The sequence below is a fragment of the Solanum lycopersicum genome, chromosome 3, assembly GCF_036512215.1.
Source record: "Solanum lycopersicum chromosome 3, SLM_r2.1".
In the NCBI taxonomy this organism is placed as follows: Eukaryota; Viridiplantae; Streptophyta; class Magnoliopsida; order Solanales; family Solanaceae; genus Solanum; species Solanum lycopersicum.
Genome location: NC_090802.1, coordinates 7,594,806 through 7,666,894, shown reverse-complemented (window position 1 = coordinate 7,666,894; position 72,089 = coordinate 7,594,806). Strand labels below are relative to the sequence as shown.

The 72,089-nt window shown below is 32.2% G+C and overlaps 2 protein-coding genes, 1 long non-coding RNA gene and 2 other non-coding genes across 5 annotated transcripts; 4 read left to right on the top strand and 1 right to left on the bottom strand.

The window, feature by feature from the left end:
* Positions 1 to 3,252: 3,252 nt before the first annotated feature.
* On the top strand, positions 3,253 to 7,191 carry LOC109119811 (uncharacterized). Its single transcript, XR_003245904.2, has 3 exons — positions 3,253 to 4,193; positions 4,693 to 4,763; positions 4,991 to 7,191. It is a non-coding gene; the product is annotated as an uncharacterized lncRNA (long non-coding RNA).
* On the top strand, positions 3,995 to 4,099 carry LOC112939964 (U6 spliceosomal RNA). The gene has a single exon (XR_003246309.1). It is a non-coding gene; the product is annotated as a U6 spliceosomal RNA (small nuclear RNA).
* Positions 7,192 to 9,895: 2,704 nt separating the features above from the next.
* Positions 9,896 to 10,411, bottom strand: LOC104646198 (uncharacterized). Its single transcript, XM_010319451.1, has one exon. It carries the CDS (start codon positions 10,409 to 10,411, stop codon positions 9,896 to 9,898), a length of 516 nt encoding a protein of 171 aa, XP_010317753.1.
* A 42,789-nt stretch (positions 10,412 to 53,200) lies between these two features.
* LOC101261991 (protein DETOXIFICATION 14-like) lies at positions 53,201 to 58,376 on the top strand. The gene is made up of 7 exons (XM_004234530.5): positions 53,201 to 53,754; positions 54,507 to 55,054; positions 56,164 to 56,250; positions 56,370 to 56,426; positions 56,975 to 57,213; positions 57,635 to 57,840; positions 58,082 to 58,376. The coding sequence occupies exons 1-7, from the start codon at positions 53,512 to 53,514 to the stop codon at positions 58,112 to 58,114; spliced, it is 1,413 nt and encodes a 470-aa protein (XP_004234578.1). The 5' UTR covers positions 53,201 to 53,511; the 3' UTR covers positions 58,115 to 58,376.
* A 748-nt stretch (positions 58,377 to 59,124) lies between these two features.
* Positions 59,125 to 59,198, top strand: TRNAI-AAU (transfer RNA isoleucine (anticodon AAU)). Its single transcript has one exon. It is a non-coding gene; the product is annotated as a tRNA-Ile (tRNA).
* The last annotated feature ends 12,891 nt before the right edge of the window (positions 59,199 to 72,089 follow it).

Here is a 72,089-nt window from a genome sequence, read left to right as displayed (position 1 = left end):
CGGAACTACCGGTACCGGCTTGTGGTTCCCGATACCGTGCCGATTTCGGTACCGGTAGCGTTGCCAACCTTAATTAATCTACAACTAACAACAAATTCAAATAGAATAAAACTTTGTTATTAGATTCCAAATGAAACTGTATATAAATGTATGTAGTAATCAATTGAAAGTTTCGTACTATTATCACAATATACAATCCAAACAATTTTTTAATATCACCGCACCTCTCCATCCGCCGCCGCCTCTACTACACCGGAAACCACCAAGACACTGTTGCTCTATTAGTATGTTTTTATGTTTTTAGGCATTATGTACTTATGTTTTTATTGCTTTGATTTTTTATTTTAAAAATCAACATAATTTGATTTGACTTTTTTAAAGCATATTAAATATCTAAAAGTATTTAGTTAAATTTTGAAAAAATTATAAATTATACTCTAGATTCCAGTATACTATATTTAGTATTTGCATCTGAAGTTTTACCAGAATCCCCAAATTCATGTTTTCGCTAATTATGTGATTGACTTACACTTCTGTTGTTGTTGTTAGTTACATTGTTGGAAAACTATATGCACAGCGAAAGCATATTACGATCTTTACTACTCACATGAATAATAGATAATCAATACCGTTTATGCTAGAACACAAAAACATACTGAAATTTAATTTAGGAATTACCTCTTGAAGTATGAGCCAATGAAACCTTCAAGCAAATCCCCAAGATAGACAAATCTTCAAGCAAATCTATAAAATATCTATGGCCTTCTACAGCGATTTCAAGTCACATTCGAACTCTCTCGATACTTGGTAGGCAAATCGAATAGATAACTAATTCCTCTATTTTCTAGGTTAGGAGAATTCCTATTTATAGAGATTTCTTCCTAATCCAAAAAGGATTAGAAAACCTAGTTTTTCTAGAAGACTAAAAAAGACTATATTATTCTTCCTTTTCCATAGAAATAGAATTTTGAGTACTAGTTAAGTATGTACACTATAGGGACCACATAATTAATTATCGAGACTTCGTATTGTGGAAGTAATTTCAAATTATTAATTTGATTATTCTTACCATACTAAATTACAAATCATTCCACTAGAAATTTGTAATTGCACTCCTCTATTTATATTTCGTAATTCCCCATTAAACACTTATGTAATTCCCCATATTAAGATTTCAGATACTAATCAATAAATTAAATTATTGACGAATTTAACTTAATGATTAATTTCCTTTAGAGCACTGTTTAACTTATTTCATGTGTCAGATTAGTAAATCCACTTGTAAGATTTGACACGATGAAAACTTTTAAATGTCTCAAAAAAGGCATATTAATCAATCTTTATAACAAGATATGGATTTCATCAACTAACTTATTATTTCACCAATTTATATTATTATCATCCAACTTACCACGCATATTGACCCATCTCAGAATCTCACATTTTAATAAATCGAAACGATAACTAATATATACAGATCATAATAATTATATCAGGAATAAGAATATAAGTACATTTAATAGTTTAGAGAATATGTTTTTATTAGTCAGTCTAAAACAACTATCTCTACTCGGTCCCGTTCAATACATACAAAATGTATTAGCACAAGAAGCTGGAACTACACCGTTCCCATAATCAGGATAAATTACATATAATTTTGTGCTACAATCATTCCCGATGGCATGTCCAATTTCCATCCTAGATTGTGAACCAAAAAACTTTATTATACTTATAAAAACCGATGATTTAATCCTCTGTGTATAAGCTAAAACTCTACATACTAAATCTATTATAAAAGTAAATATACACCATAAATGAGTATATGATCTATTGAAATTGAGCAAATATTTATTCTCTAATAAATATTATTTCTTAACATATGATTAATAGTATATATCCCAACATGTTACAATTACAATAATTGCAGTTTAGATGGCTAATCCAGCTTTTATCAGAACAAATAACTCAGCCTTATGATTGCTGATGAGGTGATTCACTATTTAACCTTTCACTAATAACCAATATGTTTTTATATCTATGTTTACAAATTTAATTTGGTACCTATAAGGTGTAGAGGTCAGAATTAGGTTAGAAGGTTAATAAGAGGTTCTATGTGTATTACTTTCTGTTGTTTCATTTTGTTTGAATCTTGTTGTTTTGATGTCATATTTCTTGCTACCATGCTTTAAATTCTTTTCTGTCGAGTCATGGGTCTATCTAAAACAACTTTTCTACACTACAAAGTTAAGGTTTACATTCTACCCTTTCCGAAACTCACTTGTTGAATGGAATTATTGCAGTAAATGATGAATATGTTCTTAAATCTTATTTCTGATTCTAACAAATTACAAAGTGGAAATAAGTAAACATCAAGTATATTGGTTGTGTAATGGCCCCGTATCGACAAATCAACTTTTTTTATCTTATTGCAATTGCAGGGAAATTGTAGCTTTAAATTCATATTCTCATTAGCTGATTAGTGTACTTGGGAACTGGTTAATGTAGGATACAATTACAGGATTTTTTAGTAGCAAGAGTTGGTAATGTTGATTCGAGGAGGAAAACTAACTATCTTATTGTCGATTCAAGTATATTTTCAACTTTTTTCTTCTCTGTATTATTGGTAATGTCAAATATATGCTTTTTGACAACATGTTAGATACCAACGTCACATTTTTTTACACTAGTTGTTTTTTGATATTTTAGAGGGTGTTAAGGCCTATTGTTTGATGACCAAGAGGGTGAACTGTTTGATGATCAAGAGGCTTCCACGAAGGAGAAAGAGGATGCTATATTATTGAGGTATTTTAAAATAAGAATTTATCGTGTTGCTGATGGTGTAAACAATCCACAGAAACTTGTGCCATATGTCAAGCAGAATTTGAGCATGAAGAATCCATTGGGACACTTGGTTGTGGACATGAATATCATACAAGCTGCATCAAACAATGATTGCTGAGGAAGAAAGATCGTCCTATGTGTCGAGCTTCTGTTTTACCCTTAATACATAGCATAAGAGATTGATTTATTATGAAATTCCGTTGTATTAAACTTAGTGAGACACAATTAGTTATTGTTAAATAGTGGATGTAACACACTATATTTTTTTAATAAATACAAGAACAATTTATTTTCTGTCCTAAATATTGTTAAAAGACCACAAATTACCATATCATCTACGTTTAGTTTATGCTTGTATTTCTTAAAATATATCATCTGAACAATTTTGTATTTTTGAACTATTCAGTGAATTTTCTCTCTCATTTACAAGCCTACTATTCTACAAAATTTGCGCTACGATGCTACTGATGATCATCTTCTTAATTTGGAAGTAAGATCAACCAACACATCCTCTTTGCAAGGTATTGTAAGATCACCCATTTAGAGGCGGATCCACGTACAGGTAAGCCAGGGGTTCACCTAATCCTTCTCGATAAAAAATTACACCATATATATATATAAGAGATAAGTTTCTGTATTTATGTGAATATATATATTTTGAACCCGTTCTAATGACAAAGGAAATGAGATAGCTTAATGGTGAATTCCTCTGAAACTATGTGTGAGATCCAGGGTTTGAATCCCAAAAGAAATCAAGGGCATATTCCTTGAAAAAAATTTGTTGACTTATTTGTTTATACTTTCATTTTTCGAACCATGAATGAAAATTCTGGATCGGCCAATGTACTCGTGGCGATCAAAACCAAACTCCTCTTCGGATTTAGCTAACAAGTCTTGACATAAAGGGACGACGAATCTCTTCTACTGGTTCTCTCCTGCATATGCACAATGACCTTTTGAAACACCTTCGGTTGTTGAAGGCCACCGATTACCCTGAATAAATGGAATCACTTTGATACCCATTTTCTTCAAGGAATATTTGATGAAGGCAAAGAAAGATGAAGAATTACGCAGACAATGAGAGTTTGGGCTCAATGATAGTGTAGCCCAAGAAACAAATTCGTGAGTTCTATGTAGCGAAGCAGTGGAGTTCGTCCCCTTGGGGACATCCAATAAAATTGGAATGATACAGAGAAAGATTAGCATGGCCCTGTCATCAACGATGACACGCACAAATCGAGAAATGGTTCAATTTTTTTTTTGCCCATCGTCAGCGCTGATGCTCCGGTCGCTTCTGTACTTTTTTGGCCGTTCGGACGGCGGTGACGTTCAGATGAGATTTCTCGAACTTCGTAAGCTATTCAGAGTTTGTTTTATTTCCTGTTTCCTCTGGATTCAATTAATATATTATCAACATTTAATTTACATGGCTCCTCTCGAATTCGAGATTCAGAAAAACCCAGTTCAATTTATGTATTCTGATTCTGTTTTACTTCCTTGGTTTAGACTTAATTTGCATCTGTAGTTTTATCAGAATCCCCATATTCATGTTTTTGCTAATTTGGTTTAGCCATGTGATTGACAAAGTTCTTTTTTTCTTTTGTTTATAATTCTCATTACAATTACAATCATTTTAGTTTAGATGGTGAATCGAGCACCAGTCAGAACAAATAACTCAGCCTTCATTGCTATGATTGTCTATATAATTTGAATCTGTTACCTAAAAGGAATGTAGGTCAGGATTAGGTTAGAAAGTTGTAGGTAGTGAGTGTTGTTGCACTTTTTTTTTTTTTTCCTTCTATGTGTATTAGTATAAAATACTTTCATTTGATTTTTAGGATACAATCACAGGATATTTTTACTAGCAGGAGTTGATAATGTTGATTCGAGGAGGGAAACTGACGATCTTATTGTCGATTCAAGTATGTTTTCAACTTTTTTGTTCTCTCTATTATTGTGATTTTATAGCTGAAGAACTTATGGATAAAAGAAAATCAAGGTTGCTTGATTAGGATTGTTAAGTTCTTGGCTGTGATGAAGCTTTTACGTTCTGTATAACTCTAATTTATTTTTTGAGAAAGAATGTAATATATATATATATATATATATATATATATATATATATATATATATATATATATATATATAGTTCTGTTTCTTATGGTTTAGAAATGACGACGAAGCAGATTGAAGATGCTTTCAAAGAATTTATCACAAGGGAGGATATTGGGAAATAGTGTTAATCAGCCAATACGTGAGTTTCTATTCTATTTTTCCCTCTTGTTTTATGGCAGCATCCATAGCATAGCTGCTAGTTGTAACTCCGTTATGTAAAATGTCGAATAATTAGTATGTTGGTGCTTATTGGAGGTATGACGGCGTAGCTTTGAACTTGTGAAGTACCTCATCGCAGGAAAAAGTTCAACTGTCCTAGACCCTAGGTAGCTTGACATGGGAAAACTGATTGAGAAGTGGAAAATAATTTTTAGTGGGAATATGTTATAGGAAGTCGAGCTTCATTAAAGATCTTTCATGTGACGGTTCTACCAAGTATACTTGTATTTGTAAAGTCAACAAGTTGTCTCCATGTGACCTATAGGTCATGTGTTCAAGCTGTGGAAGCAACACTAAGCATAGTACATTACAGGAGGTTATCGACATCACACACCTTCCCCTTGGGGTGCCCCCTTCTTCTGACCTTGAATGGCGTTTAAATAGCAAAATTGAGTCATTGCCATATAATGCCAACTATGAATGCAAAAGAGGAGGTTGTCTACTATGAGTCTGTCCGTTGCAATTCGACAATAATGAGGACATTAGTTACTGTTAACACCAAACTACTTGAGAGAAAGTAGAAACACTAATGATTTGCTTTAAGATAGACTATCAATGGGTCCGAATTTGTGAGACTCAGGCCATAGACCATTAGCAGGATGGTTCTTTGGACAATGCCGAATCAAGGAAGTATCAAGATTAATACCGATGGGAGCTACATAGATTATAATGTTAAGGTAGGGATTGGGGGTATAGCCAGAGATTGCAATGGGGATTTTGTTTTCGCTTTTGCTATTCCTGTACATTGCCAAAATCATTGGGGGATAGCCAGAACATGTTTCCTATCGGTGGTTTGATCTCATTGACTATTGGACAATATACTATTAATTCATAAGAAACACTTGTTTCAACCAAAAACATTAATTATGATGAAATCATGTCTCCAATTTTACATTCATGTACTCTGATTCGAGATTTTCTTAATCGTTACATGTCATAAAATGTTAACAGTTCTTACGCCGATGATGAACATTTAGCGTAGAAGTTACTGCTTATAGGTAGTGAGCCACGTCATCGACATAGATGTCTTGTAGCTGCTCCACAAGAATATGTTGAGCCTTATCCTGTTCCTGAGAGCGTATGGAAAACACCATCAGATTTTTTCTGTTGTATAGACTGCATATACTTGTAAAACGTCTGGTTATTTGATCAATCATGCAGGCCGTGATGATTGTAAGGATTATTTTGATCTTAACAACACTCGTTGGACAGTGAAAGAGGGTACTGGTGTTGACTTGTTTATGCATGAAGTGATAGCAGTAACGAAGGATGGAACGATTAGAATTGGGTGAATACTGGAGGTGGTGTGACTACATTTGCTGTAAGAATGAAAGGAAGGAACATAAAGATTCTATCGACATATTGATACCAACGACACATTTAGAAGTAGGCGATCCCCTTATGATATATCTTCCAGAAGACGACAACATGATCATCCCATCGTTAGGGGATTACAAACCATAATTACCCTTCGTGATTTAGTGGAAAGGGCCTTAAAGCAGCAGCATGTACAAGACTATTTCTATGACGGATCATCACCAAATTCTTCAGATGATTCTCAACCAGAAAGTGAACTGTTTGATGATCAACAGGCTTATACGGAGGAGAAAGTGGACGTTGTTATATATTATTCGGGTATTTAAAAACAAATATTCATCGTGTTGCGAAGCTAAAAAGATTTGTGCCATATCTCAAGCAGAATTTGAGCATGAAGAGTCCATTGGGACACTTGAGTGCGGACATGAATAGCATACGAGCTGCATCAAACAATGGTTGCTGAGGAAGAAAGACTGTCCGGTGTGTCGAGCTTCTGTTTTGACCTTAAAACATAGTATATAGAGATTATTTTATTATGAAATTCCGTTGTATTAAACTTAGTTATTCTAAAGTATTGGATGTAACGCACTATATATATTTTTGATAACTACAAGAACAATTTGTTTCCTATCCTAGATATTGTTAAGAGACGAACAAATTATCATATCATCTACATTTAGTTTATGCTTGTATTTCTTATACTGTTTGTCAATCAGCTTATTTTCTGTTGATTGTCCAGAAACCTGGATTTTAGTTTTTCAATCATAATTATAAGTTGTAGAACAAAAAAAATCTTTAAGCAAATATTACAAAAAACCTAAGAAAAAAAAAAGAACAAAAATTACACAAAAAAAGTTTTGTTGAGAATACATTGTATTCTAAATTACTACATATTAATATGCTATGATACGTATTGATAGATGAACAAATATAAATATTGGAATGTCAAAAGATTCTATTCTAATTAATTGAGGAAATTTGCTACTATAATAATTAGTGGCAGATGAACCATCTATTGCTTATCCGGTTCAATGCATATGATTATTAATAAGTTTTATATTTTAAAATTATAGTTGCTTGACTTTTAATGTTATCCTCATATAATTAAAATATTATTATTTATTAAGATATTTAATTAAATTTATAATTAGTATAGAAAATAATAATTCATCTTTTATTTTGAAGCTTTTCACTTATAATAAATAATATATAATATAATATATGATATGATACCGTGAATCTTCTCTTTACAAAATTTGTACTATGATGATTGATGCTACTGATGATCTTCTTAAACATTTTCATATAGAACAAGTTCACATGGTACATACACTTTTGGGCTCGATAATGGTGTACCTTAAGGAACAAACACTCATGAGTTCTATGGGGTCAAAGCTAACAATATGAATCATGGGCTTAGGTTGTCTGACGTCACAGATATTATCAAAGCCAAAGAGACAAACCATTAGGTTGTTTAGTCCAAGTGGACAACACATGTCATGAGCTTGGATCGTGATATTTTTTTTTTTTTTTCACTTTAAAAGCTAAATTCAGTTATCTAAATATCTAATTTTTGGAGAACATAGTTATTCAAAACCTTGTTATGTTCCTCGTGTTGATTGAAATGTTATTTTGATACTTGTATCAGTGCAAAGTAACAAGAATGACACAGAATGCTCAAATAATAACAACCTCTTAAAGTCAACACAGTTTAACTGAGAACACAAAACAATGGATATATGCTAAAGAATCTATACATCTAATACTAATCGGTTAGGATTGAAATTTAATTGTTACAATAAATATTATTGTCTACATAAACTAAATATAGGTCAATCAATCGAAAATAAACTAGTCGATAAATATTATTAAGAAATACAAGCATCAATATATCACATTACTAGTGTCTACATAAAGAAATTGTTCTTTGCATATATCAAAGATGTATAGTGTATTACATTAACAACTTCAATACAATGGATTTTCATAATAAAACAATCTCTATACGCTATGCATTGTTGGTGCAAAATAAAAGATCGACATATGGGACAATCTTTTTTCCTCAGCAACCATTGTTTGGTGCAATCTGTATGATATTCGTGTCCACACCCAAGTCATGTAAGCTGTAACATTTACATGATCAATATTCGTGTTAATGTTTGATTCTTTCGTACGAAGGATTGACTTTAAAATATGATTAATTGCACTAAATAATCTTTTAATATGGATTTTCGTGGTTCGATTTGTATTAGTTATTGATTAAAATCGAAATCAAATTAATTTAGTCGATTTTTTAAACTTCTAAAATCAAACCAAATCAAACGAAAAAATAACTATCAGTTTGATTCGGTTTGATTCAGTTTTTCTAGTCTATTCGATTTGAAAGTAATAATTTTTTTGAGGACGTACGTACCTCGATAGACACAAACATCTAATTAATGAACAATCCATGAAAAAGTTATTGCCGGTTCAATAGCTTTTTTTGTGGATTGTTCATGTACTAGGTGTTTGTGTCTGTCGAGATACGTAGGTCTTCAAAAAATTCTTGTTTTCAAACCGAATAAATCAGAAAAACTGAATCAAATCGACAATTATTTTTTTTCGTTTGATTTAATTTTAGAAATATAAAAACCAACTAGAATAATTTAATTTTACCGATCCAAATCGAACCACGAACGATCTATTTTTGGAGACACCTAGGATATTTACTACAAATAAAAAAACAAATTAAATAGAAAAAACTCAGTATTTATTGCTTTGATTTTTAATTTTAAAAATCAACATAATTTGATTTGACCTTTTTAAAGCAATATTAAATATTTAAAAATATTTAGTGTTATTAATCATTAACAATATATAATTTTGAAAAAAAATATAAATTATACGCTAGATTCCATTATACTTTTATTTAAATGATATAGTGGTTGGCCACAGACACTTTCATTTTGTTATCCCTAAACAATATTCCAATTATACAACTATGACTATATTCTATGATTGGTAACGCGCAAAATCTGTTTACATTATATTAATTAAAGAACAAGTAAATTTAAGCAAACTTCACAAATAATTAAAAGTAAAACCCATTATTATTTCAAAAGATACAAATTTCCCACAATAATTTGTTTGTGAAATAAGAAAAAAAGAAACACAAGGTTTCTTATACATCGTTTCCTTCCATCGAAGTGTATATCTCAATCACAAACAAAAAAAACTATATCCTAAAAATTCATAGACCACTTGAATGAATGAATAATAACTTACGCTGCTCAGACTCTTTAAAAATAATACCGTACTTGAAATGATATAATACTTGAGTTAAATTCTTCAAAAATATAGTGTTTTGAAGGATCTGACACGTACTTTTGAAGAGTCCGAGCAACACAGAATAAGAACAAATCTTTCATCTCGAAGGTTCTTCAACTATAGTTTCAAGCAATGGCTTCTTTGATCTACACATTGACAACATTTTCTTGAATTGTGGTGTAGAAAACTCTTCAATATCATCCAATTTCAACTTTGGCAAATCAATTTTGTCATCAAATTTTGGTTCCTCTGTATATTCTGGCAAGATTTTGGCTCTTCCAAAAGACACTTTTTTGGAAACAGTGTTAGCAGTTAGGAATAATGCACCTAAATCTGCTGCTGACACAAATGAATTCAATTTTTGCATTGGGAACATAACATACACATTGGCAATTTCAAGATCCTCATCAGCATTTAACGCGAAAAATCTCTTGCCGATGTGTAAAGACCTTGAGTTAACGATAAAGAAATTAGGTGTTTCCAGCATGACTTCAGCTGCTTTGATTTGTGGATGTACGTTCCGAATTTCGCCATTTGGGAAAATGACCTTAGTTGACCTTGATTGTTTGTTGCCACCTTGTACTAATAATGTGCATGATACATAGTTACCCATTACGAATTGGATTTAGAACCTGTTTGAATGGACTTGTAGCTTAGGAATTATATTCCAACACTACGAAAGTGCTTTAAAACACTTTTAAAAAAAGTCAATTCAAACAGGCTCTTCGTGCGAAGTTGTAGTTAGCAGGAGGAATTGCCTTTAGGGTTGAGAAGAAATTTCTGAAAACTAGTATGAGTATTAGAAGGTGCAAAAGAAATTTTCTTCAAATAAGGAAGAGAAATATTTTAAGATGAATATTTTTTTTTTATGTTTTGAGATTGAGAAAATGAAAGAAATATCCCTATATTATATGAAGGGAATGTTGGTTATAATAGGATAAAAATATGGAATAATATATTTATTATTATTTTATTATTATGAGTAGAGAGGCCAGTTGTAAAAAGAAAGAATATAGTGTTGGGGGTATGTATATAAACCAAATTTGACAACTTGACATGATTGGGCTGACTGTCATGAATACGCGTTTTGGTGAAGTGGGGTTTTATTTATATAGATCATATATTGATTATGATCTCATTTCTTTAAAAGGATTACGAGGCGGAAATCGAACCTTTAGTAATTTTAATGAAGTTATTTTAAGATATAATAATTTTAATATGTTATTATTAAGTTTTGAAAAAAATGTATTTATGTCATTTGTAAATAGTTGAGTTTAATCAAGTTATTTTCGTTACAAAGAAGGTATATCAATACTATTGTTTTCACTGTTGTTTGTAGTTTTACAATATTATTTTTACATGCGATTTTTTATTAGAGGTTCATTGTCAAGCTCCGAGTCTATGCTTTGGATGTGTCTGACATTCTAAATCATTTCTGACCCGAGCGAGTCCTTGGTTTGATATACTATAACATTAAACACTGTATAATGCGGAAACTAAGATTTATAATAACGGTCTAAGCTATTGGATACTAAATCTACATTATAAAATAATGTAATGCAAAGTAGCATCAATGCATGTAATGTATTTGGTGTTATTAACTTACTTAAAAAGCTTAGTCAAAATAGAAATAGAAATAAGATGAAGTAGACAGAAAATAAAATAATTTGAGTCTATAGAAATTATCGTGTCTCCTAAAATTTAATTTCATCACTATATTTGTGGTTATGAATTAATCTCTCCCAAGATAAAATGAATTAATCCTGTTTAAAAAATAACGGTACCTCAGACGTTTTTAACTTTAGCGAACTTAAGAACAACAACAAGTCATACAGACTCAGTCGCTTTGATTTTGAGAAAATACATGAGAGAAGGAAAACATTTTCAGTGTTCGAAAAAAACGAAAAATGACTTCCTTTTATAGTCATTTTCAGTGAAAAACGTATCTGTTCAGAAAAAAGTTGCGTCTTTTGGAAAAATTATGTATATTGGGAAAGTAATGCCTTTTCGAAAAGAATAACAACTTTTTGAAACGTGACCATTACACGTGAATTAATTCTTTTAATTAACTAATTAACTAACGGCCTGAATTAATTTATAAGAGATAAGATTAACAGGATTTATTTGATTAACAAAAATCGATTAAATAAATGTTGTCTAAAAAATTTATCAAAGAATCACATCATTTGCCAAATCAATATGAAGTCGAGTGAGCGACGACGTTGGCGCAAGGAGGCACCTTTGTCTTTATGAGAGAAATAACATTTTATTTACATTTTGCAAATGACTTTTCATTTTCCCTCCAAATTGGTTCCCTCACTTTTCCATATTCTCTATTTTCTTTTTCTATTCACACTTTGCTAAACCCAACAATTGATATGCAAAGTAATGACCAAGAACAACAATTATTCAATAATTGAAAGAACTATGAATCTAAGCATGAGTAATACACAAACGATAATTGAATGACTGAGAATCAAAAAATCTGTTTTCAAAAACTTTTATTTGGCTGAGTCTCGGGGTGAGGCATAACAAAAACGCTTTGGGGCGCAAATTAAAGACATAGATTCATTGGCGTAATCCTAGAATTTTGGGTGTAAACTCAAGCGTAAAAATGTAAGTCCTGAACGTAAAAACATATGTTTCAGATGTTTTTTTTTGTTTTTTAATTTTTTTTTTGCTTTAAATCATATTTTTATTATTGGAATAGCAATATTTCTCAAATAGTAAGTGTAATACTATTTTTTCATTATTGGTTATCAATAACAAATAAAAATCATAATATATTTTTTTTATACATATATTATAGGTTATTTGTTAAAATTTATTTGTAAAATAATTGAATGGTTTACTTTTGTTTATATTTTAGTAATAAAATTATAAAATTAATATTATGAGATTATGCCTTGTAAATTCATAAGACTTACGTCCAGTATCTCGAGACTAAATCTCGCCCTATACTGTATAAAATGTCTCGTCTTACAATCCTGCCTTTTAAAATACTGATCAAAACAGTGACATATACATAATATTTCATAAATTGTTCATTGAAGTGAAAGTCATAAGAATAAAATCTTTAATTGAAAAAAGATGTTGTGCATTAAACTGGTTATTTTTACTAAATTTGTTGAAATATGCATTTGAAACATGAAGAGAGGTATTGAGAATAACTCTAAACTTGACGTTATTTATTAGTTTCATCTCTAAATTATCGACAGGGGTGACTCAACAGTGTTAAAAAAGACACGTGCCTCTCAAATTTGAGGGCCTCATTTTTTTTATATATATAATAATATGCTATAAGTTATTATTTTTTTAATAAATACTGAATACTATTTGTAGAAAAAGTAAACATTTCATGAAAAATCAAGAGATTATTAGAAGAAATTTGAGATATTTGGAGTACTATATATCATGAAAGATAATTTAAAATAAGAATGATTATTTTATCAGATGAAAAGTAGAAGAAATCAATTATATAAAAGTTATTAACAATTTAATTTTAAGATCCTATTTGATTTTTGATTTAGGCCACTAATATAAAATACCTTTTTACTTGACTAATTAAACTTAAATATATTGTTGATATTAAATATGTATATGAATATTAAGTCTATTATTTTTTCAACATCTGTTTTTTTTTTAAAAAAAAAAAGTTAGTAAATATATAATTTAAGAAACTACGAAATTAACCAATAATATATCTTGTAAAAGTTTTATGACATTTGGTGATAGCGATGCTAATAGTGATGATTGTTAGTCTTAATCAAGAATATTGTTGCTAATGGTGATGTTGACGGCTAATCATTGTAGTAATCGATACTAATAATGATTGTGGTTAAAGATTGTGATTGTGATTTGTGGGTGATAACTGTAATAGTTGATATTAATGAAGTTGCTAGTGGTTGGTGAGTACATTAGAGTTAATGGAAATGGATTGATAAACCGTTATTATTGTAGAAATATATAAATAATTATATCAATAACATTAAATTTTTATTACATATCTTATTCATTTAATTTTATCCAAATTCATTGAATGATCGTTACATAGGAAAAAAACGTACAATATAGGCAGGATCTAATCAATCAAGATTCATACCTAAAAAAAACATTGACTTAATTTTAAATATAATAATTGAATTAAAGTATCTATTAAGTGTAAATAAATAAAATAGAAAGAGTAATCATCAATTGTTTTTTGTTAATTGCGTGTGGAGCCCTATCTTTTGTTTGATTATGAAAAAATAAAAGGGAAAATCACTCGTTAAGCAAATTTATACTTTATAGCAATAGTTTGCTAGAATTATCACTCACAACTAACATTATACATTAATTACGTGGGCTGATTTCGAGGTTGTATAATTAGTCACATTTTGTATATGTATAATTCGTTAGAATATACAAATACATATGTATAATATATAATTATTTAATCATATACATACAAATTTATCTCTCTCCCTCTCTCTGACCTCTTTCGCTCGTCTCTATCCTCCCTCTCTCAATCTCGATCGCTTCTCTCCTCTCTCCCAACCTCACTTGTTTTTATACAAATGCATATGTATAATATACAATTATCTAACCAATATACATATACAATTCACCTTTCTCCCACTCTCTGCCCTCTCTCGCTCGCCTCTCTCTCCCAATCCCGCTTGCCATATATACAAATACATATGTATAACATTCAATTATCTAACCAATATGCATATAAATTCACCTCTCTCTCACTTTTGCCCTCTATCGTCTCTCTCCTCTCTCCTCTCTCGCTCTCTCCTCCCTATAACATCTAGCTACGAATTGTAATTATCAAACTATAGTTATGGAGAGTAATTAGGCTATTTTTTAGTGGCTATATGTGAAAGTTCCCCAAAATAAAAAGACTACCCAATTTCCAAAAAAATACTAAGTGTGTGTGTGTGTGTGTGTGTGTATATATATATATATATATATATATATATATATATATATATATATATATATATATATATATATATATATATATTCACGATATAAAATAATTTATAAAATTACGCACGTAATATTGTTATATATTAATACAAATAAATGTTTATAAAAAATATAGTTACGTGCCGAGGAGCCGAGTGACGTGCCAAAGCGACTAATTGATTACCAACACCTAGTTGTGCTGACTAAGAAGGTAGCTAACGCCTTTCAAAGAACTTTCTATTTTTCGTTAACGCTGTTTTTTTATTGCAGCTAGCGCTCTTGACTAATATAAGATAGAAAGGGTCTTTCTCGCTTGTTTAGTAAAGTCATGTTTTTTGCCTTATCTTGCAGGTGACGACGACATTAAGTTGACGGCAAAGAAAGACTCGACATTCAGACGAACCACCAGTTGGTGTGGAACGTAGTGAGTTTAGTGCGCTACTAGCTTCTTTCTTTGTAGTCTAGTAGATCTAAAGTAGATTTATGTTCAGCAACAGAAAAAAGTGAGATTCTTTTTTCTTACCTGAGAATATTTATAAAGGAAAAGCCTCAAAAGGCATATGAGTACGCTTCTCGTAGACGAATACCAACTCAATTTGCTCCTACTATGCATGAGTCTCAACTAGTCGGTGCTTTCGTAACTTAATTACCAAATATTACAAATTAAATTACTGTAATAATGTAATAATTTTTGGGATAATGCAAGTAGCCCATCATCCTATGCCCAAAATTTCAGAGACGCACTTATACTATACTAAAGTCCTATTATCCTCCCTTAACTTATTTTATTAATAATTTTCTACTCCTTTTCTGCCTACGTGGCACTATCTTGTAGGCCCAACGCTTGTTGACTTTTTTTTCCCAAGCTAGTGTCACGTAGCCAAAAATGTCACGACCCAAAACCGGGCCGTGACTGGCACCCACACTTACCCTCCTATGTGAGCGAACCAACCAATCTAAACCTTAACATTTCAATGTAATATCATCATAAAATAATGCGGAAGACTTAAACTCATTAATAAAAACCAATTCAATAACTATTATTTCCCAAAATCTGGAAGTTATCATCACAAGAACATCTATGATCAAATTACTAAATCTAAGAGTTTCTAAGAAGCTAAAAATACATAAAAGCTAGTCCATGCCGGAACTTCAAGGCATCAAGACATGAAGATTAAGATCCAGTCCAAGCTAGAAGCATTAGCTCACCCTGATATCCGGAGTAATGAAAACTGGCTAGAGTTACTGTTGAGTCGAAGATGACGGCACGTTTGCTGCACTCCACAGATAAACAAGAAGAAAACATAAAAGTAGGGGGTCAGTACAAACACAAGTACTGAGTAGGTATCATCGGCCAACTCAAAATAGAAAACAGTATATATTAAGTAATATCATAAAATCAACTAATATCCTTAGCATGCAGCATTTACAATTACCATAACCCTTGGTCATACACCAAGCACATCGATGAGGACTCACGCCTCCTCATCATACTCATTTGGGAATTAGGTTCATTAGATTGAATATATTAACATCTTTCAAGATTCATTATCTTTATTCCCCTCGTGTTGGTACGTAACACTCCGCTCCTCAATATACTATCCTGGTGTCGGAACGTGACACTCCGATCTTCATTCTATCCTGGTGTCGGAACGTGACTCTTCGATCCTCATATGCTATCCTGGTACCGGAACGTGGCACCCGATCCATATACTATCCTGGTGTCGGAACGTGACACTTCGATCCTCATATACTATCCTGGTACCGGAACGTGGCACCCGATCCATATACTATCCTGGTACCGGAACGTGGCACCCGATCCATGTACTATCCTGGTGTCGGAACGTGACACTCCGATCCTCATATACTATCCTGGTACCGGAACGTGGCACCCGATCCCCTAATCTCACTACTTTCGTTCATCAAGCCTTCCTTTATACCAAGGCATCATCATTAACAAAGTAAATTAGGGTTTCTTTTTCAAGATTTAGGATTCAATAGCTTCATCATGCTTATTTTATCACAATTACATAATCACATTCATGCAAGTATACAATTAAGCATATAGAAGGGTTTACAATACTACCCATACATATCATTCGCTATTAAGAGTTTACTACGAATAGTATAAAAACCATAACCTACCTCCACCGAAGACTAGTGATTAAGCAAGAATTTCCCAAAGCCTTGTGTTTTTCCTCTTCGTTCGTCTCTCTCTATCGATTCTCCTTCTCTCTTTCTGTTCTTTTCTTTTTCTTATTCAAACCCTCTTTCTTTTACCCTAATTAGCATATAATTAAGAATAAAAGATGGCAATAATAACCCACTAATTAACTTAAGGTTACCTCTTTTAACCCCCAAGTAATTAGACTTATTAACATTAACCTACTAACTTTATAATTAAAGTAGGAATAATCAAAAACGTCCCTTAAAACGTATCAAGAAATCCGACCAAGACTGGGATTACGCAACCTGTGACGGCCCGTCGCGCTTGCGACGGTCCGTCCTGCTGCCCCGTCACAGAGTTCAGAGACTCAATTTCTCTGAAGGGTCTGTGACGGTCTGTCACACCTGTGACGGTCCGTCCTGCCATTCCGTTACGAAGTTCAGAGAGTCGATTTTCAGTATCCAATTTCAGATTTTCTAAGTGTTTTGAAACGAGACCCTGCGACGGTCCGTCGTGCTCATGACGGTCCGTCGTGGGGTCCGTCGCCTCAGCCTGTTTTTCCAGAAATAAAATCTGCTGTTCAAAACGACTAAACAGGTCGTTACAATAGATACCAATTTACCCATCGTTCGTCCCCGAACAATCACAGGAAGGAAAACAAGGGCGAAAAGGAGTACCTGAATCTGTAAACAGATGTGGGTATCTTTCTCGCATATCTGTCTCCTTCTCCCAAGTGGCTTCTTCAACGGGTCGATTCTTCCATTGAACTTTGATGGATGCAATCTCCCTTGATCTCAACTTGCGAATTTCTCTATCTAGAATGGCAACAGGTTCCTCCTCATAAGACAAATTCTCATCAAGCAAAACTGAATCCCAACGGATAATGCAGTTTCCATCCCCATGGTATCTTTTCAACATCGACACATGGAATACCGGATGCACTCCGGACAGCCCTGGAGGCAAGGCTAACTCATAAGCCACCTCCCCTACTCGCTTAAGTACTTCAAATGGACCAATATACCTTGGGCTAAGTTTACCTCGCTTACCAAACCGCATCACCCCTTTCATTGGCGAAACTTTCAACAAGAATTGTTCACCCTCCATGAACTCTAAGTCTCTAACCTTTCGATCTGCATATTCTTTTTGCCTACTTTGCGCCACTAGAAGCTTTTCTTGAATAAATTTCACTTTCTCTATCGAATCCCTCAAAAAATCAGTACCCCAAGGTCTAACCTCGAATGCATCAAACCAACCAATGGGAGACCTACATTTTCTCCCATATAGTGCCTCAAATGGGGCCATATCAATGCTTGAGTGATAGCTATTGTTGTAGGAGAACTCTGCTAAGGGTAAGAAGCTATCCCACTGACCACCAAATTCTATCACACATGCACGAAGCATATCCTCCAACACTTGAATCGTTCGCTCAGACTGACCATCGGTCTAAGGATGGAACGCAGTACTAAGGTCCAACCTAGTACCCAATTCTGCATGCAATATTTTTCAAAACTTAGAAGTAAACTGCGTACCTCTATCTAATATGATGGATAGTGGAACCCCATGCAATCGCACCACTTCCGAGATGTAAAGTTTGGCTAACTTCTCTGCATTGTAAGTCACCTTGACCGGGATGAAGTGAGCAGACTTAGTTAACCTATCAACAATTACCCAAATGGAATCAAACTTTCCCAATGTCTTTGGAAGACCAACCACGAAATCCATTGCAATCCTTTCCCACTTCCATTCAGGAATGGGCATTCTCTGAAGTGTTCCTCCGGGCCTCTGGTGTTCATACTTTACTTGCTGACAGTTTGGACATTTGACAATAAAATTCACAATATCACGCTTCATTCTACTCCACCAAAAGTGTTGCTTTAGGTCACAGTACATCTTGATTGCACCCGGATGTATCGAATACTTTGAACTATGAGCTTCTGTCAGAATAGTGTTGATCAAATCATCGACACGGGGTACACATATCCTTCCCTTAATCCTCAAAACACCTTCCTCATCGATTGTCGCTTCTTTAGCCTCTCCTTGCAACACTTTATCTCGGATCCGGATCAATTTTTCATCATTAAACTGCTTTCTCTTAATCTTGTCAAGGAAGGAGGATCTTGCCTCCACACAAGCTAAAAATCCTCCCTTCTCATTTACTTCTAATCTCATAAGGTCGTTAGCCAGAATCTGAACTTCTCTAGCCAATGGGCGTCTAGAAGCTTGCAAGTGAGCTAGACTTCCCATGCTTCCCGCCTTTCTACTTAAAGCATCCGCTACAACATTCGCCTTCCCCGGATGATACAAAATAGTGATGTCGTAGTCCTTCAGTAGTTCCATCCATCTCCTCTGTCTCAAGTTCAAATCCTTCTGAGTAAAGACATACTGTAGGCTACGATGATCCGTATAGACCTCACACTTAACCCCATATAAATAGTGTCTCCATTGCTTTAATGCAAACACTACCGCGGCCAATTCCAAATCATTAGTTGGATAGTTACGTTCATGCACTTTTAATTGTCTTGAAGCATAAGCAATCACATTCTTCTCTTGCATTGTTGACACCCAATTTTGGCCTAACATTTTAAAAATTCATGATTTTGAAGCTTTGTCCGATGATTTTAAAATTCATACATTTTAAGTCAAATACAAAAAAAAAATTATCTTTCCCACATTGTCACTCAAACAATTTTCAATTTTACAATAGTCCCACATTGGTAGTTTACCCTTTTTGAGGATTTTTGGGTTTCTATATAAACCCACTTCATTCAATATTTTAGAGGTGGATTTGGAGGGGAAAACTAAAGAATACTCATAAAATTTTGAGAATTCTTAGTTCCCATTGTTCAAAAATTTTAAAGTGTTTTTGTGGTTTTTCGAGTTGAGGAGGTGGAGTCGTCTCTTTCAAACTCGGAGTTTCGGTTCGTTGTCTAGAACCAGGTAAAATTTTTTTAGCCTTGTTTTATTTAATTTCCAGCTCTTTTATGTTTTCTGTTTATTATATGTAGCTTGTTTTGTTTTTTAGTTTAATGTAGTTCTAAAAGTCAATTAATATTTGTGTTTATTGTAGTTTTAATATTAGCATTATTTTACGATTCGATGTTTATTTATTTATTATTACTATTATTTTGAAATTGTTAGTCAACTATTTGCTATCTTAACTTTTCAGGGTTTTGTTATTATTTTATTTTAATGTTATTTTTAATTTTTATGTATTACATTATTGTTGTTTCCATTTCTAATTATGTTATTTTAGTTTGGTTGTTGTTTTCCATATTATCTTGGGATAAGTTTGTTATGTTTTGTTGATGTTTATTTTATATATTTTATATGTTGAAAAGGGCCGATGAAGAAATAACGGTCGATTTTCAAGGCCTCCCATGTCAATAAGACGGATTTTTATTCTTAAATTATTATTTGAGTTATTCATTTTTAATTATATTTATTTGGCCTTAACTCTTTTATCAAGTGTCTTTACAGGTATCCAGAGGTGCTTCTCCTTGAAATTATTCGAAAAAAGTTCGAATTATATTTCATTCATTATTTTGTGAATATTGACGTTAGGCAAACTTTAGGCCGATAATTATTGCTTTATTGTGTATATTGTGTGTTTATTATATGTGTTTATTATATTCTTTCTCAATTTGAAAAAAATTAATTCAGTCGGGAACCACATTGGTTTCGTAGATTAATAATTGGTTTCCTAGTTTCCCTAAAATTAGGTGGCGACTCTTTTCAAAATTTGTTTATTATTGAAACTTTGTTAAAATTGAATCAATTAATTAATTTTCGAGTTGCCGCGACGTTTCACCCTATTTTGACAGAGTAGGGATGTAAACATGCATTAGCACTGCACCCAAACCCGAATAGGATGCATCACAATAGACAATGAAATTCTTACCTTCCACTGGCAAGGTGAGAATTGGTGCAGTAGTCAACAGAGTCTTGAGCTTCTGAAAGCTTTCCTCACACTCATCCGACCATACGAATGAGACATTTTGCTTAGTCAAGTTCGTCAATTGCGAAGCAATAGAAGAGAATCCTTTGACAAATCGGTGGTAGTAGCTAGCTAACCCAACAAAACTCCTTATTTCTGACACATTGGTAGGTCTTACCCAATTCTTCACTGTCTCAATCTTAGAAGGATCCACCATCACTCCATCCTTAGAAACCACATGCCCCAAGAAAGACACTGCATCTAGCCAAAACTCACACTTGGAGAATTTGGCATAAAGCTTTTTCTCCCTCAACATTTCCAATACCCTTCTCAAATGCTCTTCATGTTCCTTCTTGCTCTTTGAGTATACCAATATATCATCAATGAATACGATCACAAAGAGATCCAGATATGGCTTAAAAATCCCGTTCATCAAGCTCATGAAAGAAGCAGGGGCATTCGTAAGACCAAAAGACATCACTACAAACTCGTAATGCCCAGACCTAGTTCTAAAAGCAGTCTTTGGCACATCCGTTGCCCGTATTTTCAATTGATGATAACCGGATGTCAAGTCAATCTTGGAGAAGACACAAGCACCTTGTAACTGATCGAACAAGTCATCAATACGAGGAAGAGGATACTTGTTCTTTATGGTTACCTTGTTCAACTGCCGGTAGTCTATGCACATCCGAAAACTCCCATCCTTCTTCTTCACAAACAAAACCGGAGCACCCCAAGGAGATGCACTTGGTCTAATGAAGCCTTTGCTCAACAACTCTTGAAGTTGGGCTTTTAACTCTCTTAACTCCGCGGGGGCCATTCTATAAGGGGGTATAGAAATGGGGCGAGTACCCGGTTCAAGATCAATACAGAAGTCAATATCCCTATCTGGTGGCATACCAGGAAGATCTGCAGGAAACACATCCAGAAACTCACGGACCACCGAAACCGACTCAATCGAAGGTACTTGGGTAGTGTCATCCTTGAGATGTGCCAAGAAAGCTAAACACCCTTTACTAACCATTTTCTTAGCACGAAGAAAGGAGATGATACGCACCGGATTGGAAGTGTAGTCACCCTCCCAAACTAATGGATCTGTCCCAGACTTGGCTAACGTCACCGTTTTAGCATTATAATCCAAGATTGCAAAATTCGGAGAAAGCCAAGTCATACCCATAATTACATCAAAGTCAACCATTTCTAAGATAACCAAATCTACATAAGTATTGCTCCCCACAAAATTCACCAAACAAGACCTATATACTTTTTCAACTATCACAGACTCACCCACCGGAGTAGAAACACGAATAGGTATGTCAAGTAATTCACAAGGTAAGTTTAGACCATTAGCAAATGAAGAAGATACATAAGAAAATGTGGATCTAGGATCAAACAATACCGAAGCCATGCAATCACAAACCGAAAGATTACCTGTGATGACAGCATCTGATGTCTCCGCGTCTGACCGCCCAGGGAAAGCGTAACAATGGGCCCTTTCGTTTGTTTGTCCGTTGCCCCTACCATGTTGTGATGTAGTGGCTCCAGTTTGCCCATCACCCCGACCATTTTGGTGACCACCATTACTTCGACCACCACGTCCTCCAGAATGACGACCTCTTCCATAACCACCTCTACCTCTAACATTTGGAGGTCTGTAACTCTGTTTTGGACAATACCTCTTAAATTTGTCCGATCTCCCCACATCCATAACACTCTCTGGGTTCAAGCATGGGTCTCTCAGAGAAGTGTTGACCGGTCTGAGGTGGACCCCCAACTACAGTCTGTAGTGAAGACTGAATTGGTCGGACTGAGTAACCTCCTGAACCCTGTCCTCTAGAGTAAGAACCATTAAACTCACCTCCCTTTCGAAACCTTTTTGATGTAGTTGTCATGGTGAAGTCATCTGGCTTCACTCCTTCCACCTCTACCACAAAGTCTACCACTTCTTGGAAAGATTTTGCTGTAGCCGCTACCTGTAAGGCTGAAATCCGCAACTCTGATCTCAACCCTTTCACAAAACGGTGAATCCGCTCTTGTGGACTGAAACACAGTTGGGTGGCATACCGGGATAATGCACGAAACTTAGCCTGATATGCAGTAACTGACATCCTACCTTGCTCTAGGCTCAAGAACTCGTCTCTCATCCTATCCCTCAAAGTCCGGGGAATATACTTCTCCATAAACAAGCTAGAGAATGATGCCCAAGTCATAGGTGGCGCCTCTGTTGGTTGACACTCAACATGTGACCGCCACCACATTTTGGCGTTTCCTTGGAACTGATAAGTCACGAACTCAACACCAAACCGTTCTACTATACCCATCTTGTGTAGTAGCTCATGACAGTCAACCAGGAAATCGTAAACATCCTCAGATTCAGCACCCTTGAAGACTGGAGGTTTCAATTTCAAGAACTTACTGAAAAGTTCATGCTGATCGTTTGTCATTATAGGCCCAGTAGTCAGACGTGGAAACATGCCTATATCCAATGAGGCATCCATACGAGGAGCCATAGTGGCTGCATGTTGTACCTCTGAAACCGGAGGTGTTGGTGCAGAAAACACTGGAGGTGCCTGACCCTGATCAGACAACCCACTAAGATAAGCGAGCACCTGATTTATCATCTCTGGGGTAGGCTGGGGTGGCAATCCCTCATTCTGCACTTGTTCATTTTCCCCATCCTCCCCTTCTCTTATTACCTCCTCAGTCGGTGGGGGAGTCACTACCCTAGTATCAGATGGGCTAGGTGCTCGTCCTCTTCCCCTAGAGGACGTCCTCCCACGACCTCTACCACGGCCTCTTGCCGCTGCCCTTTCTCGAGCTACAGCCCCAGTGGCTGGCTCAGACGCACCCTGTCCCGCCGGTGCTGGTGTTGGTGTTGGCGTAGTCGTTGCTCTAGTTCTAACCATCTGCGAAAGAGAGTGAACATGGTCAGATACCAATTTGTATCGCCTAGATACCAATTGGATTCAAGTAGTAGCACGAAAGAAAGAAAGAAAGAATGGAATTTCCCTAAAGTCTTATAGCCTCTCAAAGAAAAGTAAAGGCATCCCCCTACCGTTCCTTAAGACTCTACTAGACTTGTTCTTGTGTGATGAGACCAACGAACCTAATGCTCTGATACCAAGTTTGTCACGACCCAAAACCGGGCCGTGACTGGCACCCACACTTACCTTCCTATGTGAGCGAACCAACCAATCTAAACCTTAACATTTCAATGTAATATCATCATAAAATAATGCGGAAGACTTAAACTCATTAATAAAAACCAATTCAATAACTATTATTTCCCAAAATCTGGAAGTCATCATCACAAGAACATCTATGATCAAATTACTAAATCTAAGAGTTTCTAAGAAGCTAAAAATACATAAAAGCTAGTCCATGCCGGAACTTCAAGGCATCAAGACATGAAGAGGAAGATTCAGTCCAAGCTAGAAGCATTAGCTCACCCTGATATCCGGAGTAATGAAGACTGGCTAGAGTTACTGTTGAGTCGAAGATGACGGCACGTTTGCTGCACTCCACAAATAAACAAGAAGAAAACATAAAAGTAGGGGGTCAGCACAAACACAAGTACTGAGTAGGTATCATCGGCCAACTCAAAATAGAAAATAGTATATATTAAGTAATATCATAAAATCAACTAATATCCTTAGCATGCAGCATTTACAATTACCATAACCCTTGGTCATACACCAAGCACATCGATGAGGACTCACGCCTCCTCATCATACTCATTTGGGAATTAGGTTCATTAGATTGAATATATTAACATCTTTCAAGATTCATTATCTTTATTCCCCTCGTGTCGGTACGTGACACTCCGCTCCTCAATATACTATCCTGGTGTCGGAACGTGACACTCCGATCTTCATTCTATCCTGGTGTCGAAACGTGACTCTTCGATCCTCATATGCTATCCTGGTACCGGAACGTGGCACCCGATCCATATACTATCCTGGTGTCGGAACGTGACACTCCGATCCTCATATACTATCCTGGTACCGGAACGTGGCACCCGATCCATATACTATCCTGGTACTGGAACGTGGCACCCGATCCATATATTATCCTGGTGTCGGAACGTGACACTCCGATCCTCATATACTATCCTGGTACCGGAACGTGGCACCCGATCCCCTAATCTCACTACTTTCGTTCATCAAGCCTTCCTTTATACCAAGGCATCATTATTAACAAAGTAGATTAGGGTTTCTTTTTCAAGATTTAGGATTCAATAGCTTCATCATGCTTATTTTATCACAATTACATAATCACATTCATGCAAGCATACAATTAAGCATATAGAAGGGTTTACAATACTACCCATACATATCATTCGCTATTAAGAGTTTACTACGAATAGTATAAAAACCATAACCTACCTCCACCGAAGACTAGTGATTAAGCAAGAATTTCCCAAAGCCTTGTGTTTTTCCTCTTCGTTCGTCTCTCTCTATCGATTCTCCTTCTCTCTCTTTCTGTTCTTTTCTTTTTCTTATTCAAACCCTCTTTCTTTTACCCTAATTAGCATATAATTAAGAATAAAAGATGGCAATAATAACCCACTAATTAACTTAAGGTTACCTCTTTTAACCCCCAAGTAATTAGACTTATTAACATTAACCCACTAACTTTATAATTAAAGCAGGAATAGTCAAAAATGTCTCTTAAAACGTATCAAGAAATCCGACCCAGACTGGGATTACGCAGTCTGTGACGGCCCGTCGCACCTGTGACGGTCCGTTCTGCTGCCCCGTCACAGAGTTCAGAGACTCAATTTCTCTGAAGGGTCTGTGACGGTCCGTCACACCTGTGACGGTCCGTCCTGCCATTCCGTTACGAAGTTCAGAGAGTCGATTTTCAGTACCCAATTTCAGATTTTCTAAGTGTTTTGAAACGAGACCCTGCGACGGTCCGTCGTGCCTATGACGGTCCGTCGTGGGGTCCGTCGCCTCAGCCTGTTTTTCCAGAAATAAAATCTGCTGTTCAAAACGACTAAACAGGTCGTTACAGAAAAGGAATAGAAAATTACTTATAAAATAAGTTCAGGGGAGTAATAGGACCTTAGTATAGTATAAATGTGTTGTTGAGATTTCGAACATAAATTGAGTGGTACTCGTGTATTTTCTCATAATTTTTTTACATTAACATAAAATTTTAATATTTTCCAAAATAGATACGTATTATAGGAATTATACGAACACATTGATTTAGATCGTAATTATGGGTTTTCACGATTTATTTAGATAAAAATAAATCAAACTTTATCTTGGTTTTGATTCTATTATTTTAAAAGATGGAAAATATTTATCATTCATCTTCTTCCTTTCAATTTTGCCATTAATGGCTTCCTCCTCCACCACCTTCTTCATTGTTTTATCTCTTCAATTCGATGTTCCAAAATCGTAAATTATTTCAAGCATATTATACATTAAAAATTTTGAAATATCGAGAGAATTTCATATCTAAAAATTTGGTACTTTTTAAAGGTGATTTTGAGTTGACAGAATTGTATAGTCAGTGTATACTTCATATATTGGTAAGTTATTTTTAAAGCTTTTTAAGTGTATCATAATGTATATTAAGTGTATAACTCATATATAAATAAACTATATTGTATAGTCCGTGTGTACTTTCTTTAACTTTTGACATGCTAAATTATATAGTCAATGTACATTTTCCATGATTTTTAACTATTTCTTTATCTAAAGAAAACATGACCATATATTTTATCACAAACTAATTATTTTATTATATATTTTGTCTGAAACTAGCCCTATTAGTTAGTTTGTTTTTATTAAAAACAAGTTGAAGACAAAAAAAAAATGAATCAAATTGATAAATGCTATACATAATTCTTATACTATTTTCTTTGTTCACTTTTAGTTGTTATGGTTACATATTTTAGACTCAAACGATAAGAACTACGATTTACATTGTACTATATATTTTTTCATTATATTATTATGCAAAAAACTGCAATTCATAGTAATTTTCATATAGTTTTTGAATATCTATTTTTTTTATTTAAAATATTAAATTAATGTAATTTAATTCAAGTTTGAAATTGAGTCAAATACATATACACTATTTATAAACACTCAATGCTACATCTTGTATATAAAGTATATATTTAGCTCTAATATCATACATACATCTTATAACATGCATATAAAGTGAATAATTGATGTATCTTGTTCATATAAAGTGTATAATCTTTTTCTCACTATTTCTCTCTTTAGTATCTTATTTTTAAAAAAAAATTGATGGATAAAGTTCTAGATCTTCTTAAGAAAAATATGTTAAGTTGTTTTGGTGAACAAGATGAAATCATGGCTGATTGACCCATGTGATCAAAATTAGAGGTCTCAAGATATTGCAATGAAATATGAAAATTTGTCAAAAGATAGTGAGATTGAAGAAGATGGCCTCTTTTTAAATAATAAGTTACTTGAGGAATATATACAAGAAATTGAAGTGCAAATTATCAATTGTTGAAGAAAGTGAAATAACACAATTCTTACCGCACTAACTTCGAAGTGACAGATAAAAATGTGAAGGTAAGACGGTATATAATAGACTCTTGTGGTTCGATTCTTCTTTTCAAATCTCAAAAATATTAGAAACTTTAATGTAACTAATTATTTTTTAGCCTGATCATTAATAAAATATTTTTTTCTTTTACATATAGTCATCTTCTCAACATTCTAAATATAATTTGACGTATTTTCATATGGTTCATCCATCTAGCTAGATTTATAAGTTATTTTTGTATTTAGATATTAGGATATTAATTTGAGGGAAAAGAAGACTTCGGGCTTGAATTATGGAAAATGAGAAGTAATATTTTTGGTATTGATTGGTGGAAGATCATTTTCTGGTTGGGGGATAATATGTAAGAAAAAAATGATGACTATGATAGTATGAATTGTATATTGAAATTCAACTTTAACACTTAGCAAGTGATATGCAACAAATAACATAAATAAGTGATAACTGAAGTAAGTACGTAATCAATTACAATATCAAGCATACACACGAGGACTTATGCCTCCATACCTTCGTTTAGAAAATGGGTTCTTTGAGATTGAGTACATTCAATTAATTTAATATGTTTTCCTCTTTAATGTTACCATGTTGGAACGTGACACCCGATTTAATAATATCGTATTGAAACGTGATACCAGATCTAATAATATCGTGTTGAAACGTGACACTCTGATCCAATAATATCGTGTTAGATCGTGACACTCCGATCGAATAATATTGTTATATAATTTATTATCACCATTTTCCACTGCATTATCAATATTTTATCAAGTCTTATTTATTAAAGGCATCATCACGATAAAGAAGGTTCAAGATTATAAATTTCATGGTGTCAAGATTTCAGATCAATCACAAACAACACAGATATCATTCAAACTACACCACCAAGTACATAGAGAAATTCACAAAATTACTCTATGCATATCAATCACTATTATGAGTCTATCTATCAAATTGAGTAGACCATAATCTACCTCCATTGAAGAACTGACGTCAGACAACTTGCTTCTCCAATCTTTCCTTTCCTTAACGCCTCCGAACGTTTCTAACCTATCAAGTATGCATAATTTGTAAGTTAACGAGTCTATAGACACCCACGTTACTTTATGTCTAGCCTAGACCCAAAAATTCACCCGATTCCAGAATCAATTTTCCTATAGTTTAACCTTAAGGTAAGTCTTAATTCCTTCAATTAGCATAACTTTAATGACATTCAACTAATACAATACACCTAATATTTAATTAACTATCTTCATATATCAAAACTTAATTTATAATGAGATACTAAAATTATGTGTGGTATCCAGTACCCTCACTTTTTTGCAACTTTATTCATTCTATATACTTTATAACTTTAATAAAGTCCAAATCATTGATTGACCATTAAGGATCCGTTTGGTAGGAGGTATCCTCATACAAGGTCTTATTTTATCCCTATAAAAGGGAAGGATAACTAATCTAAAGTTTAACAATCCTTGGATAAGATCCCTAAATGACTAAATTATCTCTCACATATTTTTTCCTATTTTTTTTGTTATTTAGTGTTCTTTATTATTATTATTATTATTATTATTATTATTATTATTATTATTATTATTTATTTGAGAATATTTATAAATATTCTTTTATATTCTACAAATCCGTTCAATGTAATTTGATGATTTCACAAACTAATTTTTTTCTCCGTGTTTGATTTGTTATGATTGAGTTGATTTATAAAACGTTTTTTTAAAAATATAGTTCCTCGATTGACCACTTGAACTATTTTCTTCGTGTATTTGAACAATTTAAGTAGCGATATATAAGTTTAAGGTATATTTGACCAAATTAAAAATATATAGTGTTGACACCCAATTTTAATCCTCGACGATAAATCAATCAACGAGTTTCTTAATTCTAAACAATTTGAAATATTTACTTTTACGTATTTCAGAATTATTATTATTATTATTATTGTTGTTGTTGTTGTTGTTGTTGTTGTTGTTGTTGTTGTTGTTATTATTGTTATTATTATTTTTATTATTATTATTTTTAAATATCATCAAATACATGTCTTTCCGTGATTTCTGAATAATATATTTTATAAAATGTCTTATATAATTAGTATGTTTTTATAAATATTTTGAAAACAAAATCATCTCGAAAGGTGTCACTCTGAGTCGAGTACTCTTTAATTTAGTTTAAATTCAATTTTAGTAGCAAATATTTTCTACTTTTAATTAATTATTTTTTTCAATCGAATTTACTATTTTATTTCGTTAAAATTAAAATTCTCGTTAATCAATTCATTTGTATATTCATTTCGTTCAAGTATTAATCGGAGTGGGTCATTATTTAGTTATGGCTTGCCACCAATGTGTTAGACCCAATTAAAATCAATTTTGGGCCTTCTATTTTGGCAGATCCCACCAGCATTCCCTAATTTCTCCAGGCCCAATTTCCTAAGAGAAGGGTCTTTGATTATTATTTGTAGGAAAAATTACTAAAATACACTACTTTAATTTATTTAATTTCATTAATTCCCTACTGATGTATTTAATTATAAAAATTCCTTTTTTTATCCCAAATGATACTAATTAAATTTTATACATTAAAATATTAAAAATGCAATATTTACCTTACCAATGTAAATCAGAATTTACCTTCCCAATGCATATTTACCTTTCCCCCCAAAAAATTCCCTTCCCATATTTACCAACATTAATGTTATGTATTATATCTTCAACTACGATTTCATTCTCCTGGATATAACAAACAATATTGATCAAGTATTTCATTGTCAATTGGAAACTCTTTCAGAAACAATTACAGATAATTGCATCTTATTGTAGAAAGTAATAAAAGCACATGTGATATAAAATGAAGGCATAACAAGAAAGAACTTTTCTTAGGGAAAACCTTGGCCAATAGTATTTCACTTAATTGCGCACATAATGCTTCTCTCCTCCCCTTTAGTGATTTCAACACAGTGTTGTACTAATTAAATCTGTCAAAAACATATCATCTCCACAATTAGAATCTTGCAACCCCCACCCATTACGAGGAACTTAACATTAAGCTAAATTTTGTGAATGACCTGTAATTGACGCAAAGAGTACAAACGGAAGGTAGATTTGAATTTTCACAAATACCACAACAGCTCGTTTGTTAACGGTGCCCTTTGATAAGTATTTGTCGCCGGAGCTCCGGTGAGATGATATATTGTAACTAAAATTTAAGTATCAAATTTAAATTGTGAATTTGAGTATCTTTTTATTTTGTTGGACATGAAATTTAATGTATCAAAGAAACATATTTAAATTTAATTTTTTCGTTTATATATAGATTCAAATAGAAATTTGTAAGTATCACGTGATAGAATGATTCTTTATTTTCTTTTTACTTATATTTCGTATATATTAAGCTATCAAATAATAGTATATGTGTATAAAAATTTAAGTATCTAATTTAAATTGTGAATTTGAGTATATTTTCATGTGTTGGACATGAAATTTAATGTATCAAAGAAATATATTTTAAATTTAATATTTCGTTTATATATATAGTTTCAATTAGTATTTTATAAGTATCATGTTAACATGTTTATTTATATTTTAGTATAAGATGAATTGTATTAAGTATCTTTTTAATCTTATCATGATTTTTTAATGAATTTGTTAGTATGTTCAATCAATTTTATTAAGTATCATTTTTTGGTGCTCATGATAGAAGGATTCTTTGTTTTATTTTTACTTATATTTCGTATATATTAAGGTATCCAATAATAGTATATGTGTATCATACTGTCATACATCTGTTATTTAAGTATCATATTTATATGAATTATTGATAAGTATATAAAAATTTAAGTATCTAATTTAAATTGTGAATTTGAGTATCTTTATGTGTTGGACACGAAATTTAATGTATCAAAGAAATATATTTAAATTTAATATTTTAAATATTAGTATTTTATAAGTATCAAAATTAACATAAATAAAGGGAAGGAAAATATAAAAATTAAATGATTATTTAATGTAGTAGTCTCTGAAGCAATTAACACGGTCAATTAGTTACAAAAGGGAAATCAGTTACCCTTGATTTTAGCTATAACAGTTACATAAAAAAAAATCAGTCATTTATATTCATTTATATTTAAGTATTATTTCTGTTTTATAAAGTATCCGGAATTCTTAAAAATAAGGAATTTTTAGTAAATATTGATATCATAGGGATGGAACGTAATTTATCATTTATAGTATGTCATTTGCAAAATTTATACTTATTTGTATGCGTTTCTTTGTCATCTTGCGTTAATATGGGCAGTGAATTAATCGTTAGGATGCATCCTTTGACTTATCGCATTTTATACGTCTTAGTTTGTATTACATGGATTCAAGGTGCGTTTAACTTCTAACCTCCACCTTTGTTTGCTCTTTTCTTATGTATAAATCGTATCCTTCTGAGTCTTCGAAGATTCTTTCCCTTCCATTCCGTGGAGTAGGGCCATAAAAGCCCAATATCTTTCTTTCACCGAGTCTGTAGTTTGGGAAATAAAATATAGGTTTCGGAGTTGAAAGAATTCAGAGCAAACCAAGAGAGTTGAAGATTTGAGCTAAAAGTTCAAATTTGTTTTTACTAAGTCTTGTATTTTGTTCTGTTGGGCCTAAGCCCTCGTCATTTTTGTATTATTATTTATTATTTTGTTTAGTTAGGACAGATACAAAGAAAAATGGGTTAAAAACCCAAAAGAAAGTGGGTCCAAACACCGGTCCTGGCAGACAGAAACCTGTTTGGACCCATCTCTCTCTCTCTCTCTCTCTCCGTCTTTTACTCATTACTTGCTATTTAATTGCTGATTAGTCTTAGGGTTAAAAAATTTGAAATCCCCGCAAGATATCGCTATTTTGTTTTAAAGATCAAGCTAAACCGACTTTAAAAAACTTAAAAATGACTTCATTAAATTTTCGAGTTAAAGATATAGAGAATAGGCTAATGATTCACTATTTTAAAAGCTCTAGATAAAATTTCAATTCAAAAACAATTTAAGTTAAGTTTCAGCCAAAATATAAGTTAGTTGTTAAAAAATCGCATTAGCGAATGTTTTAGGTGCCGTAAATAGGAATTCCCAAACCCCCTTTAAGTTTTTCACTAGATTTTTCTGTTTAAGTCTTTTGAAAACAAAAGTTTTTTCTTAATTTTCTTAAAAAATTAAGTGGCGACTCTAAAAAGTTAAAAACTCACATAAAATGAAAAATTTTCCTTTACGAATAAAACATATTGTTCTATCACTGATGTCTATAGTGGAATATAACACCTCAAAATAATAATAATAATTATTTTTATATATATATTTTAGCATTTAACTTAACTAGTTAAATGAAATATAAATCTCATAATAACTTAAGGGTATTAATAGAAATATTTTTTTATAGAATTTTACACGAAACATAAGATTAGGTGGGAAACAATGAATCAAACACTTGATAAAAATTAATCCTTACATTACTAACCATGCATTATTAATCCCTGCATTACTAATTCATGCGTTATTAATCTCTGGAATTCAACTCACGATAAATACCTAACAACATTTCCACCCAATTTTTAATAACATCAATAATAACAGAAAAAACCAACCTATATTAGCGATACTAATCACAGAGAAATAAGCACTTATGAGCAAAACTTGCTATGCATTATGATATAATTCAATCACTCAATTTAACATCTCCTAATCATTACTTTATGATTACCACATAATTATTGTAATGATTGTTGGACTATCATCCATTTAGTTCTGTCCCCAAATTAACATATAATCTTAACTTATACACTATTTCCTATCCAATATTCACTACAAGTATATTACATCTATATACTTTCACTTTTATAGATGTAATATATTCATCCAAAAATTTGCACAGTAACAATTAATAAAGAAACTTACCAATACGAGAACACACCGTTGATCCTTGTAATCGCTGCATAAATAAGCCCTCTTCTCAATTTGTTTTTATGCTCAAACATATATTTTTGTCTTCTCTACAGATTATTTACTAATATATAACTAATTATAAAAGTGGACCACTACTAATTTTAATGTTATCTTCTTTAACCATCGATTAAATTAATTATTAAAAACTATTTCACTAAATTTATAATTATAATTATGAATAGTTCAAATATCCGTTTCAAATCTATGAGAAAGTATTTTAAAAAAATAAAAGTCTTAACACTCAAAACGATAAATTGGATGGCTATACTTGAGCTCATTTTCTTTAAAGAAACTTATCAGTTCAAACTCATTATTTTATTAACTTTCATTAATTGTTATAGATGATCTCAAGACATTGTGTTGATAATCGAGAAAATTTATAACTCCCATAACATATAGAGTTGTCAATATGAGTTAGATGTACGGGGTTAATTTGATTTAATTCGTGATTTAATAGAGTTGTACTAGTAATGTATTTGGAGCCAATAGAAATAACTTTTTTATCTGATTTGAATAAATTTGCTTGATTTGTGAGACTTTTGAGAATTATGGATAGTATTGGCTCAGGGCTAAAATTTAATTAAAAAATAAAAAAAATACAGTATTAAAAATATCAAGAGTCCAAACTTAGAATCTATTTAAAGACTATTTAAAAATAAATTGTGTTTACGTGATCATTAGAAAATAATTAGCTTAATGTTTCTATTTAGCTATTTATATTTTTACTTGAAATCAAACTTAATAAATATTATAAAGATAATATTTTTTGTGGATTTGATTACAAATTGTAATACTTATACTATTTAAATATGGAAAAATTACATAAATTAATAAATTTTAATAAATAATTACTGATTTTAGTAATACTTTTTATTTATTATCATTTATAACAATACTATGTTAAATCTGCAATATGAATTAGAAGTGAATTATGTATGCAATATATATGAATTATAATTATTTTTTAAATATATTATGTTTGTTTAGTAAAAATTTGACACATTGTATTATAAGTGTATTAAAATGTATGATAAATGTATTATCTATCACTAAAACTTGTATTATATATGAATAATAAATTGTTCTTTGTAATATGTATCAAACTTGTATTATAAATGAATTAAAAGTGATCAAGTGAAAAAAAGATATTGTTGCTATAAATGATAAATATTTTTTTATTTTAGTATATTTATGTAAGTTTTCCTTTAAATATCCCGATACAATCGATAATCCACATACTTGTGAATTTGACTAATCATTTTTAGCCCAAAAAAATGGATCAATCCAACTTAGGGTCCGTCGAATTTAAGCCTGTTTGTGTTGTTCGAAATGGGGTGGGTCAACCTATAGTAACAATTCTACTAATAATAATGGATTATAAGTTCAAAAAAAGATGAACTTTTTTCATAGTCCCCAGAGGAAAATTGAAGAGAGAAATATATATTTATTAAAATAAAAATATCGTATTAAATCAAATCAAATCAAATCAACAACAATCAAATTGATGACATATATTACTCGATTTGTTATAAAAAAAAATCTATTTTCTTTTTTAGTTTGTATAAAAAAGAATTATCTTTTTCCTTTTCTGGTAATATTTTAATTATAGTTTTTTATATGACACGTTTAAGATCATAAATTAAAAGACAATTTTAAATATTTGACATAACTTTATTTAGGATCATAAAATTTAAAAATCTTTTGTATTTTTTTAAATTTCATGTTATATTGAACTAAGTCAGCCTTTTTAAAACGAAAGGAGTATATTTTAATTTGATCTTGTTGCAATAATTTAAAATTTTACAAAATTGATGTGATCTGATTTTACCAAAAATGGATCTAGACCGACCATGAACAAACCCCAAGTATATTGATAACATTTTTTTAGTATGGATGACTACATTCAATATTTCAGTATGTAATAATCGAATTGATTAACATATATAGATAAATATATGCAATAAGATCCTTTTAATTGAAGGGGGCAAACTAAGTTTTTGGCATGATATAGAAATTCCTTCTTTAATTTTATTTTATTTGACATTTAAAAATATCAATTTAAATATACATAAATAAACTTTTAAATTTATATAAATGAATAAGTAAATATACGTCCTACTTGACGCCATATGTGGCAGTTCACGCCCTATGTATATAGTGAATATCATACATACAACTTATAACATGTATATAAAGAGAATAATTGGTATATCTTGTTCATATATAGTGTATAGACTATAGTCCTTTTCTCACTCTTTCTCTCATTAATCTTTTTTTTTCTTAAAAAAAAAAAGGTTTGATAGATAAACATATATAAATTTTGAAAACAACCTCTTTGTATAAATGTTAAAGTAATATTATGTATAATAGATTCTTATTATTCAATTCTTCTTCGAGTCTTACACATAAAAAAGAATTTAATGCAATAAACTATCTTTTTAATATGACCACTAACAATTATCGATTCCTAAATTATTTATTTCTTTTATATGTAGACATACTATCGAAATTCAAATATAATTTGACGTATTATCATATGGATTATTTAAATAAATTATTTATTTTTGGAAGATCATTTTTTAGTTGGGGAATAATATGTAAAAAATAATAATTTATAGCTATGATAGCATGATTTGTGTATTGAAATTTTATATTATTCGATTGTTAACATTTTTAATCAGATGGTTACATGTGTAACTTTCCCCCAAAAAATTGACAGATCTGTTTGTGATAATTTTAATGTCTGGTATCTTTCTTTCTTACGCAACGTTTGATATTCGCTTTGAAATTTAATTAATTTAGATTTATATTAGATAAAGTTTTATTTATAGGATATACTTTATCGTATCATATTCTTTTAATTAAGGATATATATGATTGGATTGATTTGAATTTTTTAAATATTAAATTAAATTATTTGTGTCAGATTTTAAAATCTATAAATCAAAACAAATAAAAAAAATTGGGTTTTTTGAATTTTTGAATTTTTCTGATAAAGTATTATACAGACATATAATTTACTTGTACTTTAAATATTTCTTCAGTCCTACCAAATATAACTATCTAAGGTATTTCGTAAGAAATAACACAAAATATGATATGATTAATGACACTAAAATATTCAATAACAATAATGATGATGATGATAATAACAATAATAATAATAATAATAATGATAATGAAATTGCGTAAAAAATTTTACAAATTAACAAGTCATAATGAAATGATCATAATTTAAAAGCACTAAATCATGCTAAACAAGTTTAATAAATATTAGTTCATAACTAAATATTAAAAAAAAATTAAAATTAGATTATGGATTTTAATTGTCCAAACCAATGTGAAACCAAATAAAAAATATTTAATATTACTGTAATTCTTAGTATTGAATTAATTTTCTTTTTGTATTAGTATTAATTTGTTCTTGATTTAATTTTTATTATAGTTACTAGCATATGTGGACTAAAATCTTTGTGGAACCATTCAAAATTCTAAATTTCAAACTTGAGGTAATATACTAAAAGATAAAAACTATGAAAAAGTATAAGAAATATTTAAAAATGATATCAAAATAAATATTTTTGTGTATAAAATAAAATTTTAAAATTTTATATATATTATGGGTTGGTTTGACCCAGGGTTGTTTTTTTTAGTTTAAATCAAACCAATCAAAATTTAGTCGGTTATTTTTTCAGTACAAAATTAAGTCAAACTAATCACTAGTTGAATTTTCTTTTTCGATTTACGATTTAGTTAGATTTTCAATTTGATTTTGTACACCCCTACTTTAATGGTTACTATCTAGTTTCTATCTTAATCTCATCCTTAAAAGTATCTTCTAGGTCCATTATTTATACACTTTAAATTAGTGGTGTACAAAATCAAATAAAAAATCGAATTAAACTGTAAATTTAGTCAAGTTGAAATAAAACTCGACTAATGATTTGGTTTGACTTAATTTGGTAATAAAGAAAAAACTCCGATTATTCTTGGGTTTGTTTCGTTTTAACTAAAAAAAAATTCAACCCGAGACCAAATCTATCTGACACTATATATATATTTTAAGGTATATTTTTTACGTAAAAATATTTACTTTGATGTAATTTCTGAATATTACTTATACGTTTTCATAATTTTTATTTTCTAACATATTTTTTCAAGTTTTTGGTACTTAAAATTTTGAATAGTGCAATAAAGATTATAGTCGATATATATTAGTAACTCTAATAAAGCTCAATTCGAAATCAAATCAATAATAATGCTAATAAAATAAATTAATTCAATACTAAGAATGATAATGATGCTGAAATATTTGTTCTTTGATTTTATATTAATTCAGTTAAAATACATAATCTAATTTTAATTTTTTTTTATGTTTAATCATGTAATGATACTTATTTTAGCATGATTTATTATAAATTTTGCAATATTTATTTTATAGGTTTTATTATATTTTTTATTAAATATTATAGTATCACTACTCATATCATATTTTGTGTTATTTTTTTAAGATTCACTGTTAAATAATTATATTTTTAGTTGAACTAAAGAAATATTTGAAGCATAAGTTAATTATATGTTTGCATGCATATATCACCGGAAAAATCCAAAAACCTAAAAAAGAAAAAGTTATTAGATTGGTTTGATTAATTTAGAAATTCGACACAAATCATTGTATTTGGTATTCAAAAAATCTGAATCAACCCGAAAAAATCTGAGGTTAAAAAATCTGAATCAACCCCCAAAAAATCTGAAAAAATTGAATTTTATTAATTTAATTTAATTTATAAATATATTTTTTTTACACATATAATAATTCGATATTTTAAAAAACTCAAATATACGTTAAATATTGCTTTGCTAGTTCAAGGAGAGAAGAAAAATCCAAAAAGGAAACAGGTCACTGACTCACTGTAATATTAAAGTGATGATCGAATATATGGGGATGATAAATAGTTTTAAGAAATGAAATGAATAATCATATTGCCTGTGGAAATTGATATTGTATTTTTTATTTTATTTAGTCCCCTTCAATAATTTACACACCTGACACGGCCATGAAAAAAATATTAAATATTTTATTTTTGACCTTTTCTAAAGTTGGAATTGAAGTTGATCAAATTTTTTACAATAATTTTATTAGAATATAAATGTATCTTTTATTTTTTTTGAAAAAATGATGTATGATTTATATATTAAAATCTAATTTAATTAGGGGTATTTCTTTTTATATAAAAAAAAATTAGGATTAATTTTAAACATAGAAGTAAAGACAGTGTTTTGATGTTTTCACATGTGGAAATTTGGATAAAGTGAAATTTATTTTGTTATTTTAAAAAAAATAACGGATTATACTCTCCCACTTGATGTTTAATATTTACTTTGACTTTTAAGCTTTTTGTTTAATTGAAATTTACATTGAAAAAAATAAATAAAAAATTTAAAATCTTTCATTATAAAATAATTGAAGACCATAAGCTGCTAACTAAAATATTAACAACTATGATTTTTATGAATATTCATAAGCCTATATATATATATATATATATATATATATATATATAATTCAATTAATTGAAGGTAACTTGTTTATCTAGATAACATAAAACTAAAACAACGTTTAATTAATAATTGAAGAATAAAAAATATTATTAACCTCTTATAAGGATTATTATGTTGATTGGGTAGTTGATGTCAAGGTCATAAGTTCGAATCTTTAATCTGATTTTTTTGATTGAATTTATTACTTATAAAATTTGTCTAGCTTAATTACCTGTCATGTATAATTTACGAGTTATTATATGAAATTTTTTTTATCTCGTACACGAATACAACTCAAAATATTTCATATTATTAGTTATTTCACTATATTTTTGAGATGATTTATTCATCATATATATAATAATATATAGATTAATAATTTAAAATAATTAATATATAATTCTATATATAATCATTTTTCCTTATCCCTCGTAACTCTTATCAAACAATTATTTAGTTTATCAAAGCTACCATCACCTTTAAAATAATGTTTTTTTGGGGAAAGATTCTTTTCCAGAAAAATGTGGAAAATACAACTCTTCGAGAGTATCAAACAATTCATTTGTAAATATATTTATTTTTATATAATAAAATAAAATATTTAATATTCAGATCGAAGATGTCATTTATTAGTAGTACAAAAATATATTTATTTTTATATAATAAAATAAAATATTTAATATTCAGATCGAAGATGTCATTTATTAGTAGTACAAACAAATACATAGATAAACCTAAAATTAATGTACTAATTTAGTACTCTCTCCATTTTCAAATAATAAGTATTTTTTAATTTTATTTTAAAAATAAATGGTGCTTTAGATTTTCTCAAAAATGATTCGATGTTATTTATTTTACAAATATTCTTGTTTTAATATATAAAATATTTACATTATTAAAAAAAGGCTTCCTTTTTCAAAGTATTAGATACTAAAGGAGTAAATTAATAAAAACACTTTTCATTTTTTAGTTAGGAGTAAATGAATAAAAACACTTTATTATATTTTAATGATGAACAGTTTCTTAAGAGATCGTTTTGTAATTGGAGAGAATTATACAAGTATTAGTAATACATAAATCAATTATAAACAAACTTATGAATTATTTTAGGTAGAAATTAGTCAGGTAGAATTTGATTATGCTAAATTTAATTAGTCATCAACGTATTGTTTTATCCATCTTTTATCCCATATAAAATTAGTACATAAATTCCTTCAAACTTATAAATATGTTAGTTATGCACATTTTAAATTACAAATCAAGCATTGTATTAATTTATACACTATAGTGCTAACCAATTATCAAAATATAGTATTATTTATGTGTGATTTAATACATATATAATATTTCTTCTATCTAATTACCCAACAATCTTTTAAAAATATGTTCAAACTAGCAACACCATTTATTTAAAGAAAAAAGAGTTAGAAATACATTTAAACTATCTTTTTTTTGAGTTTCATATCTAAATAATTGAGCGTGTGAGTTTCATATCGAAATTATCATTTTATTAGTTTCAAAAATACACATCTTTTTCTTTTATTACACTCTCATCATGGTGTGCATAATACACTCGCTCTTTTATTTAGAAAAAGTTATCACATGACACTCTACATGAATAAATATTTTACATTGACCAAAATTAACTAAATTATTATTATTAGTTAAACGTAGTCCCCCCTCCTAAAAAAAATTACAAAATAAAAAGTAAAATATTTTTGTTGCCCACTCCACCCCTTCCACTCACTGTAATCGCCATTCAAATTCTTAGTTTTTTCTTTTTTTAAAAAAAAAACAAAATATCTATCCCATCCAAGAATTTTTTAAAACTAAAATTTTCATTTCTGTTATATTCGGTACAAGTAAAAAAATATATTTTTCTAGAAATATATATACACATTAAATATAAAATGAGAAAAATATATAAAAAAAAATAAAAACAAATTATGAGCTAAGGGTTAGATGGGGTGGGATAATTTTTCTTTTGATAAAAATTATTTTTTAATGAAAGAGTGAGGGAGGGGTGACATAACTCTTTTAAAAATCTACTCCATCCCAAGACTTTTTCAATTTTTTTTTTTTTATTTCTGTTATATCCAGTATAAGTAGAAAAAATATATTATCCTAAAAATATATTTACACATTTAACACAAAATGAAAAAAATATAAAAAAATAAAAATAAATTATGAGCTAAGGATTAGACCGGATGGGGTAAATTTTTTATTTTTTTTTTATAAAAATAACATCAATTTTGTTTTAGGAAGGAATGACGGAAGGGGTGACATCTGAAATATTTTATGAAAGAGTTTTAAAAAGTTAAAAAACAAGCTGATTATCCCCCCCGGGGGGGGGGGGATGGCGGAGTGTGTAATTTATTTAATTTTTGTTCAATATGAAATATTTTTTATCTATATGAAATGTCATGTGACGAGACCTGTAACGACTTGTTTAGTCGTTTTGAACAGCAGATTTTATTTCTGGAAAAACAGGCTGAGGCGACGGACCCCACGACGGACCGTCGCAGGGTCTCGTTTCAAAACACTTAGAAAATCTGAAATTGGGTACTGAAAATCGACTCTCTGAACTTCGTAACGGAATGGCAGGACGGACCGTCACAGGTGTGACTGACCGTCACAGACTCTTCAGAGAAATTGAGTCTCTGAACTCTGTGACGGGCAGCAGGACGGACCGTCGCAGGCGCGACGGGCCGTCACAGACTGCGAAATCCCAGTCTGAGTCGGATTTCTTTATACGTTTTAAGAGACGTTTTGGACTATTCCTACTTTAATTATAAAGTTAGAGGGTTAATGATAGTAAGTCTAATTACTTGGGGGTTAAAAGAGGTAACCTTAAGTTAATTAGTGGGTTATTATTGCCATCTTTTCTTCTTAATTATATACTAATTAGGGTCAAAGAAAGAGGGTTTTGAATAAAGAAAATAGAAAGAACAAGAGAGAGAGGGAGAATCGAACGAGGAAGAAAGAAGAACAAAGCTTTGAGAATTTGCTTGCTTGATCACTAGTCTTCGGTGGAGGTAGGTTATGGTTTTTATACTATTCGTAGTAAACTCTTAATAGCGAATGATATGTATGGGTAGTATTGTAAACCCTTCTATATGCTTAATTGTATGCTTGCATGAATGTGATTATGTAATTGTGATAAAATAAGCATGATGAAGCTATTGAATCCTAAATCTTGAAAAAGAAACCCTAATCTACTTTGTTAATGATGATGCCTTGGTATAAAGGAAGGCTTGATGAACGAAAGTAGTGAGATTAGGGGATCGGGTGCCACGTTCCGGTACCAGGATAGTATATGAGGATCGGAGTGTCACGTTCCGACACCAGGATAGTATATGGATCGGGTGCCACGTTCCGGTACCAGGATAGTATATGGATCGGGTGCCACGTTCCGGTACCAGGATAGTATATGAGGATCGGAGTGTCACGTTCCGACACCAGGATAGTATATGGATCGGGTGCCACGTTCCGGTACCAGGATAGTATATGAGGATCGGAGTGTCACGTTCCGACACCAGGATAGTATATGGATCGGGTGCCACGTTCCGGTACCAGGATAGTATATGGATCGGGTGCCACGTTCCGGTACCAGGATAGTATATGAGGATCGGAGTGTCACGTTCCGACACCAGGATAGTATATGGATCGGGTGCCACGTTCCGGTACCAGGATAGTATATGAGGATCGGAGTGTCACGTTCCGACACCAGGATAGAATGAGGATCGGAGTGTCACGTTCCGACACCAGGATAGTATATTGAGGAGCGGAGTCTCACGTACCGACACGAGGGGAATAAAGATAATGAATCTTGAAAGATGTTAATATATTCAATCTAATGAACCTAATTCCCAAATGAGTATGATGAGGAGGCGTGAGTCCTCATCGATGTGCTTGGTGTATGACCAAGGGTTGTATTAATTGTAAATGCTGCATGCTAAGGATATTAGTTGATTTTATGATATTGCTTAATATATACTGTTTTCTATTTTGAGTTGGCCGATGATACCTATTCAGTACTTGTGTTTGTACTGACCCCCTACTTTTATGTTTTCTTCTTGTTTATTTGTGGAGTGCAGCAAACGTGCCGTCATCTTCGACTCAACAGTAACTCTAGCCAGTCTTCATTACTCCGGATATCAGGGTGAGCTAATGCTTCTAGCTTGGACTGGATCTTCCTCTTCATGTCTTGATGCCTTGAAGTTCCGGCATTGACTAGCTTTTATGTATTTTTAGCTTCTTAGAAACTCTTAGATTTAGTAATTTGATCATAGATGTTCTTGTGATGATGACTTCCAGATTTTGGGAAATAATAGTTATTGAATTGGTTTTTATTAATGAGTTTAAGTCTTCCGCATTATTTTATGATGATATTACATTGAAATGTTAAGGTTTAGATTAGTTGGTTCGCTCACATAGGAAGGTAAGTGTGGGTGCCAGTCACGGCCCGATTTTGGGTCGTGACAAACTTGGTATCAGAGCATTAGATTCGTTGGTCTCATCACACAAGAACGAGTATAGTAGAGTATTAAGGAACGGTAGGGGGACGCTTTTACTTTTATTTGAGAGGCTATAAGACTTTAGGAAAATTCCATTCTTTCTTTCTTTCTTTCTTTCGTGCTATTACTTGGGTCCAATTGGTATCTAGGTGATACAAATTGGTATATGACCATCTTCACTCTCTTTCGCAGATGGTTAGAACTAGAGAAACGACTACGCCAACACCAACACCAGCACCGGCGAGACAGGGTGCGTCTGAGCCAGCCACTGGGGCTGTAGCTCGAGGAAGAGCAGCGGCAAGAGGCCGTGGTAGAGGTCGTGGGAGGACGTCCTCTAGGGGAAGAGGACGAGCACCTAGCCCATCTGATACTAGGGCAGTGACTCCTCCACCGACGGAGGAAGTAATAAGAGAAGGGGAGGATGGGGAAAATGAACAAGTGCAGAATGAGGGATTGCAACCCCAACCTACCCCAGAGATGATCAATCAGGTTCTCGCCTATCTCAGTGGGTTGTCTGATCAAGGTCAGGCACCTCCAGTGTTTTCTGCACCAACACCTCCGGTTTCAGAGGTACAACATGCAGCCACTATGGCTCCTCGTATGGATGCCTCATTGGACATAGGCACGTTTCCACGTCTGACTACTGGGCCTATAATGACAAATGATCAGCATGAACTTTTCAGTAAGTTCTTGAAATTGAAACCTCCAGTCTTCAAGGGTGCTGAATCTGAGGATGCTTACGATTTTCTGGTTGACTGTCATGAGCTACTACACAAGATGGGTATAGTAGAACGGTTTGTTGTTGAGTTTGTGAGTTATCAGTTTCAAGGGAACGCCAAAATGTGGTGGCGGTCACATGTTGAGTGTCAACCAATGGAGGCACCACCTATGACTTGGGCCTCATTCTCTAGCTTGTTTATGGAGAAGTATATCCCCCGGACTTTGAGGGATAGGAAAAGGGATGAGTTCTTGAGCCTAGAGCAAGGTAGGATGTCAGTCAATGCATATGAGGCTAAGTTTCGTGCACTATCCAGATATGCCACTCAACTTTGTTTCAGTCCACAAGAGCGGATTCGTCGTTTTGTGAAGGGGTTGAGGTCAGAGTTGCGGATTTCAGCCTTACAGGTAGCGGCTACGGCAAAATCCTTCCAAGAAGTGGTAGATTTTGTAGTAGAGGTGGAAGGAGTGAAGCCAGATGAATTCACCATGGCATCGACATCAAAGAGGTTTCGAAAGGGAGGTGAGTTTAATGGTTCTTACTCTAGAGGACAGGGTTCCGGAGGTTACTCAGTTCGACCCATTCAGTCTTCACTACAGACTGTAGTTGGGGGTCCACCTCAGACCGGTCAACACTTCTCTGAGAGACCTATGCTTGACTCCAGAGAGTGTTATGGGTGTGGGGAGACTGGACATATTAGGAGAAATTGTCCAAAACAGAGTTATAGACCCTCAATGGCTAGAGGTAGAGGTGGTCATGGTAGAGGCCATCATTCTGGAGGACGTGGTGGTCGAGGTAATGGTGGTCACCAAATTGGTCGAGGTGATGGGCAAACTGGAGCCACTACATCACAACATGGTAGGGGCAATGGACAGACAAACGATAGAGCCCATTGTTACGCTTTCCCTGGGCGGTCTGAAGCGGAGGCATCTGATGCTGTCATCACAGGTAATCTTCGTGTTTGTGATTGCATGGCTTCTGTATTGTTTGATCCTGGATTCACATTTTCTTATGTATCTTCCTCATTTGCTAATGGTCTAAATTTACATTGTGAATTACTTGATATGCCTATTCGTGTTTCTACTCCGGTGGGTGAGTCTGTGGTAGTTGAAAAGGTATATAGGTCTTGTTTGGTGAACTTTGTGGGGAGCAACACTTATGTAGATTTGGTTATCTTAGAAATGGATGATTTTGATGTAATTCTGGGTATGACTTGGCTTTCTCCGCAATTTGTGATCTTGGATTGTAATGCTAAAACTGTGACGTTAGCCAAGCCTGGGACAGATCTGTTAGTGTGGGAGAGCGACTACACTTCCCATCCGGTTCGTATCATCTCTTTTTTTCGTGCTAAGAGAATGGTTAGTAAGGGTTGTTTAGCTTTCTTGGCACACCTCCGGGATGATACTATTCAAGTACCCTCGATTGAGTCGGTCTCGATAGTTCGTGAGTTTCTGGATGTGTTCCCTGCAGATCTTCCTGGTATGCCACTGGATAGGGATATTGACTTCTGTATTGATCTTGAACCGGGTACTCGCCCCATTTCTATACCCCCTTATAGAATGACTCCCGCGGAGTTAAGAGAGTTAAAAGCACAACTTCAAGAGTTGTTGAGCAAAGGCTTCATTAGACCAAGTGCATCTCCTTGGGGTGCTCCAGTTTTGTTTGTAAAGAAGAAGGATGGGAGTTTTCGGATGTGCATAGACTACCGGCAATTGAACAAGGTAACTATTAAGAACAAGTATCCTCTTCCTCGCATTGATGACTTGTTCGATCAGTTACAAGGTGCTTGTGTCTTCTCTAAGATTGACTTGAGATCCGGTTATCATCAATTGAAAATACGGGCAACGGATGTGCCAAAGACTGCTTTTCGAACGAGGTAAGGGCATTACGAATTTGTAGTGATGTCTTTTGGTCTTACGAATGCCCCTGCTGCTTTCATGAGCTTGATGAACGGGATTTTTAAGCCATATCTGGATCTCTTTGTGATCATATTCATTGATGATATATTGGTTTACTCAAAGAGCAAGAAGGAACACGAAGAGCATTTGAGAATGGTATTGGAAATGTTGAGGGAGAAAAAGCTTTATGCCAAGTTCTCTAAGTGTGAGTTTTGGCTAGATGCAGTGTCCTTCTTAGGGCACGTGGTTTCTAAGGATGGAGTGATGGTGGATCCTTCTAAGATTGAGACAGTGAAGAATTGGGTAAGGCCTACTAATGTGTCAGAAATAAGGAGCTTTGTTGGGTTAGCTAGCTACTACCGCCGATTTGTCAAGGGATTCTCTTCTATTGCTTCCCAACTGACAAACTTGACTAAGCAGAATGTTCCATTTGTATGGTCGGACGAGTGTGAAGAAAGCTTTCAGAAGCTCAAGACTTTGTTGACTACCGTACCAATCCTTACCTTGCCAGTGGAAGGTAAGAATTTCATTGTCTATTGTGATGCATCCTATTCGGGTTTGGGTGCAGTGCTAATGCAAGAGAAGAATGTGATTGCTTATGCTTCAAGACAATTAAAAGTGCATGAACGTAACTATCCAACTCATGATTTGGAATTGGCCGCGGTAGTGTTTGCATTAAAGCAATAGAGACACTATTTATATGGGGTTAAGTGTGAGGTCTACACGGATCATCGTAGCCTTCAATATGTCTTTACTCCAAAGGATTTGAACTTGAGACAGAGGAGATGGATGGAGCTACTAAAGGACTACGATATTATTATCTTGTATCATCCGGGAAAGGCTAATGTTGTGGCAGATGCCTTAAGTAGAAAGGCAGGGAGCATGGGAAGTCTAGCTCACTTGCAAGTTTCTAGACGTCCATTGGCTAGAGAGGTTCAGACTCTGGCTAACGACTTGATGAGGTTAGAAGTAAATGAGAAGGGAGGATTGTTGGCTTGTGTGGAGGCAAGATCTTCTTTCCTTGACAAGATTAAGGGAAAGCAGTTTAATGATGAAAAATTAATCCGGATCCGAGATAAAGTGTTGCGAGGAGAGGCTAAAGAAGCGATGATCGATGAGGAAGGTGTTTTGAGGATTAAGGGAAGGGTGTGTGTACCCCGTGTCGATGAGTTGATCAACACCATTCTTACAGAGGCTTATAGTTCCGGATATTCTATACATCCTGGTGCAACCAAGATGTATCGTGACCTAAAGCAACACTTTGGTGGAGTAGAATGAAGAGTGATATTGTGGATTTTATTGCCAAATGTCCAAACTGTCAACAAGTAAAGTATGAACACCAAAGGCCCGGAGGAACACTTCAGAGAATGCCCATTCCTGAATGGAAGTGGGAAAGGATTGCAATGGATTTCGTGGTTGGTCTTCCAAAGACATTGGGAAAGTTTGATTCTATTTGGGTAATTGTTGATAAGTTAACTAAGTCCGCTCACTTCATTCCGGTCAAGGTGACTTACAATGCGGAGAAGTTAGCCAAACTTTACATCTCGAAAGTGGTGCGATTGCATGGGGTTCCACTCTCCATTATATCAGATAGAGGTACGCAGTTTACATCTAAGTTTTGGAAAACATTGTATGCGGAATTGGGTACTAGGTTGGACCTTAGTACTGCGTTCCATCCTCAGATCGATGGTCAGTCTGAGTGAACGATTCAAGTGTTGGAGGATATGCTTTGCGCATGTGTGATAGAGTTTGGTAGCCATTGGGATAGCTTCTTACCCTTGGCGGAGTTTTCATACAATAAAAGCTAACACTCAAGCATTGATATGGCTCCATTTGAAGCATTGTATGGTAGGAGATGTAGGTCCCCCATTGGTTGGTTTGATGCGTTCGAGGTTAGACCTTGGGGTACTGATCTCTTGAGAGATTCAATGGAGAAGGTGAAATCTATTCAAGAAAAGCTTCTAGCGGCGCAAAGTAGACAAAAAGAATATGCAGATCGAAAGGTTAGAGACTTGGAGTTTATGGAGGGTGAACAAGTCTTGTTGAAGGTTTCGCCAATAAAAGGGGTGATGCGGTTTGGTAAGCGAGGTAAACTTAGCCCAAGGTATATTGGTCCATTTGAAGTACTTAAGCGAGTAGGGGAGGTGGCTTATGAGTTAGCCTTGCCTCAAGGGCTGTCCGGAGTGCATCCGATATTCCATGTGTCGATGTTGAAAAGATACCATGGGGATGGAAACTACATTATCCGTTGGGATTCAGTTTTGCTTGACGAGAATTTGTCTTATGAGGAGGAACCTGTTGCCATTCTAGATAGGGAAATTCGCAAGTTGAGATCAAGGGAGATTGCATCCATCAAGGTGCAATGGAAGAATCGACCGGTTGAAGAAGCAACTTGGGAGAAGGAGGTCGATATGCGAGAAAGATACCCACACCTATTTACAGACTCAGGTACTCTTTTTCGCCCTTGTTTTCCTTCTTGTGATCGTTCGGGGACGAACGATGGGTAAATTGGTATCTATTGTAACGACCTGTTTAGTCGTTTTGAACAGCAGATTTTATTTCTGGAAAAACAGGCTGAGGCGACGGACCCCACGACGGACCGTCATGGGCACGACGGACCGTCGCAGGGTCTCGTTTCAAAACACTTAGAAAATCGAAAATTGGGTACTGAAAATCGACTCTCTGAACTTCGTAACGGAATGGCAGGACGGACCGTCACAGACTCTTAAGAGAAATTGAGTCTCTGAACTCTGTGACGGGCAGCAGGACGGACCGTCGCAGGCGCGACGGGCCGTCACAGACTGCGAAATCCCATTCTGGGTCGGATTTCTTTATACGTTTTAAGAGACGTTTTGGACTATTCCTACTTTAATTATAAAGTTAGAGGGTTAATGTTAATAAGTATAATTACTTGGGGGTTAAAAGAGGTAACCTTAAGTTAATTAGTGGGTTATTATTGCCATCTTTTCTTCTTAATTATATACTAATTAGGGTAAAAGAAAGAGGGTTTTGAATAAAGAAAATAGAAAGAACAAGAGAGAGAGGGAGAATCGAACGAGGAAGAAAGAAGAACAATTCTTTGGGAATTTGCTTGCTTAATCACTAGTCTTCGGTGGAGGTAGGTTATGGTTTTTATACTATTCGTAGTAAACTGTTAATAGCGAATGATATGTATGGGTAGTATTGTAAACCCTTCTATATGCTTAATTGTCTGCTTGCATGAATGTGATTATGTAATTGTGATAAAATAAGCATGATGAAGCTATTGAATCCTGAAAAAGAAGCCCTAATCTACTTTGTTAATGATGATGCCTTGGTATAAAAGAAGGCTTGCTTGATGAACGAAAGTAGTGAGATTAGGGGATCGGGTGCCACGTTTCGGTACCAGGATAGTATATGAGGATCGGAGTGTCACGTTCTGACACCAGGATAGTATATGGATCGGGTGCCACGTTCTGGTACCAGGATAGTATATGAATCGGGTGTTACGTTCCGGTACCAGGATAGTATATGAGGATCGGAGTGTCACGTTTCGACACCAGGATAGTATATGGATCGGGTGCCACGTTCCGGTACCAGGATAGTATATGAGGATCGAAGTGTCACGTTCCGACACCAGGATAAAATGAGGATCGGAGTGTCACGTTCCGACACCAGGATAGTATATTGAGGAGCGGAGTGTCACGTACCGACACGAGGGGAATAAAGATAATGAATCTTGAAAGATGTTAATATATTCAATCTAATGAACCTAATTCCCAAATGAGTATGATGAGGAGGCGTGAGTCCTCATCGATGTGCTTGGTGTATGACCAAGGGTTATGGTAATTGTAAATGCTGCATGCTAAGGATATTAGTTGATTTTATGATATTGCTTAATATATATTGTTTTCTATTTTGAGTTGGCCGATGATACCTACTCAGTACTTGTGTTTGTACTGACCCCCTACTTTTATGTTTTCTTCTTGTTTCTTTGTGGAGTGCAGCAAACGTGTCGTCATCTTCGACTCAACAGTAACTCTAGCCAGTCTTCATTACTCCGGATATCAGGGTGAGCTAATGCTTCTAGCTTGGACTGGATCTTCCTCTTCATGTCTTGATGCCTTGAAGTTCCGGCATGGACTAGCTTTTATGTATTTTTAGCTTCTTAGAAACTCTTAGATTTAGTAATTTGATCATAGATGTTCTTGTGATGATGACTTCCAGATTTTGGGAAATAATAGTTATTGAATTGGTTTTTATTAATGAGTTTAAGTCTTCCGCATTATTTTATGATGATATTACATTGAAATGTTAAGGTTTAGATTGGTTGGTTCGCTCACATAGGAGGGTAAGTGTGGGTGCCAGTCACGGCCCGGTTTTGGGTCGTGACAAGACCTTTTGCGAATAAAAGAGAAAATACATTGCACATGTTATTGTGTTTCTCAAACTAATAAGTGATAATTTAGGTATAAAGAGAAAATTACATGGGATGGCAAACATTCATAGCTAATTATATTATAGGGGTATAGTTTAATTTATTTACCTTATATAATTATATTTTATTTTTATTTGCTATATTTAATGGAGTCCACAACCTATTATATAACCAATGGTATAAAAACATTATTTTCTAATTTTGTATATAATTATACACAAAACAATTTTCTCTCTCCTTTTCACATTCCAAATTTTTCTCCTACATTTAATACTTCAGCTATCCGGTTTGAAATTCAAATTGTTGTCCAAAATTAGATTACTCCCTCCCGAAGTTGAAGTCAACTTCGTAAGTACTCCTTAATTTTAGTTGTTTACCTCTTTTTTTTTTACTTATTCAAAATTTGTATATGTGTTCTGTTTATTTTTTTCCATATATTTTGATGAAATAATCGATTTTTTGTTCTTGATAGATCTAAAATTGGTCACACAATGAATGAATCATCTTCATCTTTGAGGATTACCAGAGGGATTCCTTTGCATGTCAATGTTGTTAACATTTTACCATCGTTTTCAATGGGGTTAACTCAAGATTTTGGGTTTGATGTAGGGTCATTGGGAAAATCAAATCAAGTTATACAAGAACAAACAATGGAAGAGCTTAGATCAAAGGAAAAAAACGACCCTACGGCAGTTCAACAAGCTATTAACAATGCCAAAGCTAGAGGCATTAAAATAGTACAAGGAAGAAGAAAGAGGAAAGCTGTAAACATTGAATCAGAGGAAAATGCTTCTGAAGTTGTCGAATCTGAAGAACATAATATTCATGAGGTACCGTATTAAAACACAAAGTTAGATACAATTTTTTGGTTAATTAGATGTCAATATACAAAAATAATTACTTAAGTATTGTATATAGTATAATTGCATGTTTAGTAATTGTATATAGTATATTGCATATTTATGTTATTTTTATTTTTTGTATATATATACAAAAAAGTAATTGGACTTAGTTATACAGATGAATTTTTTTTATATATGATTAGAATTTGTATATTCTATTAGTTATATACAAATTATTGAAGTTAGTATATATTAAGTTTATATACATATACAAAAATTGATATGTACATTTCTGTTTTAATAGCTGGTAGTAGGGAATTGTATATGAAAGGCTCATTATTTTTTTTTATATACATATGTACACAAAGTAATTGGATTTAGTTATATAGATGAGAAAATATCATATGCGATTATAATTTGTATATTGTAGTAGTTATATACAAATTATTGAAGTTAGTATATATTAACTTTATATATTATTGGAGTATATAAAAAGTCATTTAGAAACTTGTATATAATGTAACGTTTAACTAATATATTCATGTACAGATATAAATATACAAAAAAGGTAAGTTCATATATATATACAATTTTTTTTTGAATTTGAACGTTTAGCTTAAAAAAAGGGACGTTTCCCTAAAATTGTGGCATTATCTAAATTTATTGTTAGCATATTTAAAGCTTCAGTTACAAATCACTTTTTAAAATATAATTGTATAAATAAAAAAAAACATTATATACAAAATTAAAGATACCTAAAATAACTAAACTATACCCATATAAAGTAATTAGGTAAATTATACCCATATAATATTATTTAATCTAATAAGTTTGCCATATATGAAATTTTTCCATAAAATTAACACTCTTAAAAATCTACCCCATCCCAAAACCTTTTTAAAACTAAAATTTTTATTTCTGTTATATTCAGTACAAGTAGAAAAGATATACTTTACCAAAAATATGTACACATTTAATACAAAACGAGAAAAATATATATAAAAAAATAAAAACAAATTATGAGCTAAGGGTTAGACGGGGTGGGGTAATTTTATTTTTTTATAAAAATAGTATCAATTCTTTTTAAGGAGTGAGGGAAGGAGTGGCATCTGAATTTTTAAAAAATATTTTCTGACAGAGTTTTAAAAAATAAGCAAACAAAGGAGAGAATGCATTACACATATCAGTGTATTTTTCAAACTAATAAGTAATAATTTAGATATACAATACATTCTCTTAATAGCTTAAACATGAAATAAAAAAAAGACATTTCATATGTTATTGACACTTATTTTTTATTTAAACCTCAAAAATATATTAATTTGATAATAACTTAGTAACGTAAACGAAAAGTCTAACAACAACCCCAAGTAAGAACATAGAAAAAGACTAAGAGGGATGGTATAGATGTAGGGTAAGTGATTGTTAAAAGATAATTATAGATTCCATATGTCTACAATTTATGATTTGTCTAAAACTAAAAATACATAATAAGTATTTAAATATATCTAATAATGTGATTTTAAATATATCATATAAATAGTAATAATAGTCATAAGAAGAAGAAAAAAATATTCATTTTGAAAACATACTAAAATTAAAAGTAAACAGTTGAGGAAATTATCATATTGACTTTTAACATATGTGTCAAGTTAAACATGAATAAGTATATATAAATAAAAGATCAAATTTTAAGTGTTTCTATATACATTAAAGTTTTGGGGTTAAAAATAAATAATACTTTATTAAGTCTTGCTTCTTAATAGGTGTGGTGTATCAAGTCAGATATATATAAGTAAACATAAACGAAATATCAAATCTAAAAATGTGTGCGTGCACACACATACATACATATATATATTAAAGTTTTTGCCCAAAAAATAAACATCGTTCAATACACATGTTATTTCTTAAATATATCAAATCAATAAAAATGAATAATCAAATCTCACATACCATTTTATTCACATTTCTCTTCTTGATAGATGTATCAAGTCTATGTGAACAAGTAAACATAAGCAAAAGGTCAAATCTCAGATGTATATAATATATATATAGTTTTGTCCCTAAAAATGAATACCACTCTCTATACATGTTGTTTCTTAAATATATCAAGTCAAATATGAACGAAAAGATCAAATCTCGTTCACATATATACCAAAGCTAAGTTAAAAGTCAAGAGAGAGTAATTTTAGCTATGGAAGAAGGTCTTCTATTGCCAGAAAAGAGGGAAAGTTTGAAGACAATTACAACATGGGGTTCCTTGTTAGAGGCAATGAAAAAGGTGTGTTACATAGCCATACCAATGATAGTGGTCAATGTTACACAACACCTAATAAGAGTTTTGTCAATGATGATGCTTGGTCATTTAAGTGAACTTTCACTCTCTGGTGCTTCTGTTGCTACCTCTCTCACCAATGTTACTGGATTTAGTCTCCTTGTAAGTATCCTAGTTTTCACTTACCTTGTTTGATGTAGTGGATTAATTAACCATTTTTGCTAGTTTTTTGTTTGAATTCATCCAAAATTTGACATTTTTCTTAGTTGTATTATGTTGGATTAGTTATTCGTTGCTCTTTTTTCACATGTCAGAAGCATGAAAAGATGTTTTTTGAAGATAGGGAAAGAAGCTATTTGATTAATCCAGGAGGATACTACTGGTAAAGCCCGCTTCCCTAGGAGTGTGCTATTGGGCGAAGCACAAAAGTAGTACAACAAAAGACTACTACACTAGAAAGAGAAGAATTAAATATTTCTTCAATTATCACTTGAGCATGTAAAAAAGTCAGGTTTATAATAACACAACCAAAAAAAGAAAATCATTTTTAATAGGATTTCACTAGAAAAGAAGAAATAATGGACTATCTAGATTGGCTATTATTACATTTTATGAAAAATGTAGAGGTATATAGAATGAAGGGTAGCCAGTTAAATATATCTTTCATCAAGAAATTTTATTGAATATATTAAACTATAATTTGTACATAGGTCAAAAATTACCAAAATCTTGAACATCTTTACCAAAATCCTTAATTTTCCCTGATAAATTAGACTAAGCTAATTTCTCGTTCAAACTTTGTATATATGTATTAGGAAATCCATTGAATATTTATAAATATGTGACTGTGAATATTACCGTGAGATTGTTGTATAAATTTCAAATCCTGAATCCGCTTTAATGTTGCCATGCAGGTAGGAATGGCTAGTGGCTTAGAAACACTTTGTGGACAAGCATATGGAGCTAAACAATACAAGAAATTAGGCATTTACACTACTGGAGCTATCATATCTCTCCTTTTAGTTTGCATACCAATATCTATACTATGGTTATTTATGGACAAAATTCTTATTTTCATGCATCAAGATCCTTTGATTTCTAGAGAAGCAGGAAAATATTCAATCTGGCTATTAATTTCACTCTTCCCTTTCGCGATTTTGCAAGCGGTCACACGTTACTTGCAAACTCAAAGCTTGATTCTCCCTATGGTTGTTAGCTCTATTGCAACACTATGTTTTCATGTCCCAATTTGTTGGTTATGTGTGTTCACCTTGGATTTTGGAAGTGTTGGAGCTGCATTTGCAATTGGTTTATCATATTGGTTCAATTTGTTGATTCTTGGATTATATGTGAAGTATTCTAAATCATGTGAAAAGACTAGACTTTATTTCTCAAAAGAAGAAGTTCTTGCTAGCATAAGAGAGTTCTTCCCTTTGGCTATTCCTTCTGCTTGCATGGTTTGGTAAGTTTTCTTCTTACTCGTTTTTCGATTTATTTGTTGTATTTTCATTTAAAATCACAAAATGCAAATGATGTTTTAGTACACTACGCACATCTTTAGTTTATGATGCCAAGGTTCAACATTCTCTTTATATTGAGTCAAACTAAGACAAACACACAGAGAAAGTATATACGCCTAGCGAATCCTTGCTTGCTTTACTTCTTGATAGGCAAGTGGATGAATTGACTTGTTAAATTGTTGTTACATTGTATGATCATCTACTTTAATATTTAAACAAGTAACTAATTAAACGGTTAAACTTTTATTTAGTCAATTGAGTTTTTAGTCGGTTGGTTACACTAAATTTCTATAAATATTGAATTGTGTATTTAATTTTTATTCTATAGTAATTTAAGATTGTTATACACTTAATTCACAGGGACCCAATAACTGTCATATTTATATCTCAATAGACTTTTCATACGTGGGCTCAACTCTTTTTTATGGTCCAAAGGCGTAAAATTATTTTTGATAAATGTGTGATGCTGAACACTCTAACCTTAGACCTTTGCAAGGAGAGTTAGTGAAAGGTCAATTTTGGTGAACCAAAAGAATCTTCTGTCAATTTCCTCTCTCTATATAATAGATTACTCGATACTGTTTTAATGTCAAAATCAAATAGCGATCTTAAGTTTTAATAATTGTTATTTTATAAAGTTTATTAACTCTTTTTAATGATATAATCATAAATATATAATTGTTTACTTTTATATAAATATAATAGCCTAATTTGCCTAAAATTTTGTGAATTGAGCTTAAGATAATTTGATTTGAGTCAATCTCAGCTTATTGAAGTCTTAATCTATTTTAAAAGAATCTGCAATTGAATCTAATTTAATTATCAATTCCCATCTATTTTAAGATTCTTTATTCACATTAATGTGATGTATATTCTCATATTGAAGATATGAGTTATTATTTATTTTATATTTTCTAGAATTTATTTATTCTTAACCCAATGCTCATGACGTACTATGGATGACGGATAATAAACTAGCCCAATTATTTTTCAATTTATTTTAATCCCAACCCGTTCATTTGATAAGCCGTAATGGTTATGATTGTTGCAGTCTTGAATGGTGGACGTTTGAGATAGTGATATTGCTAGCTGGTGTGTTGCCAAATCCTCAGCTTGAGACTTCTGTGCTTTCCATATGGTAATTATTAAAACTAATTCATTTTCTTATCTTTCATTATTTTATAATTAAACATAAATTAATTACTAATTATGTATTTTATGATATGTGAGTGACTTTTTATTTTTTTATTTTTACAGCCTACTTATTGCTTCCACTCATTACTTCTTACCATTTTCCCTTGGTGCTGGAGCAAGGTTTGGATCCCTCTGCTGATTTTTATATACTATTATTCATATTTGTTTCAATATATATGATACTTTTTAAATTGTCAGAGTTAAATAAATTTTATTTACATAATTCTTTTAATATTTTAAAATTATCAATTATTGCGATATATATCTTTTTACTTTTAAATCTATAAATTTAACTTTGAAATATCAATTTTATCTTTTATGAGATAATTTATAACACACAAATATATATTTTAAAAGTTTTCCCCAAATTTCGTGTTTAATCAAATCACATTACATAAATTAACATTAAAAAAGTAACCTATCTTGATTCTTTCGATGAAAATTTTGATTTTAACATGATAAAAAAAATTCACTAGTATATTATAAGCTTTTCCTCATGGGCAGAGCTACCTTAGGCGAAGGGTGGTCCAACACAAACTACTCGCCGAAAATTATGTAGTATAGAAAGATTAAATATAGCGTTTATTTCATTTTATAAGTTTATAGCAAAAGAATTTACATATTCTTCGTTAAATTTCTGACTCTATCACTGCTATTTTTCCTTGTAGCACGAGGGTGTCTAATGAACTAGGAGCAGGAAATGATGAGGCAGCTAAAATGGCAGTTAGGGCTGCACTTACGATTTCAATGGCAGATGCAATAATTTCTGGGACTCTATTTTATTGTTGCCGTCATATTGTTGGATATGCATTTAGTAATGAAAAGGAAGTTGTTGATTATATAAGTGAAATGGCTCCTTTTCTATGCATCTTGATGGTATCTGACTGCATACAAGGGGTACTTTCTGGTATGTTATATTCTCGATTTCGTCGCTCAATTAATAGTTATCATTTTTTTAAAAGTTATTTTTACTTTTGTTATTCAGTGACAATCTGAGAAATCAATTCCATATGTCTTATCAAATGATCGGTGACTAAGCTTATATTAATCTTATGTTTAAATGTGTAACATATATAAAACTATGATTTTATATCAAATATTTAAATATGTGATTTTTGAGATCATGATTTTAAGTCTGTTTTCTCTTTCTCACCACTTGCCATACTATAGTGCTTTTTCATATGAAAAAAAGGTATGGAGTGACAAAGTGCTAATATGACAAGTGACATATGTATAATTCAGTTATTTTTATATGACAAAAGATAATTTTATAAGTAACTTGTTATCTTAAATAAAATTGAATGATCATACGTGAAATCATACGACAGGAGTTGCAAGAGGAAGTGGATGGCAACATTTGGGAGCATATGTAAATCTTGGGTCATTTTATTTGGCTGGAATTCCAACAGCAATAGTATGTGGTTTCTTATTTCATTTACAAGGGAAGGGACTTTGGATTGGACTCAATGTGGGAAATGTACTTCAATCTCTTCTACTTTCCATCATAACAAGTTTTACTGATTGGAAAAAACAGGTACAAAATCTCTTCGTTTCAGTTTATTTGTCTGATTTAGAACATGACATGAAATTTAAGAAAAAAAGATTTTTTTTTTGGAATCTTGTGAGTTTAAATCATGCTATGCAAAAAGTTAAGATAAATTATCAAAAAAAGAAAGACCATACATTTTCATTTGAAACAGATTAAAAAAACGAATTAAAAGTAACATTTTTGGAAATTACTTTTGTGACTAACAATATTGTTATTCGATTTGCAGGCATCAATAGCTAGGGAAAGAATCTTTTATTGAAGAGAAGTACTGAAAAAAGGAAAAAAAAATTGGTTATTTTTGGCATTATAGCACTTCAATTTATTTGTTTTAAGCAAATATGGTGTTTGTAGCAAAATGTTTGACTAATTATTGTTCAATTTCACGAGGCTAAAATGCTAACGAAGAGTTGAAAAACTTTATTAGTTTTTCTTTTTTTGTTATTGTGACATTAGAATATAAAAATGAATAAATGTTGATCTTTAGTGTTTTTACACTATGTTTGGATCATTGTTATTTATTACATTGTATTGTATCGTTACTATGCCTATAATGTTTGTTTTGATTGTTACTTAAAAATGTATTGTATTGTATTACTAAATTTCATTGTTACGTAACAATAAAAATCCCTATTTTATGTTACGTAACAATAAAAATCCCTATTTTATGAAACAACCAATTTGGTGTGTTCCCATTTTTACTTAATTTCTTTTTTCAATTATATATTTACATAATATTTCAAAATACTATTTTACCCTTTATCTTAATTATTTAAATCTAGTTAAACCTCCTATCCTAGAATAATTAGCATATTTTAGTTAATTTATAAATTACAATACAATACGATACGATCAAACCAAACAATTAAAATTTTATTAAACAACGACAAATAATACAGTCTAGCCAAACATTGTATCTACCATACAATACAGTACAATAAAGTACAATACAAACAATACATTATGAAAGAATGATCCAACCAAAGTGTTATTTTCTTTCTTGTTTGGTTGTGCCCCACGGGCAACATCAAAAAGTAAAAGATCAATTCTTTTGAAGAGGTAATATTTTAGTTATAACTTTTTTCAGAGAAAATTATTTAAATTTCATTTTTTAACTCAAAAATTATTTATTTATGAACTATTTTCTCAGAAAATCACTCAATTATGGATTCTTTTATCAAAAGTCGCTCAATTTTAAATTTTAACTCAAAAATCACACAACTAAGATTGTTTTACTTACAAAACCAAAACACCACACATATTAAACATTAAGGCCCATTAGCTCAGTTGGTTAGAGCGTCGTGCTAATAACGCGAAGGTCGCAGGTTCGAGACCTGCATGGGCCATTCATTTTTTTTGGTCAAATCAAATAAATTGAAATAGATGAAATAGTTAAGAGTACCCTACTACAAACACAGATTTCTTTTCATTATTATCTTGAAACAAGAAGCTGAGTATAGACAATTTTGGATTATGTTTTGCTAATTATTTTCTTGAAAAAATAAGCATATAAACAAGTTTGCCATTATTTTTTTTGTCAAATCAAATAAATTGAAACGGACGAAATAGTTAAGAGTACCCTACTACTTACCCACAAATTTCTTTTCATTAGTATCTTCAAATAAGAAGCTGAGCGTAGACAATTTGAATAATGATTTGCTCATTATTTTCTTGAAAAAAAATAAGCATATAAAAAAGTTTGAATAGTAAACAACAAGAAGAGTACACAATTGGCCATCCAAGTCGACGCTATCCATGACTTTTTGGATATTATTTAAGACTTGAACTCAAAATAATTGCATATTCTTTTTAAGAGCGGGATCAACTATGTTATGTAGACTATTGTTACTAATGCTTGTAGTAACGTCTCTAAACTACGAGCTAGAACATTTTTTATTATTAATTAATTCAAAAATAAGTCAAGTCAATATTTTTTATTAGAACTATTGAAAATTAGTTGCACTGCTGCATCAGTGTTTTAAAAGACTCAGTTGGGACTCATCTCGGGGTTTGTACTAGGGTGGGGCTCTAGCAACAATGCCCCAAACTCAAGTGTTGGGCTTAGTTATGTAAGACTTATATCTAAGCGTCTAATTGTACACGTACCCCCAACGCTCGAGGCTCGCTTTATATATCTTACACAAATAATGTGTTGCAAGCTTTAGTTAACATTATTGACCTCATAATTTTTGAATAAGTGAATGATACTTAATAAATATTTTTATCTATAGAAATAAGAAGATCAAGAGTAACTCAAATAACAAGTTATAGTATTGCATCTTTAATATTTGGTAACACTGTGAAGGTGATGATTTAGTAAGTAACATTTTTTTTAAGAATACGTAGCAAAATTAAACTTTTTCACTTATCATTGGTCTTTATGGTTTTAGCATATGTCTCAAAATTATCATATTTTATTTAACTATTTGAAAGTAATTTTATTCATGATGGAGTGGTGTTTTTAATATAATAGTAGTAAGTTTTTTTTCTTTGGGGGGTGGCTAGGGAGATGAGGTAAATTATACAGTATGATAAAAATATATTTAAATAAATATTTTTTTATTATAAAAAGTTAAGATATTATATTATTATACTTTAAAACCTCTATAAATTAATATAGGTGGGATCATAAAATTTTATTATTTTATAAAAATATTATTTAATTGTTCAAAACATTTTATCTTACTAATTTATGTATCATATTTATTGAATTGTTACTATCGTGCAAACAAAAGAGCATGGATGACAAATGTGCTTTTGATAAATATATTCGTTGGCTTGACCAAAAAATGCTTGGTAGACGAGTTTTGCTTATGGTAGATAATTGTCCAGTCCATAATAGAAGTATTGAAGGACTACAAAATGTTGAATTGTTTTTCTTGCCACACAACATGAACCTTGTGATGCTATTATCGAAATCACAGGCACAACACTAAGGGAAAGGGTGTAACAGCTAATTCTGTGAGATTCACCTATGATGGGACTGCTGTCTATCAGAAAGGGGAATCAGGCTCTCAATTTGATGCACAGGGAGGTCAAAACATCAGCATCACCAAGGAACAATATGATCAGGTTGCTCAAATGTCAGACCAGTTCCAAGGTACCAACACTGTGGCGGATTAGAATGATGTATCATGTAACTTTGCAGGTATCTTTGCTTGTTATTTCTCTCATGATGTTATTAAACTCTCATGTGAATGTTTCAAAACAAAGACTGACTTATTAATATTAGACTCAGGAGTTTCTCACCATATGACTTTTAATAAAAACCATCTTGTAAATGTAATCACTCTCCCATATCCTATGTTATTTAGCTTACCAAATGAATATAGAGTCAAAGTTACAGAGTTGGGTATTGTAAATCTTACTTCCAAGATCACTTTATCCGGAGTACTTTATGCTCCTTCTTTCAAATACAACCTCATCTCCATAAATTCTCTAGTAGATCACCTCAAATGAACTATTTCCTTTTTTAACAATTCTTGTATACTACAGGCCCCTTCACTGAAGAGGCATCTGAAAATTGGTAAAGTTCATGATGATCTATACTTCCTTTGCTCAGACTGTCTACAAAAGATCAGCTTCAGTGCACAACAACACTCTACTTCAGGTTTTCCTTTACCTAGTAATAAAATACATTGTCAATATGTTTCTCATTCATGTTCTTCTCATTCAAATGTACTGAACTCTTCTTTTGTAACAATAAAGAAAATGTGTTAGACAATTCCTTCAATTCTTTTCCTACTGATAGTACAAATTTATTGTGGCATTACGGACTTGGTCATGTACCCTTTGTGAAAATGAAAGGCATATCCTTTATACCTGTGAATTTTTCACCAAAACAACCTTTCTTTTGCCCTATATGTCCAATGGCCAAACAATCTAGATTACCATTTCCACCTAAGTCTAACAGCAGTACCATCATTTTCGAATTACTGCATGTTGACCTTTGGGGCCCTTACCAAACACCAACTCATGACAATTTCAAGTATTTTATCACCTTGGTTGATGATTTCAGCAAATCAACTTGGACACATCTTCTAAGCAGTAAAAGTAATTCTTTACATATCTTCAAAGCCTTTATCCTCATGGTTGAGAATCAATTCAAAACCACCATTAAAACAATTAGATCAGATAATGGGTTGGAGTTTACTAATAATGAGTCCATTATGTTTTTCCAGAACAAGGGAATTATAAAAAATCTTGTTCATATACATCCCAACAAAATGGAATAGTAGAAAAAAAACATAAATACATACTTGAAATAGCAAGAGCTCTCATTTTTCAATCCACACTTCCAGTAAAATATTGGGGTAAGTGTATACTTACCTCCACATATCTCATCAATAGACTTCCCTCTTCCCCTTTCCACAATAAGTGTCCTTATGAGATTTTATATCAACGCAAACCTTTTTACTCACACCTCAAGAGTTTTGGTTGTCTATGTTACCCCACCATTCAAAAAACCCATCGAATCAAATTTTAACCAAAGGCCATGCCACATGTATTTGTTGGATATCTTTCTGCCACAAAGGGTTACAAAGTTATTAAATTCGTCCACTCAGAAAATCCATGTATCAAGGGATATTATTTTTCAGAAAATCATTTTTCGTTTTGCCATGACCAAATATACTGCCCAGTTTACATCTTTCCCTTTTCATTCTACGTTTCTTAATGATTATCCTTTGTCATATAATGATACTTGTGGTTCTTCTCCCTCTCCACAAAATGACCAGGACCAAATACATGCTGATGATATTCTTGTTAATGCACCTGCTGTTGACATCACATCATCTTAACCTTTTCCTTCCACCACATCATCTCAACCTGTTCCTTCCACTTTAATTCCACATATTTTACCTATTGACACATTCTCCATTCCTCTTAGAAAATCACAAAGAGCACACAAAGTTCCTACATATTTGTCTGATTATGTGCACACAATTTCTTCTCCAGCTACATCAACCGCACCAACTTCTTCATCCCTCACAACCCTGTTTTCCCTTAAGAGTCATGTCTCACATGTTGTTCGTGACAGTCAGTCTTTTGTGATGAATGTCTCTCATAATTGTGAACCTAACTCATTTGAGGAAGCATCCATGGATCCTGCATGGCAAAGAGCTATGACACAAGAATTTACTGCCTTACATGATAACAACACTTGGACTCTCACTACTCTACCAATTGACAAAAAGGCTATTGGATGTAGGTGGATTTACAAAGTTAAATATAAGGCATATGGGAGTATAGAAAGGTATATGTTAGACTATATAGAGACTTTTTCATCTGTTGTCAAGATGATGACTGTGTGGGCACTCATTGCCACTGCTGCAAAGAAACAGTGGGATATATATCAGCTTGATGTTGACAATGCATTTTGTCATGGCAATCTTCATGAGGAAGTATATATAAATGTACCACAAGGTCTAGTCAATCCTCACAAAAATGTAGTTTGTAGAATCAACAAGTCACTGTATGACTTAAAACAGGCTAGTAGACAGTGGTATGAAAAACTGACTGCAACACTTCACACAAGAGGTTATGTTCATTCTTTCCATGATTACTCTTTGTTTTGTAGGAAAAGAGGTACATCTACTATTTTTCTAGGTGTTTATGTTGATGACATGTTGCTGAAAGGAAAAAAACATTGCTGAAATTAATGAGCTCAAAAGGTTTCTTGACAATAAGTTTAAAATCAAATATCTTGGAAGCTACTTTACTTCTTGGATCTGGAAGTTCTGTACAAAGATGATGGAATTTTAATATCTCAAAGTAAATTTGTGTTTGACCTTCTTAAGTAATTCAAATGTGATCACATGACCCCCTTGTCTTCTCCCCTTGATCCAAATGTCAAACTTCGATCACATGAAGGGAAAGCCATCGCTGATCTTACTTATTATAGAAAGCTAGTTGGCAAGTTGAATTTTCTTAAAAACACTAGACTTGATCTTACTTATGGTGTACAACTTCTTAGTCAATACATGCAGGATCCTAGGGAACCTCATCTACACGCTGCCTTCCACATGCTTAGATATCTCAAGAAGGATCCCACTTTAGGTGTTTTTATGTCCTCATCTGCAGATTTTGGGGTTCAGGCTTATTGTGATTCTGACTGGGTGCATGTCTTGACTCAAGGAGGTCGGTTAGTGGTTGTATTGTATTATTGGATGATAGCCCTGTTAGCTGGAAGTCTAAGAAACAAGAAACAATTTTCGTTTCCTCGGCCAAAGCAGAGTACCGATCCTTCAGAAAGATTATAGGTGAATTAACTTGGTTGCAAATGTTATTTTCAGAACTGAGTGTACCTCAAACTGGACCATTCTTGGTGTATTGTGATAGCCAGGCAGCTATTCATATTGTAAGGAATCTGGTATTGCATGAACATATGAAGCATTTTGAGGTGGATTGCCACTTTGTAAGGACTAAATTGCAAGAGGGGCTCATTACTTTGCGCCACATTGCCACTACTGCTTAATTAACTGATATTCTTACCAATGCTCTCACTGGTGTTAAAAATTCTACTCTCTTAGCCAAGTTGGCTTCGATGACTTCTCTTCCAACTTGAGGGGGGGGGGGGTTATTGCGATTAAGTATTTTAAATTAGTGTGCATGACATGTTAATTACATTGAGTTTGTTAGAGTTTGTTATACACAGCTGTCAATCGTGTTACTGTTATTTCAAATTAGTAAGATTTAAATATTTTCTTACTCAGCTGTATAAATACAGTGTGTGAACTACCATTGAAGGGAACAAGTTAATACACAGTCTTTTTCTTCTTCTCTCATTTTTGAGCTATGTGTTCTCTTCTCTAATGGAGGTTTTTATCCTCTCAAATCTCTCATTCTAACAAATGTTTCTTTAGGAAATATTGATAAACATCTGAATGTAAAATCATAATTAGGTGCTTTGAAATCCATATATTCTTACAATATGTTTTTAAAAATAAAAATAAAATAAAAAATTAATAATATTTATATTAGAAAATAAAATTTTGATCTTTAGTTATCAGTATATTAATCTTATATAATATGTATAGAGTATTCAATTAATTAATACTTGTATTTCATGAATTAGAGATGAGATAAGAATATATATTGGTGTTTAATTGTATGAGAAGTTAAAATATAATATAATATAGATAAGAAAAAAAAGAAAAATTAAATTAAAACAAAGTTAAATAAATAATTTTCTTTTTCTTACCAACTTCTTTTGTAAACCTTACAAATTTATTTGTATACTTTTATGAAAGAATGATTAACATTTTTGAATAATTTACTTAAGAATTTTGAAAATAACCAGGTAATAATTGCACATAGAGGTTTTCTATTAAATTTTGTTTGGTAAAAATATATAAAAGAATTAGATGTTTTTTTATATAATTTTCATAAATTCTCGTGTAATTTATATATTTGTTTTGTAGAAACATAAGTTTGATGAATTACATAGGTCTATTATTTTTTAAGATGATTTAATGACTTGACATATCAACAAGAATAGAAGGAGACTTTTAAGGTATTTAATGTTGTTTTTTTTGGACTAAAAATGTAATATTATTCACTTCCTTTTTTTTAGAAAAAATATATTGTAAGCATGAATTTCAAAATACACATTTTATATTATTCTAATAGTTAATTGACCTTTAATATTATTGATTCAATTTATGATTAATTGATGTAAGTTAACATTCATGAGTGATTTGTATATCAATATTTTTATTTTGAATGTATGTTATAAGTATTCAAAATTGATGATATTATAGTACATTTTAAAAACTTATTCTTCATAACATAAAAAAATAAAAAGTTTAATTATAATAAAAAGTTTGTATGGAAAATAGTTCTAAATAAACTAATTTATTTATTTATTTTTTTTTAAAATATGATCATAATTTTAGTTAAGTGAGTTTAATGAATTAAACTAGTCTATTATTAAAAAAAAAACTTAAATGACATGTCATGCCAACTAGAAGAGAGTGAACATTTTGAAGTGTCAAGCATATTTTGAGAAAAATGGTGATATTTAACTGATATTTTGATCTTAAATGAAACATAAATGATATTTCAAGGCAAATCTATTGAAATATAGATATGATGATGTGTAGTTTTATGGTTGGTTAGTTCAAATATTAGTTGGAGTCACATGTGTTAGTTAGAATCACATGGTTGTCACACATTTTCCATTTTTCTGTTATGCTTTCCATTTTTCTGTTAGTGTTAGTTATAGTTAGTTGAGTAGTTAGTTTTGATTCTCTATATATATAAATAATACAACATAGATGTAAACAAGATGAATCAATAAGAAAAAGGAAGACAGATTACTTACATATTCTCCCTGCAAAACTATCTCTACGTTTCTTTCTTTCTTCTTCTTCTTCTTCTGTTCCTCTGTGTTTCTGTGTGTGTGTGAGTTCACAAATTTTAATATGGTATCAGAGCATTGATCAAAGGATTTCTCAAGGTTTTGAATCTGTAATTTTGGTAATTGTTGAAGCTGCAACAATGGTGGAATCAGAGAGTACAGAGGTAGAAGACAATCCCCAGTCGAATCACAACCATCCACTTCATTTTCAAGCATCAGACATACCTGGTGTTGCCTTGATTCCAATGAAGCTCACAGGACCAGAGAATTATGGTGTGTGGAGCAGATATATGCGATTAGCACTACTAGTCAAAAATAAACTTGGATTTGTTGATGGCACATGTGTTAAAAGCTCGTACAAGGGAGATCTGGCAGTTAGATGGGAAAGATGTGATGCAGTTGTGTTATCTTGGATAAGTGCAGCAGTTGCACCAGAGTTGATGACTAGCATAATATATGCTTCTAGTTCAAAGAAGATCTGGAACGACTTCAAGGAAAGGTTTGATAAATCCAATTTGACAAGGATTTTTCACCTATGGAAAGAGATTAGTATTTTGTCACAAGGCACTGATTCGGTAACAACCTATTATTCCAAAATGAGAGATCTATGGGATGAGATGGATGTAATGGTTCCCTATCCATCTTGTGATTGTGTTGAATCTAGTTTACATGCTGAACTTGTTAAACAACAAAGGTTATTGCAGTTTTTGGTAGGTTTGAATGAGAGTTATGCTCAAGTGAGGAGTTCTATTTTGTTGAGCCCATCTGTTCCAAGTGTAAATCAAGCCTATGCAATGGCTATACAAGAAGAAAGTCAAAGGAAGCTAGGACAAACAGAAGGAGGTAAAGAACCTCTCACAATGATGGCAGGAAGAAGTGCTCAACCACATAATTTCAATAATCAAGTGAACAATAATCAGATGAACTTGCATACTAAGAAGACTCAAAGTCAGAACTCACTTGGTAGAAGGATGGGATTAGTTTATGATCACTGTGGTTACAAAGGTCATACCAGAGAAAGTTGTTACAGAATTATAGGTTTTCCACCAGATTTTAAGAGCAAGAGGAAGGGTTCTGGATCTATGAATAAAGCATATGCAAATAATTTTACTTCTGAGTCATCTATTTCTGGATCTGGTTCAGCATCAAGCTTCTATTTTCCAGGAGGTTATTTCACAAAGGAACAATATGAGCAAGTAACTAAGATGTTATCTCCTACTCCACCTACAGGAAACTGCAGGGCTGAGGCTAATGCTGCAGGTATGAATCCTTTAAATGTTAATGATAGTGGAAATGCAGTGAGATGGATTATTGACTCAGGAGCAACACATCACATTACATGCTGTGAAAACATATTGAGTGAATGTAGAAAGTTATCAGAATCCAGTTGTAATAAAGTGCAAGTGCCAACAGGAAATAAAATTCATGTGAAACATATAGGAGATGCAGTGATTTTGGGGAACTGCAAGATAAGAAATGTGTTGCATGTACCAGATTTTAGGTTCAACTTACTATCAATTTCTAAACTGACCAAGGATCTAAAATGTAGTGTGTCTTTCTATCCTAATTTATGTGTGATGTAGGCTCTCTTTACTGGAGAGGTTATTGGGATTGGTAAGGAGAGTGATGGCTTGTATATTCTCAAAGAAGAAGTAATACCTACTATTGGAGCAGCATTCAAAAGCAAGAACTCAGAAGAACATAAACTTTGGCACCTTAGACTAGGACATCCATCTTTGAAAGTATTGCAGCATCTACATATATTGAAGAATAAATTGGTTGAGACTGTACATGAAGATTGTTTGATTTGTCCTTTGGCAAAACAATGTAGACTCAAATTCCCTTCTAGTGTTACTCATAGTAATAAGATGTTTCAGTTGGTACATGTAGATTTTTGGGGACCTCATAAAGATCCAACTTATTATAGAAAACAATATTTTATGACTATAGTTGATGACTTTAGCAGATTTACATGGGTTTCTTTACTGCAAACAAAGAAAGATGTAGTAGTTGTTTTGAGAAGTTTTATAACAATGGTTTGTAATCAGTTTGATTGTGCAATAAAGGTGTTGAGATCTGACAATGGAACTGAGTTCTTTAATATTCAAGTAAATGAGTTGTTGTCCTCTTTTGGTATTATACATCAAAGTAGTTGTGCATATACTCCACAACAAAATGGCATTGTTGAAAGGAAACATAGGCATATACTCGATATGAGTAGAACTTTAAAATTGCAGTCTCATGTTCCTAGTAGATTCTGGGGTGAATGTGTACAAACTACAGTCTACTTAATTAATAGGCTACCTACTAGTGTGTTGAATGGACAATCCCCTTATGAAAGACTGTTTGGAAAGGCTCCAAAACTAGAACATATAAGAGTATTTGGATGTTTATGTTTTGCTACTACATTACCAAGAGGTGGAAAGTTTGAAGCTAGAGCTAAGAAAGCTGTTTTAATGGGTTTTTCTTCCACACAGAAAGGATATAAGCTATATGATCTTGAGGCAAAAATTATGTTCATTAGCAGGGATGTTGTATTCAGAGAGACAGTGTTTCCTTTTAAGCTCATGCAATCTGCTGATACAGGTCCTTGTCCTTTGCTAGCACCCTTCCTTGATAATGTAGATGATGCTAATAATGATGTAAATGATGTAAACTTGGGCTCATGCCATGATCATATTGAAGAGAGTTCCAATAACACTGATGGTCTGCAGGAAAGTTCTCATAGTCCTCATAATGAACCTGCAAGTAAGGTAGGATCCAGAAGGACTACCAGAACAAGCAAGCCACTTGTGTGGATCAAAGATTATGTTGTGCCTCATAAGTCTAGTCCTCATTCTATCACTAATCATGTTTGTTATGACAATGTCTCCTCAGGATATCAATCTTATTTACAAGCTTTTTCAGCAGCTGTAGAACCTCAATCTTTTCATGAAGCATCACAAGATGAGAAGTGGATTGATGCTATGAAACAAGAGATTAAGGCTTTAAAAGATAACAACACCTGGACAGTTGTAGACTTATCTCCAGGTGAGAAAGCAATTGGTTCAAAATGGGTTTTCAAGATAAAGTATTAGTCTAATGGTGATGTGGATAGATACAAAGCTCGACTTGTTGCCAAAGGATATACTCAAAGAGAAGGACTTGACTATCATGACACTTTTTCTCCAGTTGTAAAGATGGTTACCATTAGAACTGTTCTTAGCTTGGCAGCTTCTTATGGTTGGGATTTATCTCAAATGGATGTTAACAATGCTTTCTTACAAGGTGATTTAATTGAAGACATATACATGGAACTTCCTCTAGGCTTCCAAGGACAGGGGGAATCTAAGGTCTGCAAGCTAAGGAAGTCACTTTATGGTCTTAAGCAGGCTTCTAGACAATGGAATATTAAATTCACTGAAGCATTGTTGGAAGCAGGATACTCTCAAAGTGTTCATGATCACTCTCTTTTTATTAGAAAGGAAGGAACTGAAATGATTGTGATCTTAGTATATGTTGATGATCTTTTGATAACTGGGAATAGCTCCAGAATGGTTCAAGAAGCCGAAGACACATTACACAAAAATTTTAAAATGAAAGACTTGGGAAGCCTCAGATATTTTTTGGGGATTGAAATCTTGAAGTCCAAAGAAGGGTTGTTATTGAACCAAGGAAAGTATGCTCTACAACTAATCTCAGAGGCTGGATTGAGTGGAGCAAAGACTGTAAGCACTCCTTTAGAATTCAATCAAAAGTTGACTAGTGTAGAGTTTCATCAACACACTGGTGGATCTGATGATGCAGAGCTAGAAGATGTTACAACATACCAAAGATTGATTGGTAAGTTGCTGTATTTGACAATTACCAGACCTGACATTTGTTTTAGTGTTCAAGTTTTGAGTCAATTCATGCAGCACCCTAAGGTTTCACATTGGGAGGCAGCATTAAGGGTAGTAAGATATATAAAAAGATCCCCAGGACTTGGAGTAATGCTTAAAAGAGGTACTGGAGTTACAAAACTCACAGGATACTGTGACTCAGATTGGGTATCATGTCCAAACACAAGAAGATCCATAACTGGATACATGGTAAAGCTTGGAGATTCTCTTATTTCGTGGAAATCAAAGAAACAGCAGACAGTAAGTAGGAGTTCAACTGAAGCTGAGTATAGAAGTCTGGCAGCTCTTGTTGCTGAGCTGATCTGGTTAGCAGGCTTACTTAATGAACTACATTTTCCAGGTGCTACTCCAATTTCAGTGTTCACAGACAGCAAATCAGCCATTCAAATAGCTGAAAATCCAGTTTTTCATGAGCGTACGAAACACATCGATATTGATTGTCATTTCATTCGAGAAAAGGTAAAGTCAGGGTTCATTGACATTCAACATTTGTCCACTACCATGCAGCCTGCTGATATTTTGACAAAAGGACTAGGAGCCAATCAACATCATCTCCTCATGACCAAACTTGGTGTGCTAGATGTCTTTCACCCTTCAGTTTGAGGGGATGTATTGAAATATAGATATGATGATGTGTGGTTTTATGGTTGGTTAGTTCAAATATTAGTTGGAGTCACATGTGTTAGTTAGAATCACATGGTTGTCACACATTTTCCATTTTTCTGTTATGCTTTCCATTTTTCTGTTAGTGTTAGTTATAGTTAGTTGAGTAGTTAGTTTTGATTCTCTATATATATAGATAATACAACATAGATGTAAACAAGATGAATCAATAAGAAAAAGGAAGACAGATTACTTCCATATTCTCCATGCAAAACTATCTCTACGTTTCTTTCTTTCTTCTTCTTCTTCTTCTTCTTCTTCTTCTTCTTCTTCTGTTCCTCTGTGTTTCTGTGTGTGTGTGAGTTCACAAATTTTAATAAAATCCCTTAACTTGGATAACCATTTAGGGAATTGACTCGAACTATGATTTACTCATTTGATGAGATTGTGCAAAGAGTTCTCGAAGTTCAAAAGATTCCACAAATTATGTAATTTTATATATATAAAAAAACGTACAAACTTTTTTTTACAGAAAACAATCTAAATTGCATTTTCAAGTAAAATTTTGATTAACTTCACATTCACACGAAATCATGTCCAAACAAGTCTTAAATAAACAATAGACACCCAATGATTTATATAATATAATATAAAATAAATAGAAGCACCCTGTAATTTGAAGGTGTTCAAAATATTTACTATTTATTGCAATTTACTTTCTCACATTGACAAATATTAGCTAAAATCTGTATCAATAATACTTTGAAAATGTTTTGATTATTTTTTCATCTTAATTTATATGACATAAATTTAATTTTGAGCAAAATATATAGAAAATCCGTGATTAAGATTTATTCGTATGCCTTTAAATTATTAATTTTTATAACTTATAGTATTTTTTATATAGTTTTTAAAATTATAAATTATTTTTTTTTTAAAAAACTATTATGAGATTCTATGTCTATACTTTACTATCAAAAATAAAAAGTTTGACTCTCAAAATCTTTCTCCGTTATACAAATTAAAACATAGGGAATTAACTATTGTAAGTAAAAACCACACATTTTAAAATCAGGGCCCATTAGCTCAGTTGGTTAGAGCGTCGTGCTAATAACGCGAAGATCCTGCAAAACAAAGAGAAACTCATATAAAAATTAGCACAAAAAGGCTTTTGGATACACTAAACTTAAGAAAAAAATATTAATAATACCGTGAAATCACGGTATATCAACACCCTCAACTTAAATTCGTTGTTTGTCCTCAAGCGACGCACTATGACTCACTACACAATCTTTGTACAATAGTATCTATGTTTTATCCTTTGCAATCATTTGGCTATCAATCCCGATTAATCTCATCACATCTATGCATGCTATCACTGTTAGGCTTGAATT

Excerpts from the sequence above, each read along its gene's own strand:
- LOC104646198 (XM_010319451.1), bottom strand. The coding sequence starts at position 10,411 with ATGGGTAACTATGTATCATGCACATTATTAGTACAAGGTGGCAACAAA.
- LOC101261991 (XM_004234530.5), top strand. The coding sequence starts at position 53,512 with ATGGAAGAAGGTCTTCTATTGCCAGAAAAGAGGGAAAGTTTGAAGACA. Across the intron at positions 56,427-56,974 it reads TCCCTTGGTGCTGGAGCAAG|CACGAGGGTGTCTAATGAAC; the intron begins GTTTGGATCCCT and ends TTTTCCTTGTAG. Across the intron at positions 57,841-58,081 it reads TTACTGATTGGAAAAAACAG|GCATCAATAGCTAGGGAAAG; the intron begins GTACAAAATCTC and ends TTCGATTTGCAG.